Source organism: Phodopus roborovskii, unplaced genomic scaffold (assembly GCF_943737965.1).
Source record: "Phodopus roborovskii unplaced genomic scaffold, PHOROB, whole genome shotgun sequence".
In the NCBI taxonomy this organism is placed as follows: Eukaryota; Metazoa; Chordata; class Mammalia; order Rodentia; family Cricetidae; genus Phodopus; species Phodopus roborovskii.
Window position 1 is genome coordinate 28,190 of NW_026125488.1, and position 61,674 is coordinate 89,863.

General features: G+C 56.1%; 1 protein-coding gene across 1 annotated transcript; it reads left to right on the top strand.

The window, feature by feature from the left end:
* Nucleotides 1-8,065: 8,065 nt before the first annotated feature.
* On the top strand, nt 8,066-60,482 carry LOC127215598 (nephrocystin-4-like; the record flags this gene model as incomplete). Its single annotated transcript, XM_051176001.1, is given in 20 exon segments — nt 8,066-8,263; nt 14,594-14,774; nt 18,816-18,968; nt 25,754-25,926; nt 26,761-26,825; nt 27,017-27,172; nt 31,472-31,608; nt 32,878-33,059; nt 33,630-33,756; nt 39,625-39,807; nt 45,904-46,033; nt 56,746-56,807; nt 58,222-58,281; nt 58,283-58,342; nt 58,939-59,046; nt 59,048-59,088; nt 59,221-59,412; nt 60,297-60,403; nt 60,406-60,456; nt 60,459-60,482. Coding segments are annotated over 19 exon segments (2,155 nt in total), but the record flags the coding sequence as incomplete, so codon positions are not given.
* Between the last annotated feature and the right edge of the window lie 1,192 nt (nt 60,483-61,674).

The window sequence follows — 61,674 nt, forward strand, 5'->3', positions numbered from 1 at the left end:
TGGTAATTCAGACAGACAAACCCCTGCGCTATCTCCTCTGGTCTCAATGCCACTTCCTGGCCATGGGTTTCAGGCCCAGCTCCACCTCTTTTTCCTTATTGTACTGAAGGCAATGCCACCCGTCCAGGGAACAGCAGACATTTCCATGGCGGCCCACAGAACCCCTCGGTTCTCCCATCACAAGCCCCCCCCACCCCCCCACCCCGCTGCCAGGGTTCCCGTGAAGAGTGACATTCGCCGTCAGAAGCCTCATTGCAGAGCAGAAGTGTAAAGGCAGCATACCTTGCACACCACGACAGTCCATCAGGCCTTTATTCTTCATTTGAAAAAGCGCGTTCTGTGCAAGACCACTGCTTCCTCTGGACTCAGGGCCCACTGTAACTTGTTACAAGTACCGGTGAGACAGTGTCCATGCCCCTTAGGAGCTGGCCCACGTGCTCTCAGTGGTCATTCTGAACCCATCCCCAGAGCTCCCAGGTACTTTAGCACAGGCACCGAGGTCCCCGGAGCCACCCTCTGCCTCTCGAACAGCAGAGTGTAAACAAGGAGGTTGAGCTGAGGCCTGCTCTCCTGTGAGGAGTGAAGTCCCCTGGGGAAGAGCTGGGATCTGCAATCTCGCTCTAGGCACTGCATCCTCCGCAGAGGAAAGGGGACAAGACAGCCCTGACTCCTGTCCATGACACCCCAACACCTCTTGGCCTGGGCCACTAAAAATACCCTCTACTCATTGCCAGGGAAAGGTAATACCCTCTGGGAGGTGAGAGGGGGAATTATAGTGCTCACACACGGGGGTAGCCAGGGAGCAGCCGGGAACAGCAGGGAACTAGTCCTGTATACAGTGACCAGAGTCTGTCCCTCTACACAGCTCTGCCCAAACGCTGGACCAACAGCCCTCCTGGGCAAGCATCCCGCCAGGAGGCCTGGGAAACTAAAGACAGCCTCTTGCTCAGCTCTGCCATCAGGATCAAGGCACACTTTTAGACCAGCCATTTCAGCAGAACGTGGGCTTTACACTTTACTGAGAACTAACGAAACCTTGGCGAATGTCTTCCCTTCCTGCTGTCGTGAGCGAGCTTTCAACCATCAGAAAATGTTCCCTTAAGTATCATTTAGCTTTAAGGAAGAGTAGAGTTGGGGAAGTCTACCAACAGAGCAAAGCAACCAGGATGTGTTCCTCGAAGCGTGGGGTTAGGCACCCCTAAATCTAGGTTTCTCAACACTATGAACAATGGGGTCCACCTAGCTCCACGGGGGGACCCTCAGTCTGTGTGGTTTGCTCAGACCTCGGGCTCTGCGGACCCAACGGGTGCACCCATGACTTGGCTCTGCTGGGATCTCACAGGGCCCACGCTCGATGCTCTGTGGCTGCACGGAGCAGGGCTACCTGGAGGCTCAGTGGATGTATCGCGAACACATAGTTCCAGAGTGCTCCCCCCCAGCAAGTTAGGAAACGGAAGAACATACCACCGAAAGCATGTACAAGAGGTCAGACGCAAGGCTATGTCACGGATGGGTGCTAGACAAAGAGGTAACTTTCCTGGGCGCAGCCTGTCACTTCCCTGAGCCGGACTCTTCCTCATCTGCTTTCCCGCATTTCACTGTCAAATGTCAGAACTCTCTGGGCACTGGTGTCCGCAGGGTTAGCCAGGGAACCCTGGGATCTGGGTCCTGACTCCACCACACTTCAGCTCAGACACTGTAGGAGAACGATGTTAACAACTCCAGGATTGCTTCTGCATCAACCTGACCCACAGTAGAGAGGCAAGAGCTGTCAGAGAGGGGCCCGGAGCCTGCCAGGTGCCAGGCTACGGCAGGATGTGCCACAGCATGGGAAGCTATCCAAAACCCCTGGCCGTTTCTGGGTACAGGACTCTACGCCTCTCTCAACCCAGTCTGCTTGTCTGTAATGCACTGGCCCCTTCCCTAGACTATGGAATAATCTAGGTTTTCCCTTCACCCCCCTCCCCACGTAAATGCTGCATTTACACCCTGGGTGCGTTCTCTCTCTCTCTCTCTCTCTCTGCCTCCCTCTCTTGGAATGAACTGCCAGGTGACCAGGTCTACCGTCGGGCTGTGGCGACCGCAAGTCTATCCTCAGCACTACTTTCTCAATGCTCCTGGGCACAAACTGCCAGGCCTCAGCCCGGCCGCGCTCAGCACCTCCTTTGCACTCATCTCTTCACCCACGTTCACACGCTGGCCTTAGAGCCTACTAGATCCTCACCATGGTTCAGCTGTCCCTGTGCCCCATCCCCCCAAGGCCTCCTCCTGTAGGGGTCTTCCCAGACAGTCCCTTCCTACCTCTGCTTGTCACAGCCCTGCCTGTCTTCAAGGTCTGCATCAATGCCCCTCCCCATCGGCAGGGCCTTCTCTGTTCAGGCTCATGGCCGCTGAGTCCCGGTCCAGACTCCTAGCTCCACAGGTAGAGTCAGGCGGACCTTGCTCCTGTCAGCCCTTCCAAAGTCTGTCGGTAAGGTCTTTACACATTGATGGTATTTGTGGGGCTGCAATAATGCTTCAAACTTTGCTTTCCTGGAGAGTCCGCACATTCCAGCTATCCCTGGCCCTCCTACTCTGAGAAGGAGCAGGAAGGGAGGAGCCCCTTCTGGAGAGCCCTTGCTGCCACTGACAGTCAGGATGGCTTGGGCTCCTAGGCAGAGTCCGGGTATCAAGGTCTGAGTTCTTGATGAAGGCTCATGAAATTGCTGAGAAGACACAGGAGCTGCAAACACACCGCAGGGCCTTAAGAAGCGGCGTTTTAGCCCCCCCCCCCGGGGCTGCGGGGTCGGCTGCGGGGTTCAGACAGGCACACGGGGTAGGGGGCCTGCTGGACCCCTCTCTCTGAGGCAGGGGAGACCAGGGCGACGGGCACACCTGCTCCCCTACCCCCTCTGCCTAGGAGACAGTCTGCTGGGTTCTCCCAAGCTCTGCCCCAGGGGCTGAGTTGCTTTGATCTTGTTCTTGGGACCTAAACTGGGTTCCAGAAAGTTCTATGCCTGGGGCTCGGACGTGGCCTGGAAGTGGGAGGCACTGACTGATACCGACTGCACCTGCTTTGTGCCAGCCAAGTCCTGGGTGTGCTCTTGAGGGGTGGAGTCTCCCACCCACGTGAAGTACCAAGGCTGGACCCAGAGGGGCCCTGAGAGTAGGACCATAAAAACCAAGGGGCCAGCCTCGTAGGGGCTCACTCACTGGGGTGACGGAAGAGGGGAGCTGGCGTCTTTAGACCTCACATCCACGTGACATTCACGACTTCTCGTGACCAGAACATCCAACAGCAGCTTACTTTGGCTCACAGTCTAGAGCGTCTCAGCCCCATGGCATGGCCTGGTGAGCTCCTGGTAGATGCATCACACACGGTGGACACAGGAACTGGGGCCCGGGCTGTGCTTTCAAAGACCCACCCTATAATCCATGTCTGCCAGCTAAGTTCCTGTCTCTTAAAGGTCACAGCTGGGGAGCCAGTGTTGAAAACACCAGCCCACAGGAGGCACTACTTTGGCGTCTAGGCTGATGGTGTTTGCGGGCGGGGTTACTGGGAGGCAATCAGGTTTGGATGATGATGGCGGTGGAGTGGGACACCCCGTGGCAGGGCTGGTGGGGCTCTGTAAAGGGGAAGAGAGGCCTGAGCTGACATATGCTTGCCTGCCGTGTGGGACCATGCGTGCCCTATGCCATGCGATGATACATCACCAAACGAGGTGTTATGCTCTTGGATTCTGCAGCCTCCAGGACTCTTGAGTCAAATGAACTTGCATTATTGTTTCTTTTTTCCTTAAAAACTTCTTTTCTAAGACAGACCGAGGATAATTCCATCGGGATTCGAAAGACAAAGCAGAAGGGAAGTGATAGAGAGCTCACGGAGAGAAGGTGCGTTCTCTGATGGAGATGCAGCAAGCAGGTGTATGGACGTGGGGGGGGAGGCCCCGTGCCAGGGCCAATGTTTACAGAAAGGAGACAGGAGGAGGAAGAAAGAAAGAATAACACTTTCGGGAGTTAGAGTTCAGGGAAGTGGGCACGTTTGGTAGTGAGTGTGCGGAAGACTGCCAACCTCTGCTCTTTGTCAATCACCTAGTTGCAGGTATCTCGTTAGAGCAACCAAAAGCAGACCCAGATGTGTGGCCGTCAGCAGCGTGTTGGGCATCGGGTGGGTCGTGACTGCTCACTGAGACTACAGCGAGGAAGAACCACCCTAGCCGTGGCTGGATTGCAGGTGAGAAGTAAGGGGATGCCTCATCCTTTCTCCACGCCCTCCCTTTCCCCAATCCTGCTGAGCTGAACCCAGTCAACTCGCAAGTCCCCCGCATGCTGGAAAGAGAGGAAACTGGCTAGCATATGGCGGAAGTTTGAGAAAGGCACGCTATCGAACTGGGTAACACGGTCGCAACCCCAAGGAGGTACCCAGCCATGTCTCTGGGAGATAACCGCACACCATTTGGGAGGTCTGTTAAGACGCCATCCAGCAAGGAGACAATTTAGGAACTGAGATGCCTTGCTGCAGGACACACTCAGGGTGGCCAGACTATTGTGAGCACTGGCCCTTGAGCTCACCCCAGCTTGTGGTGGAGGATGCAGAGGCCTGGAAGCTGCTCAGAGCAGAGCTCAGGCTGAAGAGAAAACCGTGAGCCAACTCACAGAGGACGGATGGAGACCAGGAGGGTCCCCCCTGATCCAGGTACGTGTTCTCCCTTGTTCTTTTTGCCAAAAGAGCGCATCACACCTAGGACCCGACTCTTAACAGACCCACTCTAAAGATAAGTCATACCCAGTACCTTGGACCTCCTCTTGGACACTTGGAGGGTTTCTGGCACTGGCTGGAGCCTGGCAGTGTCACGTAGTGGGCATTTGCTACCCAGCCCTGGCAGAACTAGATTCTTCACTAGCTGGGAGGCCAGGGTGTGTCTCCTTGCCACTCTATGCCTCAGTTTCCCCTGTAGGTTAATAAGCCTACTCCACAGAATTATTGCTAGGGCCAGGATGTGGTTAGCAGTACAGTTCCAGTGAGGACTCTCTTCCCCCCCTCATCACACCCAGAGCCTCGGGCAGCTTCCTGCCTCCACCCCCCAACCCCCAAACACAGCAGTACTTCTGTGCTGGGACTTTCCCAGGTCAGGCCGACCGGAGTCCCTGAGAATTTATTGTGGTCAGTGATACTCCTCCCACACCTGTTCCTGAGAGAGCACAGTCCTGTGACTTTGACACACCACAAGAGCATCTAGAAATGTCAGTGATGCCTCAGCGGCGGCCTTCCCAAAGGGCAGTCATTGTGTCTATGGGGCACTGGATTCCTCCAGCTTGGACAGCCATGGTGTGAATCGGGCTCAAGTCAGTGAGAAGATAAATGAATCTCTGTCCCGTGGGGCAGGAGACGGCTGGCTGTTGGGTGGTCAAGACTCTTGTAACTTTAGAGGAGAGAGAGAGCCTTCCTGGCTGCTGGCAGAGACAATGGAGGAAGGCAAAGAGCCCTCCTTTTCTAGCCCACCTTTCCAGATGTTGCCTGTAACAGCTGCTCCGGGGCCTTTGGTGACATAAAGTCTACCGAGAAGCTAACCAAGGCTCAAACACATGTTCCTCCCATCCAGTGTCCTCAGAAACTGAACCGCATCCCCAGCATTGTGGACTAGGAGAGGCTTTCTTTTTAGTTTGCCCAGTTGCCATGCGGAATATCCACAAACACAAGGCAAGGACTCCTTCCTCCAGACCCTTCCCGGAAACGGCCACATCAACATGGTGCCTGCCATTTCCTCCCAATCATTTGACGTGAATGAAAAATGAAAAGACAGTTGGCCAGCCACAGAACTCTGGGCTCTCGGGCTCCATAGCACACACAGCCTGAGTGTCACAGCTCCCCCGTCTCCTGTGGGTCACCGCTTTTATACACACATCCCGTCTCCAGGGTCCACATCCACCTTCCCAAGATTTCAGGCTCTAGAAGTGTATGAAAAGGGCTTCAAGTTTTTCCACGCTACCTCTTTCTCTGCCCATTACCTGGCTTAGTACCTTGACCCTGACTGGCACCCACAAGGCATTTGTTGACTGATGTAGCGAAGAGGCAAAAAGGGTGAACCTGTTTTAGAAGGGCTCTCTCCGAGGATGCTTTCCAGACAGGGTCCTGATGCAGCCTAACACTTTTAAGTACTACCAAGACTCATGTAGACACAGACAGCTTCCCTCGGGGAGGTTACAGGCTGGACTTGACCAACAGGACCTCAACAGTCGAGTACACTTTGAGGACTCCACATTGGAAAATCCCAAGGCCAGGACCCCAGTAGCTGCATACTGTCTGGGCTCTGCAGAGCACCTGTCTGCCAAGAAAGAAGCAGGTAGCAGGTGGATGGATGGGACCCTACACACACACACACACACACACACACACACACACACACACACACCCTGCAACCCTGGGCCAGGGTGTCGCTAAGTGCAGAGTAAAAGCTTATTCTTGGCACTGAGGGGAGTTGGGGGCTGGAGTTTCTGAGGGGGAGGAGAAATTGCAGAGAAAGAAGAAACCCAGAAGCCGCAGAGAGCGGGGCAGCTGTGGACTGAACTTGGTGTTCCTGCTCATGTAGATGTATTAATTTCCATAAATGCTAATAGCCTATCTCTCCAAGAGCTATTACTTATGTCATCTCCCCTTGGATGTGGTTCAGCACAGGGCAGACAAATGCAATGGAGCAAGAGGCAACCCCCACCAGTGGGTCCTTGGCTCCCCGCCCCTCTTCCAAACGGGCCTCTCAAGTCTGGTTTCTGATGTGGCCCCTCATACCTTCCAAGTCCAGACCACCTGCCTTTAAGACAGGTCCCTTTCACACCAGTAAGCAAAGAAAGTTACCAACCCCAAAAAACGCTGACTCACAAAATGAGACTGAGCTGTAAGGGAGGGTGGGTCAGAAGGGGGATGGATGGTGGCCCGTGGGCAGGCAGCAAAGGGTGCCAGAAGGCATCCTGCAGGAGACCCCAGGACAAGTGCCAGGAGAGCCAGGAGAAGCAGCAGGGTGTGCCAGTCGGGAGGGGAGGGCAGGTGGGCAGGTACACCTTGCTGCAGATACTGCAGCAGGCAAGCGGTGCAGCATCTGGGCTCCGCATCGTGCAGCAGTAGCAGCAGTAGCAGGTAGGGGAGGTGGGGGTGTGCTAGGGGTCAGTGCCCCGGCATGGGGAGAAGCTGAGGGTAGCGGTAGAGGTCTAGAAACAGAGGCAGGGGACAGAGTACAGATACAACGAGTGTCAGTGTGCTGGGGAGTACCGCAAATAGAGATAGCAATGCGGTGGCGGTGGCGGCGGGGATAGAAGGGCCTGGGAGCGGAATGGGTGGGAAGTTGGGGTCAGGGCGAAAGGGACACCCGGCAGGCTGCAAGGACGAAGAATGAGTCTAGAGGAGCGACAAGGAGAGGAATGGAGAAGACGGCTACTAGGAGTGCACAGAGGCCGGGAGAGAGGATGAGAAGCAGGGAGGCAAGGGCGAGGTGAGGATGCCGGGCGGGAGGACGTGGGGGGGGGGGATGAAGTTTGGGGTTGGGGTCCAGGATGTCGGCTGAAAGGTGGGGTAGGATGACAGGGAAGCAGAGAGGGGTGGGGTGGAGGCAGGGGGACGGTGGACAGGGAGATGGGGAGGCTGGAGAGGAGGTGAGAACCGCAGCGGGGGCAGGGATGCAGGGCTGGGGAAGAGGGGATGGAGAGGGACCGCGGTACCCGCTACAGCGCGGCCTCGCAGGTGCCCGCCGGGGTCGCCCGGCTGCACTCACCTGGGGGCCTCCAGCTCCGGATCCCGCGCCCCGCTCCGGATCTTCCTTCCCGCCCTGCCCTAGCGACTTCAGCGCCCCCGAATCCCGCTCGCTCCCGCAGGTTCCGCCCGCAGCATCTTTACCTCGTGGGACGCCCGCAGCCACGCCCCTAGCAGCCTATCATTGGCTAGGACTCACGTCAGTCACAGCCTCATTGGCGGAGGCCAGAGAAGCCCATGCAAATCATGCCGCTCCCGCCGGCGCGCCGATTGGCTGGCGCGCGCGGAGTCAGGGTCCTTGGGCTCGGGTTCTCATTGGCCGCGCGGCCTTGACGGAGGAAGTGACCCGAGGCGGGGTCTGTGCTGAGTGCGCCGAGCCCCGCAGGTCGGGCTCCTCGCGGGGGTGGGTGCCGATCGGGCGACCCCCTTTGTCCAGTGCTGAACCCACGAGACCTTGGGTTCAGCTGGGGCACCGGCCGCCGGATCGCTGGATCCACGGTGCGGGACGTCCTCGGAAGCGTGGATCCGGTGCCCGTCTCCTAGGTAACACGCCAGCGGTGGACTGCACCAAGTGCGGGGGAAGTTTGCGTGTTTTGGAAGCGCGGGTGGCAGCACAGCTCGAGGAGACCTCAGGGTCCCGGGCGGGGATGTGCAGATGACGTCTCACTGACGATCTGGTGCTTGCAAGCCACGGCCCGAAACACAGGGCTGGGTCTAGGTCGCGCAGCTTCCACCTTCTCCCCCTCGCGTCGCCATTGGTGCATCCCGGTTGCCTTCAGAAGTTGGGCGTCGGGGTCTCCTTCGGTTTGTCCTCGGCTTTCTGACCCGGTTACCGCAGCAGTCCCGGTGCCTAAACGGATGAGATGCGCTCGCCAGAGTCTCGAAGATGCCCACGGCCTGGTGTGCGTGCATCTTTCCCGGCCCTAGTACGTGCTGCCCTCAATGCACTGTGAGGCCCGGGCCCTATCCCTGTCTAGCCCTCGGGGCGCAGGGTCGATCCCGCTTTCTTCATTCATTGCTGGGATGCAACCTACGTTGATGTCTTGGTTTCCGGTGTGCCCAGTCTTTCTTGCCTTGGTCCGGAGAGATGTACTCGTGGCTCAAGTGGAAATTTGCACTGAAGCCAGCTTTGCGGGTTTAGGGAACGGGCAAACTCTCCCTGTTCCAACCCTGGTCTCCTTTGCGGCTCAGCCATGCAGCTTCCACGGGGCCATAATTCTACCTTGTGTCCCAAACTGCCCTAGCACTATCTCGTTTGTACCCAGTGGTCTTCCAGACTATTTACTTCGGTGAAGACCACGTCTTTAGTCCCATAGCAGAGGGTGAATGAGAGCAAGACAGGCACCCCTTACTCAAACTTACAGGTAAACCCTCCATCACCACTTACTGAGTAGACCTGCAGAGATGAAGCCCCTAAGACCCCAACCCAAGTTGTCATCATGCAGATCGGAATCAGGGAGTGTGAGCATCTTGGCTGAGGTTGAGGAGAAAAGAACTGGCCCTCATCTTTGGATATCTCCACCAGGAGACATCTTTTCCCCCTTGACTTCTTGAGTGGGAGGAGGAGAGTTGTCATGGGTGTGAGGGAGCACCTATTAGCTGTGAACTCATCTGTCTGAGCCTCTCCCCCTGTGTAGGGTGGCCTGTGATGACACTGCCTTCCAGTTGCTGGAAACTTCTTTGTCAATTTTTTTTAAAAAAAATTAATTTATTTTTTTACATTCCAATCCCAGTTCCCCCGCCCTCCTCTTCTTCTGCTCCCCCTACAATCCCCCCTTTTCCCGTCCGCTCCAAGGAGAGGGTGCGGCCTCCCATAGGAAGTCTGCTAAGTCTGTCCCATCATCTCATTGAGGCAGGACCAAGGCCCCTCTGAGGTGGAGACTTCTTATTAGGTATGAATGTTTGGCCTAGCTCAGGCTCCTTTCTGGCTAGCTCTTTTTAACTTGAATTAGTTACCCTGTTTCTTTTCATCTACGTTTTGCCTCGGGGATTTTTACCTTTCTCTGTGTATGTTCTAGTCTGTGTCTGTCTGGCGGCCCAGGCATGTCTCTCTGTCCCTCATTTCTCTGGTTCCTTTGAGTGCAGATTTCTCCTTGCAGCCTTCCAGCTCCACTCATCCCTCTCCTGCCTAGCTATTGGCCTTTTTAGCTTTTCATTGACCAATCAGGTGCCTTAGGCAGGCGAGGTATATATAACAAACGCATCTTTACATAATTAAACAAATGCAGCGCCAACAAATATAACTCATCTTCACATCATTAACAAAGGCCGAAGAAACAAAGGTGACGCGTTTTCATGAAGTAATAGTGTCTCAGGGGGCATAAACAAATGTAACACTTCTTTGCCTGGTTAATATTTCCCTACAGGGGCCAGTACCCACAAGTCCGCCTTAGGAATACTAGCATGAAGTTTAGGCACAAACAAGGCAGGAAGTATGCACGACTAAGTAGTCCTGGTCAGGGCGTGGTCCTGTCCATCAGTGACCCATTCCTGTCTCTGCTCCAGTTTCTCCTGCAGGGTGGCCTGACTGGTTGGAACTGTGTGAAGTCTTCCTTTCTCTGCCACCAAGGCTTTGACCTTCCCTCCTCCCGGCACGGATTCCTGGGGAGGTTTTATTTCTTTGGGGTTATAAAATGTCTCTTTAGACTATCTTCTCTGCCAGGGAGGTTATATTTCTTTCAGTCACTGACAGAGTCTCTCCAAGGGCTGGTGCTGACTCAGGGAGCTCACCACCTCCCAGGACTGCATCGACTGCACAGCCCTGTATAACATTTCTACAGAGGGCTGCGGGGAGGTGGGCCCTTCAGATCTCCAGTGTGAACCTGACAGGCAGTTGGGACAGCGTGGGGCAGGCAGACCCTGGAAGGGTAGGCCGGTGCTCGAGTACTTTTCAAGACTTGTGGGGTGAGATCACTGGCCCGAGGAAGGCCAGGGGCAGTGTGGGGGCTCAGGTCAGAAGAAATAAATGCTCACGGTGCTCTCAGATATGGATCCTCAATGAGTGCATGTCCGTTTGATCTGGAGAGCAGTGAACAGCGTCTCTCCAGGAGAAAGACCAGCCTGGCTTCCCTCCCCTGCAGCACTGCTCAACGCTGTGACTTTCTCCCAAGTTCTCCTGTGGAATCGCTGCCAAGGCCATGCGTGGGAAGGACAGTCCTCTTCTGCCAGGGGCTGGCTGGGGAGTGCGGTCACCACAAGATAGACCGCAAGGGCTGTGGCCAGCAGAAACACAGGGGCCGGGCAAGCCTGGGGCTGGACCCAGGGCCATCCAGGAGCCCCTCACTTCCAGTAAGAGGTAGCCTTGGAGTGAGTGCTGGCCACAACTCTTTTATAGTAGGCACCTCTGTGAGCTTCCTTCCCATGGCTGCCGTCACCAGATGCCACAGGCTCAGTGGCTGGGACCAACAGACACTGATTCTTTTCCAGTTTTGACCATCAGGCATACAAGAATCTATCTCACTGAGCTGAGATCAGGGTGTGGGCAGGGCAGTCGCTCTGGGGACCTCCTGCTGAGAATGTCATTTCTAGCTCCTGGAGGCACCTGCATCTCTTGGTACCCGGCTATTCTTTCCTCTAGAGGCCTTGGTCTTGCTGCGGCCTCCTGCTCTCTCTGAGCCTTCTTAGCTGTCTCTTGTAGGGACAAGTGCATGTTCCAGGCTCTGCTGGTGTTCCAGTACAGTCTCCTCGCTCCTGTGCAAAAACCCTGTTTGCCGTGAAGAGTCACATGTTCCCAGGCTCCAGGATTAGGGTGAGAATTCCGCTTGCCAGGGACTCTGACTCAGGCGGGGGCAGGAGCTTCTCGGAGTCACTGTTGGCTTGTGTCCTTCACCCCAGTGGTTAGGGGCACTGCTTCCTGTCTGCTGTCTTCAGCCACCCCCCACCTTGGTTGTCTGAGTCTGCTTGCTCCTGCACCCGGATTTCCTGGGATTCAGGGCTGGGTAGTCTTGGGCAGCTTCAGGCTGTAAAGGAGTGCCAGTCCAGGCTGAGTCTCCCAGGGGAAACTGCCTATGGCACTGTGTGGGAATCACCTGTTTCCCTTTGAGTAACTACTTCAGGCCTCTGGCTGAGTTGGAGGCAGCCCTTCTCATGCAGGGAATGGGGCCCTCTTCCCAAAGAACAGGGGAAGTGTGGCATCCTGGTAGCCTGCCACGTCCTCATGGAGACAGAGCCACATGGGTGGTGTTGGGCCACTGAGGGGGTTCCTGGTTTGTAGGTGTGTTCCAGGGAAGGCTAGGATGTAGTCAGGGACCCTGAGTTGTGTGTGTGTGTGTGTATGTGCGTGAGTGTGCGTGAGTGTATGTCTGTGTGGTGAGTGTGTATGTGTGTCTGTATGTGTGTATGTGTGTGTGAGTGTGTGTGAGTGTATATGTGTGTGAGTGTGTGGTTTTTTGTGTGAGTGTATGTCTGTGTGGTATATGTGTGTGAATGTGTGTGAGTGTGTGTATGTGAATGTGGTATATGTGTGTGTGAGTGTGTGTGTGAGTGTGTGTGAGTGTATATGTGTGTGTGAGTGTGTGTGTATGTGCGTGAGTGTATGTCTGTGTGGTGAGTGTGTGTGTGAGTGTGTGTCTGTGTGTGTCTGTGTGTGTATGTATGTGTGTGTGTGAGTGTGGTATATGTGTATGTGTGTGTGTGAGTGTGTGTATGTGTGTGTGAATGTCTGTGTGTCTGTCTGTGTGTGAGTGTGTGTGAGTGTGTGTGTGTCTGTCTGTGTGTGTGTGAGTATGTGAGTGTGTGTGTGTGTGAGTGTGTGTGTATGTGTGTCTGTGTGTGTGTCTGTGTGTGTGTGTGTCTGTGAGTGTGTGTGTATGTGTGTCTGTGTGTGTGTGTGTGTCTGTGTCTGTGTGTGTCTGTGTCTGTGTGTGTGTGTCTGTGTGTGTATGTGTGTGTGTGTGTCCCCAGTTGACAGTCTTGTCCTTTTCTGTCCTCAAACACTCTGAGCATGGAGGGGTGGGTGACCCCTTTTCACTTTACCTTTAAAGAAATTTGTGAGGACCCCGTGAGACTTCAGTGTGTGCGATCTCTGTCTGCTCGTGCTCACTGTATGAGAGGTCAGGACCCACAGGCACCAAGAAACACTAGCTAATTTAAAGAACGGCATCGGTAACCCCGGCCACACGATAACACACAGAACAGATGAGAGTAGGGCTTTCATCAGCGTAGTAGGAGACGGTTTGTTCTGGGCCGGGGCGCCTCCCCACTGGGTAAGAGGAGGGCCCCGTGATGGGTGCTGTCCCTGCGTGCTCCCCGCCTCCCCAGTGTCTCTTCATGCAGCTCCGGCTAGCCTGGACTAGCTGTGTAGACCAGGCAGGCCTTGAACTCGCATTGTGTCTCCTGCCTCCTCCCAGTTGCTGGTATTAACAGGTGTGTGGCTTACACGATCCTGGGGACGGAACACAGGGGGTTGTGCACAAATAGTCGAGCACCATATGGATGGTTTCTCACAGGTCGTTTTCACAATAGAGTCCCTGTCAAAAAACCGGCTTCCTACTCACCAGCTTCTGCCTCAGGACCTTTCATTCTCACAGGGCTTTGAAGTGTTATGATCACTGGTTATTGATCGCTTGGAATGAGCTGGCACTCAGAGTTCCACGGGTCTCCCACATGCTTACACATGTGAGCACATGCTTACACATGTGAGCACATGCTTACACATGTGAGCACGCACTCCCTGAAGACGGCATTCGTCTTGCCCCTGTCCTGTCTTGCTCACAGGGGTGGTCTTGAAGGATGATGCAGTCAGGTTGGCAGTGGAGGGCACAGACGTTTCTTAACTCTTTTTTTTTTTTTTTTTTGGTTTGAAAACGCTCTAGTTTTGCTCGTCTTCCTCAGAGTGGCAGGTTCACTTTGTTCGTTTGAGAAAGTGTCAGGCGAAGTTGGCACTTTCCCACGCTTCTCCGAAGTGGTCAATGGAAAAGCCGGCTGGGCAGGCAGCAGCCCCAGCAGGCTTTCCCCTGATGCCCAGCGGCCTGTGGCTCTGCAGCAGGCGCGGGCGCGCTCTACTCTGCTTTTCCTCACCGCGTACCCAGCAGTCCAGATGCAGTGACACTGATCGCTTCCCGGCCTCTGCCCAGCACCCGTTCCTGTCTGGTGAGGCTGGTGTTTCCATTGTGTGGTGACAAACTTGCCAGGAGCCACAGCCACCGTGGCCTGTGTCCCACCAGTGCAGATGTCTCCAGGGCGGGAACACCAAGAGCCGCGGAGGAGGCCACCCCTACCGCTCCTCCCACACTGGCCTCTGTTCACACCATCTGTCAGCCGAGGAGACAGCAAGGGAAGGGGGGTGGTGACCCTGTCTGGCTGCACAGGCTCAGGTGACACCTGATGGGCGAGGTCACGAGAAGCTAGTAACGCCGCCGCTGGCTCTGGCAGTAAGAGACCTTGCCACATAGCCCGGCCCTTCTTGGTGACTGGCCTCAGGGCTCTAATGAAAATGACATTGGGACTCAGTGGCTCTGCCTCCTGCTCATTCCGTTCCGTTCTGTCCTTCGGTTCCGTTCCCCTGCGTGTCTCAAGGTAACTGCTCCGTTGCCTTTGGCGGTGTCTGTTCCCAAGCCCTTATTTCCCTCCGTGCAGAACCAGCAGAGACGGAGATTGGCACCTCACTGGCTCCCATTGGCTCACGCTCCCTGAATGCTTTAGGGCATCGTCTGCCACACTCCTGGTGTCCTCAGACAGTGCTGAACCCACATAGCTGTTCAGAGCAGCCCTGCATGCCCCCTGCTTAAACCAGCAATGCAGCTGCTGCAACGGGGTTTGCAGGACTGGGCTGCCACGTGAGGGGTTCTGTGTGGGGGGGTGGAGGCTCCTGCGGTATCCTTCCGAGTCAGGTGAGCTCTGGGTTGCTAATTGTTGCCTTCCCTTCCGCTACAGATGGTGCAGGGAGTCCTGGAGGCACAAGGGAGGTTGGATGGGCAGCATGGATGACTGGCACACAGCCTTCACCCAAAACACACTTGTCCCTCCTCACCCACTGAGAGCGCGCCAGCTCGGGAAGGAGTCCACAGCATTCCAGTGTGTCCTGAAGTGGCTGGATGGGCCACTCATTAAGCAGGTAATGAGGTTCTCCACTGGTCATTTCAAATGCTGCTGTCTGAGACGAGGCTTCCAGTTAACACCCATTTTCACTCATCTCCTCGGGTCTCATCGCTCTCTGCCCATTACCTTGGACTCGGCGGTACTCAAACGACAGACACAGAGCACGGGAATCGGCCATTCGGTCCGTACCCGGGGCCTTGAGCGGGCATTTCTGCCCACGGCGCTACAGTGTAGACTCCCGGGTAGTCCAGCTTGTGGGCTGTCTTGTGAGCTAAGGTGTAGGAAGGAGCCTTGTGCGCCGTCCTGTGTGGCCCTCCTTCGGTTTACAGCGGGCAGAGTGGCTGATGGGGAAGTGCTCGTGCTTGGACGCCCATGAGAGCCTGTGCGTCTGCGCAGCTACTCAAAGGGCACTTGTGTGGTCTGTGCCCCTCTGAAGCACCTGGCCTGCCGGGATGTCCGGGAAGGAGCCCGCCCTACTGGTGAACACGCCCTGTTTCTCCGGTTGCCTGCTGCTGCCTACGTGATAGGATTCACACATTCAGTTGTTAGCCCAGAGCAGTGTACAGCTCCTGGCCCTCTGATGGAGGGCTTCCTGTGCTTGCTGCACAGGGGTAGGTACCAGGGTGTCTGCTGTGCCACGGCTGTTGCTCACCCTCAGCCCTGTGAGGGGCTCCAGCCTCACCCTCGTTTCAGAGCAGAACCTGAAGAGGGAAGCCAGCTGCTTGGAGCTACTTACTTCCCATTGGCCCTGGACTGCTCCCTATCAGGGCCTTTCCTTTCCCAGACGGTTCCCGAAGGAGAGTACCACATCCCCGCCCCCTTCTTGGTTTGAGAAAACTAATTTGCAGAGTTTGAAATGCGCAAGAAACACAAAGACAGTGAGTGGTCAGTGTCCTAAGTCAGATGCCACCAGGAGTGTGGCTTCTGTATGAGACTTCATAAAGCCTAAGCAATACAGTAAATACAACTATGTATTTTCACTTTTATGTGTGGGTCTGTATGAGTGTATGTGCTCCGTTTGTGTCAGGTGCCTGTGGACACCAGCAGAGGGCATCAGATCCCCTGGAGTTGATTGGAGTTATGGGCAGTTGGGAGCCACCAGACATGGGGGCTGGGCCTCTGTAGGAGCACTAAGTGCCTTTAGCCCCTGAGCCATCTCTCTGCTCCTATTACCATTATTATTATTATTATTATTATTATTTATCGAGACGGGGTTTCTCTGTGTAGTTTTCGCTGTCCTGGATCTCACTCTGTAGACCAGGCTGGCCTTGAACTCATAGCAATCTGCTTGCCTGTGCCTCCCGAGTGCTGGGATTAAAGGAGTGCACCACCACTGCCCGGCTGACTCCCGTTATTATTATCATTGAGACAGGGTCTCACTCTGTAGCTCAGAATGGCCTCAAACTCCTTATCTCTTGCCTCAGGTTCTTGAGTGTTGAGACACAGGTACATGATATCACACCTGGCTCATTTTCCTCCTTTAAATGTTAATGGCTACTCCTGCTCACCCCGGCTACTCCTGCTCACCCCGGCTACTCCTGCTCACCCCGGCTACTCCTGCTCACCCCGGCTACTCCTGCTCACCCCGGCTACTCCTGCTCACCTTGGCTCCGGCTCAGCCTGCTGTTTCTGTGCATCATGGCTCCCACCAGGGCTCCTCCTGCTTACCCTGCTTACCCTGGCCCCAGCCCAGCGTGCTGTGGTCTCACAGGCTCCGTGGTATAGACAATTACTAGGATTTTGCTGAGTTCAAGAGGTGATGGCCACTGAAAAGGTTTCTTAAACAGCTGCTGAGAAAGCAGGCCTGGACATGGAGGTCTGTGCTGGGCCCCGGGGCGGCCAGGAGTCACAGGGAAGGCCTGGACAGGCTGAGCAGCTGGGGACTGTCCAGCTCGTGTAACTGTAGTGATCCCTGCGGCATTGGACTGTCCAGTTTTCTGGGTTTTGGTTCTGGGATGGAGAGGTTCTGTGTGCAGGTCGAGGAGAGCATTCGGGGGTGGTCAGGGTTCTGTTCTGGTAGGTTTGCCCATCGAGCCAAGGCAATGGCCACCTCTGAGAACTGGCCTATGTGGGAGGGCATGGCATCTCTAGTCAGGGATTGTCCGGTTGGCAGAGGTTCAAGGACACACAAAATGAGAAGACACAGTAATTTATGGAAAAATGGAGCATCTCGAGTACCTCTTTCCAGTCCCTGAGAATCCCAGCTCTCTTGCCCTAGGGACTGACTGGTGCTGGGCTTCAAGTTCTGCTGGCTTTCTGCCCCCAGATCCCCAGGTCCCCAGGTCCCCCGATCCCCAGACCCCCAGGTCCCCAGGCCCCCAGGCCCCCAGATCCCCAGGCCCCCAGGTCCCCACCGTCTCTTAGTTCCCGGCCCAGATGCTGCCTTCCGGGAGTCCCTTCCCTGAGTGGTCCCCGCAGGCAGTTTCTTCCTCTGTTCCTCTCCTGTCCTTGGTGCCTGGAACTGCGCCAGGCAGAGTAGAAACGGACAGGGTCAGGGAAGGTTTGTTGGGTGACTGGACAAGAGGAAAGCAGGGCATCCTGTCAGGATGGATTTAACGTGGCTGCTCGGAGTGAGGGAGTCATCTGAACGGCTTAAGCCAGAGGAGGGTCATTAAACAACACGGCAGGCACGTCCCAGCACCAGCCTCAGCTGCGGTTTGATCCAGGGTCTCACGGGAGGCAACCTGGACTCATGTCCTCCATGTCTTGGCTCTGTTTGCTAACAGACTGGCTGCCGCAGCCCCGGGTCTGACTGGCCGACATGTCCTGGCCTCTGGTGTCCCTACTGCCTTTGCATGTGTCTTAAGTTGGTGCCTCCTGGGGGCATTTCAGGGTTCTAACTGGCCCGAGCAGGCTGAGCGCCACGGTTTGTAACGCCACAGAGACCAGTTGCTATGGAGAAAGGTTGAGGCCTAAAGGAAACTGAGCAGCCGGTAGTTGACTAGGGGTAGAACTGATGGCCAGAGCCTCCTGGAGGTCTCCCACAGTGGCACTGGGTGGCCAGAGCCTCCTGGAGGTCTCCCACACTAGCATTGGGTGGCCTGGAGTCCCCTGGAGGTCTCCCACACTGGCACTGGGTGGCCTGGAGTCCCCTGGAGGTCTCCCACAGTGGCACTGGGTGGCCTGGAGTCCCCTGGAGGTCTCCCACACTGGCACTGGGTGGCCTGGAGTCCCCTGGAGGTCTCCCACAGTGGCACTGGGTGGCCTGGAGTCCCCTGGAGGTCTCCCACACTGGCACTGGGTGGCCTGGAGTCCCCTGGAGGTCTCCCACACTGGCACTGGGTGGCCTGGAGTCTCCTGGAGGTCTCCCACACTGGCACTGGGTGGCCTGGAGTCCCCTGGAGGTCTCCCACAGTGGCACTGGGTAGCCTGGAGTCCCCTGGAGGTCTCCCACAGTGGCACTGGGTGGCCTAGAGTCCCCTGGAGGTCTCCCACACTGGCACTGGGTGGCCTGGAGTCCCCTGGAGGTCTCCCACACTGGCACTGGGTGGCCTGGAGTCCCCTGGAGGTCTCCCACAGTGGCACTGGGTGGCCTGGAGTCCCCTGGAGGTCTCCCACAGTGGCACTGGGTGGCCTGGAGTCCCCTGGAGGTCTCCCACAGTGGCACTGGGTGGCCTGGAGTCTCCTGGAGGTCTCCCACACTGGCACTTGGTGGCCTGGAGTCTCCTGGAGGTCTCCCACACTGGCACTGGGTGGCCTGGAGTCCCCTGGAGGTCTCCCACAGTGGCACTGGGTAGCCTGGAGTCCCCTGGAGGTCTCCCACAGTGGCACTGGGTGGCCTGGAGTCCCCTGGAGGTCTCCCACAGTGGCACTGGGTGGCCTGGAGTCTCCTGGAGGTCTCCCACACTGGCACTGGGTGGCCTGGAGTCCCCTGGAGGTCTCCCACAGTGGCACTGGGTGGCCTGGAGTCCCCTGGAGGTCTCCCACACTGGCACTGGGTGGCCTGGAGTCCCCTGGAGGTCTCCCACACTGGCACTGGGTGGCCTGGAGTCCCCTGGAGGTCTCCCACACTGGCACTGGGGTGGCCCTTCAGGACTTCTTTTCTGGTGTCCCCTAGGGAATCCTGGACATGTTGTCAGAGCTTGGATGCCACCTGCGAGTCTCTCTCTTCGATGTCACCTACAGACACTTCTTTGGGAGGACATGGAAAACCACGGTGAAGCCCACCAATCAACTGTCCAGGCAGCTGCCCAGGATCTTCTTCAATGAGGTGGGTTCTGGGGACTGTGGGGTGGGCGGGGACTGCTTTACGGTAGGGTACAGGTGTGCTGGGTTCTGGCAGCCCAGACAGTGGGGCATTGGCACACACTTCTCAGAGCCTTAGGCATAGCCCGGAGCAGCAGGTCTGCTGCTGCAAAGCTTGTCTTAGTGGTGGGATGCCGTTCAGCCAGGTAGACGTGCTTAAGATGGCTTGCAGGGGTGTGGGGGTCCTACCCCCTTCGGGAAGCCCTCTGGAATCTTGGAACAGTGAAGTCACTGATCTCAACTGATGGTGTGTTATCTTTAACACCCCCCCCCCCCTCCGTGACGAAAAATACCCGGGTATCAACGACACAGGCGGCAGTTTGGACTTTTCAGTTCACAGGCCTGGGCTCTGCCGTTTCCGGTCCTGTGGTGAGGCAGTCCAGTGACGCGGCAGGGATGTGTGGCTGCACCTGTCCTCTCATGGCGAGAGGGAGTGGAGAGAGAATGCCTCGCCTCGTGGGCTTACCCTCCCTGTCTTTGTGCCTGGACCTTTAGTCTATGGGAGAGCATCACTTCCATTCTGAGTGGGTCATGTCCCTGTGGTTCAGCGGCTCTCAGCCTTCCTAATGGCACCGCGACTGTTTAATGCAGTTTCCCGTGCTGCGGTGGAACCCCCCCCCCCCCCCAGCCATGACGTTGTTTACGTTGCTGTTTTATAACTGTGATTCTGGTACTCCGTGTAAACACCTGGGGTTTCCAGCGCTCTTAGGCGACCCCTGTGAACGAGGGTCGTTTGAACCCGCCCCCCCAGACGGGTCATGACACACAGGTTGAGGACCACCGCTATAGCCAGCCCTGTGTGGAGGGGCCCTCACAGACAGTCTAGGTGCTTCTCACTTTAGATGGCAGCCAAGGGTGACTTGCCACATGGAAGGTGGCAGAGCGTGGACTCAGATCGGTGCTTCTGCCCTCACACTTGGCACCAGTTGGGTCCGTGTTCCCCAGGGAGGAGGATGCGCCCAGCTAGGCAGGGCAGAGCGAGGGCCAGGGGAGCTGGGGGCTGGTGTGGTGGCCGTGAGTTGGGTGGACAGAGCCCTCTCCCATGCTGTTTCATTCTTGGCCTTCAGGGGGCAGTGAGGAGCCCAGGTTTGGCTTTGCAGGTGCCGGCTCCTGATGACTCTGAGCTGTTTCTTCTTTAGCAGGTGAACTGAGTGAGGCCGAGGAGGAGACTGTGCTGCTGTGACAGTTGCTACCACGGCTGACGGTGGAGGGGACCTTGGCTGTTCTGAGATATTACTCTGGCCACTTACTTATACCCCGTGGCCCTTCTCAGCCGTGGCTGCTTTCTCCACAGCTGGGCACTGAGCCTCCGGCTGGCTATGAACATGCAGCCCTCTGACCTTGGCCGTCATCCAGCCGTATGATTCTGCACGCCTTGGCGTGGCTCATTCCGAGGCTTCCCAGACTAAGCATGAGTCGTTGAGGGAGATAATGGCCCCAGAGGTCAGAGGATTAAGCAGAGCCTTGGCAAAATCTATGTCATGGGAACTGGGAGTGTGTCTGACATGATCTTATCAGATGGCTTATGCAAATGTCTCAGAAAGGTCTGCCAGGCCAGCGTGCCAGTGACAGGGTTCCATGTTGTAAATCGTGTGCATGGCTCCGTGTGACCCCACGAGGGCCGTCTGCCTCAGCACAGGCAGTGAGTGGCCTTGTGCCTCTGGAAGAGGTTTGTTCTCTGTCTCGTGACGGTGCTGCAGTGGCGGGAGTGGCCTTCGCGTCTCGTGCCTTCCGCTGCAGCCCCATAGGGATGGGTGGGCTGTTTTGATCTCCCCCCCCCACCCCCTACCCCCATGTGCAGAGGCGCACGGAAACCTGGTGTGACCAGTCTCTGTGATGGACGGTGATGGTGGCCAGGATAGCATGCCTTCTCAGGGGAGGGCGTGTTCTGCCAGGGACCAGGCACGGCTTGAAGTGCCATTCTCTTATCTCATCCTCGTCCTCCTTCTATGGAGGGCAGCAACCCCGAGCCCTCATTTTAAAGTGGAGGAGCAGACGCATGGAGACTGGAGCCTCCCCGCTTGGCTACCGGGATGCACAGCCCTCGGCGGTGAGGTGTTGGTGGCGAGCCTGTGCTCTAGGCACGGCTCTCCGCTCTAGGCCGCCGGCACAGAGACTGCTGCTTTCTGGAGGCCCAGATGCATCTCCCTTCTCCCTCCTCGTCCCCTGCGTTAGCGCTGCATTTAGAGATGGACTGATCAGCTCTATTGCACGCGCGCGCGCACACACACACACACACACACACACACACACGTATCCCAGTCCCCATTGCTGACCCTGAGGCTCGGACCAGCATGGCGTCCAGGTTGCCAGGTTAGAAGCAGGGCCTTCCGTCTCCAGTCTTGGGAGTCACAGAGGGGTGGCCCCTGTAGAATACCCGGTGGCTGTGAGAGACAGCCCTCTGATGACGCTTATGTCCTTTCCTTGGGTTTGACATTGTGTCACCCTGGGCTTCAGTTGTCCCAGAAGCCCAGATATACTCAGATCTCACTGCCCCCTGCTGGCCAGGTATTCTGAGCCCCTGCACAGACCTTTGCTCAGGAAATTCAAGATCCAGGCTTCTTCCTGGATCTGGTTAACCCCCCCCCCCCCCATGCTGGCGGGAGACACATCAGCTCAGCCAGCTCAGCCTGGGCAACAGTCTTGATCTGCCTTTGGTTGAGGCAGTGCGTGGGGAGTCAGTGAAATGGAGTGTGTGGAGACAGCGCCCTGCCCAGAGTCCTGAGGGTGATGGTGTCCGAGCCTGCTTGCTCTGGCTTTCCCCAGCTTGCTGCTGTGCTCACTGCAAGCAGCAGAGGCCAGTGGTGACCCAGCGACGAAGCCCTTCCGACAACCATCAGCGCCTCTTCGTGCCAGCGTCCTCCTGCCTGGCCTCTGCTGCTTGCATTTGGTAACCCTCCTTTATAAGTTAGCCAAGGAATTGCTCTCCAGCTGGAATGAGGGCCAGCTCTGGGCCCAAGTGCTGGATTTGTTGTGGCTTGCACATGGGTCAAAGCCGGGGTTTCAGGAAGGTCACACATCTCTGTGACCTTGAAGTCATCTGCACACCGTATGCAGAGATGTGCGCCTTGAGCGTGAGCCAAGTGACTTCGAGCAGTTGCCCGTGAGGCAGGGTGAGCTCACTGGGTGGGTGACGTTTGGGCACCCCCTGCGCCCGCGTCTGCATGGGAGCCACACATACAGAGACTGGAAAGCTCCTGTGTAGTCTTCCAGCCAGGGTTCAAGTTCACATTGCCCCTGTAGATCTGACTTCCTCAGCCTTAGAACCACTCACGTGGAGGGCTGGGCTGCTCTCTCTGGCCTGTCCTGAAGTGGTGTGGGCCTGAGCCTACCACTGACTCCTTCCTGACAGGGTCAGCTTCCAGCTTCAGAACCGGGCCTGTGAATGTCTTAGGGGACAGTGGGGTACATAGAGTTGGTCCTGCTTGGGGTGGTCAGTGTTGATGGCCATTGGCCAGGAAACCGGATCCTAGGCTAAGGCAGAGCCAGTAGATGGAAGTTTCGGGAGACACTCGTGGATTGCTTTCCCGAAGGTCCTGCATTAAAGGCTTATTATCGTTGCTGTGCAGGTATGGGGTGAGCGCGTGCGCATGCGTGTACATGTGTTTGTGTGTGGTGTGTGCCTGTCTGTCTGCCGCACAGCGGAGGTGGGGGGGGGTCCTGCTCTATCAGTTTCTCCTTCATTCCCTCGTACTTGTTGCTCTTTGGCTGGGCTGACAAGTCAAGTCAGCCCGCAGGCTCTTCCCTCTCCACCACCCCCTCCATGCCCACCCCCCAGCGCGGAGGTGACAGCTTTTTTTTTACCTGGGTGCTGGGGACTGGAACTCAGGGCTTCGTGCTTGCATGGCTAGTACTCTTATGCACCGAGCCACCTCCCCAGCCTCTGGCTTGTTTCGAACCGCCTCTTTGCACGATGCTGGTTTGATTTTTCTCAGCTCTCTGCCGGCCCTGTGAGCAGGGGTAGCAGGACGACTTAGCTGTCAGCAGAGCCTGCCAAGTCCAGCTTCTTAGAGGCAACGTTGTGAGAGCCATCTCCGGTTCTGCCACTGTGGGCAAGAAATGGAAAGCCGGCCCCTAGGCAGTGGTGTCTGTTTGTCTTTGAAGGTGAAGGCGTCAGGACAGGCTCACTGAGATGATTTATTAATCTGCTTACCCCGCCAGAGAGGAGCCTTGGCCAGTGTGCGTGTGAGAGAGCTGTTGGCGGTGACTTTCTTTGCGGGGGGGGGGGAAGACTTGATGGGCCTTGACTCAGACTTTTAATCACGCTGCTGTAGTTGACACTCGGAGTTTTCTCCTCAAAATGCATGACGCTATGCTAATTAAATCGTCCTGGTTTGGAGGTCTGTTCACAGGTGTCACTCAGTCATGTGCTGTCTGGGATTTTGCCCAAGCCTTTTGCGTGCTGGAAAGGCTGGGGTGGTCGGGGGTGGGGGGCCAGGGAGAGTGTGCTTCTAGGCCCAGGTGATCCAGACAAACAGCGGAGCTGAGCTTGTGTTTGTGTGTGCATCCCTGGGAGGGAGGCGTTTGCTTCCCCAGTTTCTCAAAGCTCTTTGCTCCTGAGCAATGCAAGCATTTCTGTAGCTGCCCAGCCCGCCCTCTGTAAAGCCTCTGGGCCTTGGACTTGTTGAAGGCTGAAGTGTCTCCCGGGTTCCTCATGACTTCTTTAGCATGGTTCGCATAGGGGAAGGACAGACAATAAATGATGTTTGGGAAAGAGCACATTCTGAGCCAGGAATGAGGCCGATGGGACTGAACCCGGATCATCTTCCTCCAGCCTGTTACCATCAGGCTGGCTCTCTGATGAAAGATGCTGGAGCTGGCTGAGACAGGAAGCTCTGTTCTGGGCATTGCCCCCCCCCAAAAGGTAACTGTCTTGGCGGCAATGGCGGCAATGGCGGCAATGGCGGCATGTTGTCCTTGGTTTTCTGTTCTTGGGCTTGCCCCACTGCTCAGGTGGAGCAGTTTCAAGGTGACCTCCAAGATGGGCAGTGCCTACTGCTTCCTGTGAGAACGTAAATGTTTGTTTTAGTGCCGAGAGAGAAGGAGGGTGGGACCCATAAAACCAGTGCATGCGGGCGTAAATACACGGGCGAGGCAGTGACAGGTTCAGTGGCCCAGCAGGGCTCTGCAGAGCCTGATGCATATTTCTGCTCCGTCCAGCCACCTGTCAGCTCTAAGTGGTCATTATTTCATCATTCTGCAATAAAAGATAATAGAATAACAATTTATAGTTTGTGGCTGATGTTTTAACGCAACCCTCCGTTATCCTGGCTGACAGTCTGTGATTACAGTAAGCACTTTCTGGGTGACACCATGGTAATGACTCCTTAATAGGCGTGTTAGCCCGAATCTCCATCACAAGGCACTGGCCGGCCTCAGCCCTGCCTGGCCTGGCACTGTCTGCAGGGGGCGTCTCTGTGCTCAGCTGTGGGGCTAGACACCCAGACACTGAAAGGTGGTGGCATATGGAAGCCGGGGCTACTCCTCAGGGCGTGGACATGAGGCTCCATGATTGGCAAGCCCAACCCCTAGCTCCACCTCTGTCTCTTACGCTTGAGCTGTGGTCAGTTAGAACCGAAAACAGGTGCATCGAACCAGGTGCATGTGTGTGTGTGTGTGTGTCTGTGTGTGTGTATATATGTATGTGTGGTGTGTGTGTGTGTGTGTGTATGTGTATGTCTGTAGTATGTGTGTGGTGTGTATGTGTGTGGTGTGTGTATGTGTGTGGTGTGTGTATGTGTGTGGTGTGTGTGTGTCTGTGTGTGTGTGTCTGTAGTGTGTGTGTGTGTGTGGTGTGTGTGGTATGTGTGTGTGTGTGTGTGTCTGTGTGTGTGTATATATGTATGTGGTGTGTGTGTATGTGTATGTGTGTGTCTGTAGTATGTGTGTGTGTGGTGTATGTGTGTGGTGTGTGTGTGTCTGTAGTGTGTGTGTGTGTGTGGTGTGTGTGTGTCTGTAGTGTGTGTGTGTGTGTGGTGTGTGTGTGTCTGTAGTGTGTGTGTGTGGTGTGTGTGGTGTGTGTGTATGTGTGTGTATGGTGTGTGTGTATATGTGTGTGTGTGGTATGTGGAGGCATGTTTATATGTGTGTACACATATTGTGTGGGTGTATACATGTGTCTGGGTGCATTGGGCAGCCTTAGGTTGACATTGGAAGTGTGGCTTGGTCCGTTGAACCCAAACAAGAACTAGGGCTAGCTTCTCCCACTTTACTCACTGAGGTAGAGTCCCTCAACCAAACCCAGAGCTCACTGATATGGCTCATCTCGCTGGCCAGCTTGCTTTGGGGATCCCATGTCTGGCTTCCAGGGTTGGAATTGCAAGCGGGCAGTCACACCCTCCTGGTGTTTGGTATGTTTCTGGGATATGAGCGCCACTTCCCTAGCTTGCACCTCCGCAGCCTGTGATGCCGCCGTGTTCCCCTCGCCCCCCCCCCCCGTGCCTGTGAGGGTCTGGAGAGGAGAGCGTCTGCCCCCCGTGAGGGTCAGAGCGTCTGCCCCCCCCGTGAGGGTCAGAGCGTCTGCCCCCCGTGAGGGTCAAGCGCCCCCCCCCCGTGAGGGTCAGAGCGTCTGCCCCCCGTGAGGGTCAGAGCGTCTGCCCCCCCCCCCGTGAGGGTCAGAGCGTCTGCCCCCCCCCGTGAGGGTCAGAGCGTCTGCCCCCCCCCGTGAGGGTCAGAGCGTCTGCCCCCCCCCCCCCCGTGCAGCACCTTGCCTGATACCGCCTCCCTCAGCGCCTCTGCTTTCTCTCACAGCCTTTCTACTTCCACACGACCTTGAACCACCCGAACATCGTGGCTGTGGTAGAAGTGGTCACTGAAGGCAGGAAGAGGGATGGCTCCCTGCAGGTGCTGTCCTGTGGGTTTGGAATTCTTCGCATCTTTGGCAATAAACCAGAATCTCCCACCTCTGCTGCCCAGGACAAACGGTACCTTTTCTCTTTTCCTCTCTCTCTCTCTCGATTTAATTATTCTTTATTTTATGTTTGTAACAATGTCTGGTGCTGATTCTAAGTTAGCCCAAGGGTTGTTCTTTTCTTGGAGCGAGAGCCAGCTCTGGGCGAGTGTTGGGTTGGATCCGGCGTGTACACGGGCCCAAGGCCTGATCTGTCGCCTGCACTGTGTGGGATTTTATGCAGGCTTACCCACTCACCTGTGCACGAGAGCCAGCCGTGTGACGTAAACTATGTGATAGCCATCATTCAGCAGGTGACAGTGCCTGTTACACAAACTCCGACCAGGGTTCAAGCTCACACTGTACCGCTCTGGATCTGAGTTGCTCGTGTTGGAGCCGCTCACTCAGGCATGGTCACTCTTCACCGTGGAGCCATCACGTGCGCTGTAGGATTCTTGGCAGTGCCCACGGCCTCCATCAACAGATGCCAGGAGCAGTCTCTGCTCAGTGTGTTAACTAGATACACCCTGCAGACATGCCAGACACATGCATGGGAATGCCATGCCTGGGTGAAGATGTGGCTCCAGGAAGGGGGCTGGATACTGTCTTCCGGGGACTTCTCAGTTAGGCTATTTCTGTTGCTTTCTAGCTTAAATTATTATTATTATTATTATTATTATTATTATTATTATTATTATTATTGTGTGTGCATGTGTGCGCCCCTGGAGGCCAGAAGAGGGCTAGAGTTATATATAGGTGGTCGTGAGCCCACCGACATGGGTGCTGGGAATCGAACCCAGCCTCTCTGTAAGAGCATCTCACTTAGCCGCCTCCCCCAGCTCACCTTGTAGCTTCTTCTGTCTTTCAGGTTGAGGCTGTACCACGGCACCCCCAGAGCCCTTCTGCACCCACTTCTCCAGGATCCCATAGAACGTAAGAGCCCAGCCCGGTCTTGGCATGTATCTCCACGTCCCGACTTTCCCGAGCGCTCCCTACCTCGCCTGGTGTCATTCCTCAGGAAAACAATCCATCTGCTCACGGCGTGGGTTCTGAATTTCTGGGTCTCAGCTCTTTGCCTGGAAACCCTCTCGGTTTTAGCCCCTGTCTGGTGCTCCTCCCCCCAGAGAGCCAACACCTGACAGTGATGGGGAACTCTAGCTTGCAGTACACCCTGAAGCCACACCCACCCCTGGAGCCAGCCTTCCACCTGCTCCCCGAGAATCTCCTGGTGTCTGGCCTCCAGCTGATCCCTGGCCTCCTGCCTCCTCACGGGGACACAGGTGAGCTGCCCTTGGATCTCGCCACTGGGAGCCCGGGTTGGCTCGGGCTCAAACCTCGGAGGACCTGGGTTCGCCCTGACGGGTGAAGGTGGCTGGGCTGCCCTCATGTGCCTTGGTAGCTGAGCAGTGTGCCCTGGTGGCGTGGTGGGAGGAGGAGGTGACGGTGAGTGACACCCATCGCTCAGTCCCACTCTGAGGAAGCGTGTCATAGCCTCCAGCCTGCTCACCACCTTTCCCTGAGAAGTGCTATCACGCCCACGCTTCCTGTCCCCACGGCTAAGAGTAAACATTGTCCCGTCCACCCTTGACCCTGCAGAGAAGGCCACCACCAGCAGCTTTGTGTCCCCGAGCCTCCGGCCGCTTTGCTGTGCAGTCTCTTCAGTGCAATAGTGAAGGTGTACTCCCTCCAGCCCCGGCCCCCTGAAGGCTGGGAAACAGCGAGGCGGCAAAGCCACGCTTCAGACTCTGGCCTGCAGACTCCAGAGCCTGCAGAGTCACAAGACATGGCCCAGAGATGGTTTCTCCACAGGGATTCCCAAGCCCACCCAGCCTCCTTAGTCCTCTACGATCTGTGCTAGAAGGTTCCACCCTGCCACGGTGGCTTTTGTGCTTGGGGTCTTCTTCCTTGCCGCTGTGCCGAGCAGGGTCATGGTTACGGTCCTGGCCCTGGGCCCTTGATGGGTTTGGCCATGGGGCTGTGCTTCCTTTCCAGCCCAGGCCCCTTCCAGGAGTACCAGGCTCTGCCACCATCTCAGCTCCTACCAACGGAGCCTTCTCCTGTGCTGTTGCCGTGTAAGGTTGGGTTATGTGGCACCAGGGTGATCCCTCCAGAGGAACTGGTTGTCACCCACCATTGCCTTAGCTGTGTTGTTGAAGAGGCACGTAGCGAGGGTCACAGTACATGTGTAGGTTTGTTCTCAGGATGGGCTCCAGCGTAACAAATGTGGGTGACAAGGTTGTTGGCGTGCTCGGCTCTGGAAGGATCCAGTATGCTTCCTGCTTTTAGGTTCTCTGTGTCCCAGCTGCCCATCCACTGAAATGGCTTTTCAGCCCTCAAACTGTGGCTCACAGTATTTCCGCACCATCCCTGGCGTGTGCTTGCACACGCAGTGAACGTCCTCGGGCAAGGTGGTTCAGGGGACACTCCCTGCTTACCCGAGGGCCTGGTCAAGACCACCAGCCATTGGGGATGGCACCTGTTGCTAGAGTGGCCTCTGGTGAGCCCAGCCCTGTGATCTCTTGCTGAATGACAGTAGTCCTCTGGGACTGGCCATTTTGTCAGATGTCTGCATACATGTGTCCTTCCCAGGAGCAGAGATGGGTTGTGTGCTGATGGGACATTCACAGTGGGTCCCTGGGGTGGCTTGCACAGGAGGGCCTTCTGTGGGAACTTGGCTCCCACTGCAGAGTGTGTGTGTGTGTGTGTGTGTGTGTGTGTGTGTGAGAGAGAGAGAGAGAGAGAGAGAGAGAGAGAGAGAGAGAGAGAGCTGGTTCAGGTCCACAAGCAAAGTTGGGGTCCATTCCGAGCTTGGTTCCCAATCCTTCTCTCATTTCAGTTACACTCCTAAAAAATGTTCCCTGCCCTCGTAAGCGGGTGGAGGGTTTTGGCCAGACCCCGCTCTTCTCCTATGGGCTGGCCTGCTCTGGTTACCGGTCTTTGGGTGGTCTGGCGGAGGGATGAGAGAGGCTCCTGTAACAGCTGCAGCATCTCTGCTCAGCTCCTCGCTGGGCTCTGTGCTGTTAAGTTCTGGCAGCTGGGGCCTCTGTTTCCTGTGACTGGCCTGAGCCAGGCCCTCTGCTTGCCTGTGCTGCTGGACATGGGTGCAGCCTCTGGAGTGGCCCTCTCTTCTTCCCCCATCCCCATCCTGCCTCCCTTGTAGCCCACCTGAGCTTGGTTCTGTCCTCACTGTGGACCCCACCTTGGCTTTCCCCCGCTTGCACCGAAGCCTGTGCCCGATGAACTTTGGAATGTCCCATGGCCCAGAGCCGGCCCACCATCTGCCCTGGGCAGTGTATGCCTTGTGAGGGCAAGGAGGATGTGGACGCAGAGTCGGGTCAGCACTGTGAGAAGGCTTGCATGCTATCCTTGCTTAGCTGTGTGGTGGCCTGAGGTGCAGCAGCACTTTTTCTATCCAGTGATAAGGACAGTAAATGATAGGAGCTGGGCATTGCTAGCCAGTCCTTCTGAAATGTCCAATGGGCAGTGGCCACAGGAGCTGCTCGGTGCCCCAGGGGCCCTTAGGAAATGTGTGTGTGTGTGTGCGTGTGAGAGTGTGTGAGTGTGTGTGAATGTCTGTGTGTGTGAGTGCGTGTGTGTAAGTGTGAGTGTGAATGTGTGTGAGTGAGTGTGAGTGTGAGAGTGTGTGAGTGTGCCTGTGAGTGTGCCTGTGAGTGTGCCTGTGAGTGTGCCTGTGAGTGTGTGAGTGTGAGTGTGAATGTGTGTGAGTGTGAATGTGTGTGAGTGTGAGTGTGTGAGTGTGAGTGAGTGTGAGTGAGTGTGAGTGTGTGAGTGTGAGTGAGTGTGAGTGTGTGAGTACGTGAGAGTGTGTGAGTGTGTGTGAGTGTGTGTGAGTGTGTGTGAGTGTGTGTGAGTGTGAATGTGTGTGTGGGGGCTGGGTGTGTGGGTGCCTTGAGTGTTCTGGTACCCGGGAATCTGGTAGACACATGGTGAGTAGTTCCAGTGGCATCAAGGCTGTCAGTGGGGGCTCAGTGTAGAAGGAGTAGTTGTCATCTTTCACCAGATACGCAATCCAGACTGTCACCCGTGCTGACAGCGAGGCTGGGGTCAGATACGCAATCCAGACTGTCACCCGTCCTGACAGCGAGGCTGGGGTCAGATACGCAATCCAGACTGTCACCCGTCCTGACAGCGAGGCTGCGGTGGGTCCTTCCTGTCTGCCGTGGAGTCATGTGGCTCTGTCTGTCTGTGGCCTGCTCTGTGGTCAGGGTCTGAGTGGCACACTGCTTTCCAGCCTGTGGTGAGGACGCCGTCCCGAAGAAGTGCTGAGGTTGCTCGGAGCACGCCCCGGCCTGCGCCTCTGTGAACAGAATTAATTAATTTGCGGGACACAGTAGTCTGCTGAGTAGAGAGGACAGAAGGGAGTCTGCAGACGGTTACATCCATCTCTCGCGTTCCTCTTCCGGCCCCAGCTCCCTCCCTTTCCCTCTCTCTATTATTGTCTGGCCCAGGTTTGCTGGAGTGGCCTGAGTGCTGGCCGTGCCTCTATGCCCACCACAGGCCCCTGCCACCTCCTCGCCTCATCTTCCTAGAAGCTTTACAAGGAGCAGCCGCACGGCGCAGTGCAGCCACACGGCAGCCTCTGTCTCTGTCGTCAGGGCAGCAGGGTCCTAGGGCTCAGGGGACTCCACGAGGACAGCGCTTCTTCCCCTGCCCTCTGGCTGCAGTGTAGGGGGTCCCCAAGTCAGGTGACACCAGATTTTCACCCGGACATTGCTGGGTACAACTTAGTGGTAGTGTTTGCCTACACAGATGAGGCACTAGGCTGATCCCCATCGAAACACGTATGCATCCTTACACATGTGCAGACACATGCACACACGTGTATACACATGCAGTGTACCCACGTGCACACCAGCATGTGAATGCATCTCCATCAACGTTTTCCACTGGAAGGTTCAGTGGCATCAGACACACTCGCGCTGCTGTGAGGCGGCGGAGCTGGCACGGAAGCTTGCCCCACATGGCTGACCCTCCCGCAGGAGGCCATGGTGCCCTTCTGATGGCTTTCTCGGCACCAAGTGTTAGCTTGGCTCTTTCCCCCTCTCCCCTCCATCTACCCCTCCTCTCTCTCTCTCTCTCTCAGCAGGAGGGAGTGAGTCTAGGCTGTCCTCTCTGTCTTTGAAACGGGTTCCTAAGACCCCCACGGCCTTCCATCTAAGTGTGCAAGTGGTCACCTTCCCTGTCCCCTGGAGGCCCCAGGAGGTGCTTCTGGGTCAGGGCAGAGGGTTTTCTTGTGGCACCTGTGGGCGTACTTCGTCCAGCGTCTGTAGCATGCACACGCACATCCCTGCGTGCTTCACATGCTTCAGGGCCGCGGAGTAACGCGAGAGGCCGGAGAGCTGGCGTGGTCCTGGTGAAGCCGTAAGTGTCAAAGCAGGATCGAGCAGCGCTGGGTGAGCTTGGTTGAGCCCACCTTGCCCTGCAGGGGTTCTGACGTGCTGTCTGAGCAGCTCTTGCCTGCAGGTTCCAATCGCTGTGCCCGGTTAGGACCGGTGGGAGTGTGGAGTGTGGCCTCCGCTTCCCCCACGAGGATAACCTGAGCTCTCTTCCCGCTCCAGGGGATGCCCTGCGGAAGCCTCGCTTCCAGAAGCCCACCACGTGGCACTTAGACGACCTCTTCTTCACCCTGTACCCCTCCCTGGAGAAGTTTGAGGAGGAACTTGTGGAACTGCTCGTCAGCGACCACTTCCGGGAGGTATTTCTTAGCTCACCTTGCTGCAGCTTAACCTGGACAGGGACGGTGCCTGTGCCCACCTCCTGGGCTTCCTTCCGGCAGATCTGTGCGTGGCCTTTACCCAGGCCTCTCCAGAAGCCACTGCTTTACTTTCTCCCATGTCTATGACCCGGGGCAGCTGGCCCTCCTCTCTGATCAGGGATGTCCTCTGTCCCCTCGTTCCCTCTTGGGATCATTTGCCCCATGAAGATGAGCTGTTTGCTCACCACACCATGTGACGCGTGTTAACGGTGTTTGGTGTAGTGTAGGCTGTTCAAGTGGGCGACGCCATTGATTCCATTTTGTTAATAATAATAATAATAATCAACTAGTTATTAATGAGGTGTACCTATGGATGAGGGGACTCATTGGCTCTGTTCCCTACGGTAGGTAAGTATAGGGCTGAGAACAGAGTCAAGCGGAACCCACATTCTGCCTGCGGTTCCTGCTGCCGTCTTACTTTGCTGTAAGAACAGCTCTGTCGGGCTTGAGCTGGTCTCACAGATAACTGTGGAGGGACTTTTTCTACTGCCTTACTATCCTTTGCCACCTATCTCCAGTGTTTTATTTTTGTAACTAGCAGGCCGAGGTTTGTCCCGTTCAGCCTGATTAATGGTCAGTGAAAACAAGATCAGCTAGTAAACGGCACATAATTTCACAAACCCTGCAATCAAGAGGGACACCTGTCTGTCACTGTGCCGTGCATTTCTCGCTGAGCCGGGAGGGATACCTTCCGTTTGCTAGGGTCCCTGCCTTTCTCGATAACATGGAGGTCTGCGGTGTCCAGCCGTGGCTTTGGAGCAGACTCCATGTCTATCAGCTTTAACATTTGTTGCCTGAGCCCGAATCCTCTTCCCACCCCGCTTTCCCCCTGAGAGACAGAGCAGAACCCGGGTGTGTTCTGCCCCTGGGTCCCTCTCCATCTTTACGGTGCTCATCTCAGGCAGGTGGCGCCCAGGCTCCCGAAGGATCTGAGGCCCATGCATTCAGGTTGTCGTGTCTTGAGAATTGTCAGCTGAGCTGAGGGGTCTGTGTTTCGGTGTGTGCTGCCCGGGGAATGTCACGCTGCTCGGGAAATACCTAATGTAGCTGGTGTGCCCGTGGCCAGTGGTTACCACTGTCCTGCATCTGCATTTGAGTGGGTTTGCTCTGGGGATTGTGTAGACCCCCGCCTTGGCCCGCCCAGTCTGTTCTGGCCACTCCCTTCCCAGGCATGTAGGACCCTTTGTCTGTATCCCGTGTCTCTTGTAGGGGGTCAGCCTGCTGGAGGGCGGCACACTAGAGGTCCTGGAGAGGCGCCTGCACGTCTGTGTCCACAACGGCCTGGGCTTCGTGCACCGGCCGCAGGTGGTTGTGCTTGTACCCGAGATGGAAGTGGCCTTGACACGCTCGGCCAGCTTCAGCAGGCGAGTCAGCGCCTCTTCTAAGAGCAGGTATCTCCCTGTGCTGGGCGGGGGCTGAGGGGGAAATGATGCTGAGCATGCAGAGGTTGCTTGTCCTGTGGGTGCCTCCCCATTACCTCTCCCCTTGTGCTCAGTCACACCTATCAGGCAGAACCTCAGGGTTGGACGCTTAGGAGGGAAAGCCCCTGTTTTTGCTTTGGGGGTTAGAGCTTTAGACGCTTCCAGTCCAGGGTCTGAAGAACCCTTGCAAACCACCTGGATGGGCCCTGGGATTTTTTTTTCCCCAAAAGCTTCATGTCCTATTCTGTGTTGAATCCCATGTGCCACGCCCGGGCAGACATCACTGTAGGGTGTGCCGAGGTCAGCTGTCAGTGCTGGGAAGGAAGCTCTGTGGCCACTCTCAGTGACATGATTGTCTCCCCACGCAGGCTTCCTCTGCAAGTCTGGAGGTGTTGCTGGTGGTAGACACAGTGAACACTGTAGGCTGAACAGAGCAGACCCATGGAGCCCCTGAACTGCTGCTGCTCACTGTGGGGAGGGGACCCCCAGTGGGGGCGGGAGCCCGTGTTCCAACAGCTCTTGGTTTGTGTTTCCGACCAGCTCTGGAAACCAGGCTCTAGTTTTGAGAAGCCGCTTGCGACTCCCGGAGATGGTCAGTCACCCAGCATTTGCCATCGTCTTCCAGCTGGAGTACGTGTTCAGCAGCCCGTCTGGGGCGGATGGCAGTGTGAGTCGTCTCCCTTTGGTATCCGCTTTCATGAGGTTAGCTTTGTGCTGAGAGGGGGGACTGGCGGGCACCAGTGTCCCTTCTACAGTAGAAGCCTTGGTAACGGCACGGCCCGTGGGGCTAGGAACAGTCTCATCCTGCTCTCATGGTCTTGGTGGGGATCGGACGTTCTGCGATGGTAGGACACGGCCCGGGAAGCTGCATGCATCATAACAGCTTTAACTCATAATTACCGAACCGGTAATTGTCTTGAAAAATGAGGCTGTTTTACCGTATTTTTCACTTGCTATAAAGTGTAGTAAAGCTTGAATGGGCGTGAGTGATAAAGGGCTTCTTATAGTGAACCTCACACGAGCCTACATCATAATTAAGGGTAAGGGTTTGTAGTTTTGGTTGAGAGCCGTGCAGCGGGGAGACGGCGTTCGGGCGGGCGCCGTCCCTGGGAAGCAGGTCATGCTGTCCTTAAGATTCAGTTTCTGTTTGGAGAAGACTGGGTCGTTTAGCAGCTGATGCAACGGAAGGCCGACGGGACACGGAGGCAGGGGCCTTCCTTGGCCGCCAGCTTTCTGAGGAGGCCCGTTGAGTCCAGGGCAGGGAGGGGGTTGGAGCCTGTGCCCACCATCTTTGCCGCTGCGTCCCTGACCCCCACGTCTTGCGCTCACACCGGGCCTTCCGGAGGCCGGCCTCACGCCTTGGCCACCTCGGTGGACAGCTTATCGCCCGCTGCCTGCCGCCGTGTTTCTCACCAGGCGCTTTACCACAGGTGCACATGGGTGTGGGGAGTCGTGGGTGGGTGGGCCGTGGGAGAACCGTGGGGTGCTGCCAGACAGCAGGTGCTGTGCCCAGTGTGACCTGAGCACTTGGGAGGCAGAGGCAGGGGGAACAGGTGTTCAGGGCCTTCTTCAGCTGTGTACAAGTTTCTGGCCAGCCCGGGCTATGTAAAACCTACCCATGGCATAGCCTTGCGCACAGGCTCTACCGGCCAAGGAGGGGCGTGGCCAGTGCTCTCAGGGACGTGTGTGTGTGTGTGTGTGTGTGTGTGTGTGTGTGTGTGTGCGCGCACGCGTACGCGTGCGTGTGTTGCGTGTCTGTGTGCCCGTGCCTTCAGGCGAGGAGGCCTGAAGTTTACCACGGGAGTCTTTCTCCATCATTCTCCACGTTGTCTATCCAGCAGGGCCTTTCACTGAACCCAGAGCTCAGCAATCCTGGCTAACCCGGGCAGCCAGCCTGCCCTGGCGACCCTGTCTCTGCTTCCTAGGTGCTGGGATAGCCGGTGTCACCCGCCACGCCTGCCCCTGCCTTTTCATGGCTTCGGGGAATAAAAGCCCCTGTCCTTAATCTTGCCCAGAAAACGCTTCCTGTCTGGAGCTCTCTCCCTACCCTCTGAATGCATTTTCCTTTTTATGGAAAACGGACACACAGACAGGGCTGCAGAGGGGTGCCTGATGATCCTCGTGTCCCATCGCCAGCTTTGTGTTTACCACTCTGGGCCCCGACTCATCTGTCCTTCCTCCCAGACTACTTGAGAGCACATGTAATCCTTTAGTCGTTTTCTGCAAATAGCTGGCTCGGCTCCTCACCTCCTCACTGTGGGTGCCACCACTGCATGGGAGGGTCAGCCGGTTTATTCGGCTCACACTTCCACAATACAGTTCATCGCTGAAGGAAGTCAGAGCGGGGACTCAAGCAGGGACCTGGAGGCAGGAGCTGATGCAGAGGCCATGGAGGGTGCTGTGTACTGGCTTGTTCTTTGTGGGTTCATCAGCCTGCTTTCTTACCGAGCTGAGAAACAAAGGCCCAGGGCGGCCCCACCCACAATGGGCTGGCCCCACCCCCACATCAGTCTCTAATTGAGAAAATGCCCTACAGGCTGGGCTTGCCTGCAGCCTGACCATATGGGGTCCTTTTCTCTATTGAGGTACCCTTCTCTCAGATGACTCTAGCTGACATAAAACTAGTCAGCACACGCACCAATATCTGGCTAGCTAGCCATCTTGCTCCTGGGATCTGCCCCCGCCTTCTGAAGACAGGCAGGCCTCCACACCCACCCGTTTGTGTGGTTTCTGGGGACCCGAACCCCTGACCTCTTGCCTCTGCAGCAACCGTCTCCCCAGCCGCCATCTGTGCAGCTTCTGGGCCCTACTCAGTCTTCACAGGTGGCGGCCACTCCGGTCCACCACCTCACCCTCACCTCTGTAACCAGGGCAGCCTCTCTTGCTTCTTTCCGCCCCGACAAAGGAGCTGGAGTTTTGCTAGCCCACTAGCCAATCAGGAGGGATGTTGTAGGCCGTGGAGCTTGCTTTCATGGCTCATGTCCGTGATTAGAAATAACTACTGTGCTTAGTTGAATGAGCTGAAAACATCGCCTGATAAATGATCACCGCCAGTCACCGTGATCACATCGTGGGTCCGGTCATACATGGGAGAGCGGACGATTTTAATCATGGGCTGTGAGGGTTCCTCTGCCACCGCGGATGCATTTGAAGGGAATTAGCTGGCAGTAGCTGCCAAGTTCACCGCCCGTCGCATTTGCTAGGTTGTGGTGTGAAATTGATGCTGCTTGGTCAGGGGCCCTCTGCTAGAGGGCTGGCAGGGAGGAGGGGTGAAGGTTCACGCTCTCACTACCTGTTTCCAGGACCTGTCGCCGTGCGTCTTAAGCCTTGTGAGGTTTGACTCAGTAGCCCAGAACTTAGGTCCTCTTTGGAGGAGCGGCGGGAAACACACTTTCTGAGGTGATCTGGCCTCAGGCTGTCTGAATCTGTTCGTGCTCTCCCGTGTGGTTGGGCGGTGGGCTCTGGGTTCTGCCTCCCGTACTGCCTGTCTGGGTCTCACGTCTGCCTCCTAGGTGTAGGCTACGGGTTAGACTGCGAAGGACAGAGGCTTCTCCTCCCACCTGAGCCAGATTGCTGGGGTCTGCACTGTGGCCTCCGCAGTGGCCTTGTGGCCTTCACAGTGCCCCATGCTTTCATGTCACCTCCCTTAGACATGTGACAACCTCCTAAGTCATCTTGCTTTGTGTGCAGAGGACACCTTGCCATTCCTTGGGTGCGAGCTGTGACTTGTGTGTGTGTGTGTGTGTGTGTGTGTGCGTGTGTGCGTGTGTGCGTGTGCGTGTGCGTGTGTGTGCGTGTGCGTGTGTGTGCGTGCGTGTGTGTGCGTGTGTGTTTTGCTGGCCTGGAACCCCAAATGGTAGGGCTGGCAGGACAGAAGTCCCCAGGGACCCCTCTCTGTGTCTTACCCCATCAGACCTGGGATTGTAAGGATGGGTTACCATGTGGTTCCCCTGACCCATTGGTTCTAGAGATCAAACTTAGGCAAGTGTTGTGCGGACAGCTTTCTCCCAGCACAGCTCTCTCTCTCTCTCTCTCTCTCTCTCTCTCTCTCTCTCTCTCTCTCTCTCTCTGCGTTTTGTGTCTTCTCTCTGTGATTGGGGTGATGAAGGAAGCATTCAGAGAGCAATCCACCATAGCCGTTGGGCTACTTGATTTGTGTTCAGCCACCCAGGAGCTCGATGTGGCCTCCTGCATCCAGGCTCCCATCTCTCTGGGCTCATCCCTGTGTCTGGAATTGGCCTCAGGGGCAGCAAGTGTGAGCACTGTCTGGGTGTTCCCCTCTCTACCCAGACAGGATGCCACTGTTACCCCTGTCTCAGCCAGTGGGGCAGAAGGGCCCAGCAGCTGATGCTCAGAAGCGGGCATGGTGACCTAGGCTGTAGAAAAGAGCCCTCCGCAAACGTCAGAGGAGATAAAGCCCCCGAGGGAGGAGTGTGGGGCCGCTGTCTTAGAGTGGCAGAGTTTATTGTCACACACCTCTGGAAGCCACAGCTCCAGTCAGCTCCACTGGGCACAGCAAAGTGTGGCAGGCATGTTCCTCTGGCGAGGTCCATCCCTTGCTCTTGCAGGCTAATCCTCTGCTCCCTCGGTGTCCATCTCCTCTCTGGTCTTCTGCTTCCTCGGTGTCCATCTCCTCTCTGGTCCTCGGTTTCCTCGGTGTCCATCTCCTCTCTGGTCCATTAGCCCATGGCTGTCTCTGTCCCTGAATGTCTATCTCTGGTTCTACCCTAGATCTCTTTCCCATTCTTGTCGCCAGCTTCCAGGTAGCTTGGCTACCCCAGATGAGCTCATCTCTCACGATGCCAGTCACATCTGCACAGGAAGCAGGATGGGACAGATGTCCTGTGAGCCACCACTCAGCCCCCGGCTGCCCTGGGCTGTAGTGTCCGGAGGTCAGGCTCAGAGTTCTGTCTGTAGCTTTGTTGACCCTGGCTCACGACCTGTCTGCTCTCCTTTGGCTTTTTATATTGTTTGCTACAGTCAAAAGTCTAAACGAAAACAGATAATTTCAGAGCACCTTGGACTTTCCCCTTTTTCTTTTGAGGCTGCGTGAATTCTCATCTAAATTTGGCAGAAAAAGAAACGAAAAAAAAAGAAGTCAGTAATCTCTTTTTATTTTTACTTTTAAGTTGGGGTTGTCCTATATTCCCAAGGCTGTCTCCTTGCCTCTCCTGCACTGTGGTACCCGCCAGCCTTTAACCCTAACCATGAGAACTCGGGTTTGCACTAGGCGCGTGCTTGGCTGTGAGTACTGAGGACTGGGAACAGGCCTGAGCAGGAGCCTCTGAGCCAGGCGGATGTGTGGAGCCGGCTGCCACCAGCCCCCAGTTATCGTGCCGGGGTCTCAGAAGTGATCAGTAGCTCACAAATCATCCCTCGCTGTTAAAGACAGAAGCGAGGAGAAGCTGGCGTTTATCTAACTGACAGATACTCCACACGGAATAGATCCATATTGATCGAGAACCAAACGACCACGGAGAACCGTGAAATTGGAAAATTAGATGTCAGGCTCACCTAATTCGAGAAACGAAGCCAGAAGGCGTTGCGCCAATCGCACGGACACTTGGATCCCTGCTTTATTTTTTGATCCTGCCTTGAGCGGCTGTTTACAGAAGCCATCCAGCTGCTGCTGAGTTTAGGGTGTTTTATTGGCGTTTATTGGCGAGTGCTCCTACTCCATGTGTAGTGATTGTACGCTGAGGGGAGTGGATCTGTCACCAGTACCGATTGACGCCCTGCAGCTACCCAGCTCCTTCCAGCGGAGGCCAGGGCAGGGGAGGGGGCCAGGGCAGGGAGGAGGCCAGGGCAGGGAGGAGGCCAGGGCAGGGCGGAGGCCGGGACATCCCCACCCCATGTGGTAGAGTCTGATGCTAAAGTTCCCACTTCCTGGATTCTTTGCTTATACTTCAGGGTTTTCTTGTCACCCGGTGGCCAGGAACCCAAATCCCGTTAAACCCGGCAGGGATGTGATCGTGGCAGCACCTAGACCCACCATCTGAGGCCTGACTGTGGGGAGGGACCTCCTGTGCCCTGCTGGTCGGCACAGTTCGAGGTCCAGTTGCTTAGCAAGACAGCAGTGAAGACCCCTGGTCTGGGGGTTTCCTCTCATGGATATAAAGGGCAGGGTCCCATCCCAGGAGCAGGGGCTGGGTCACTGTTGTTCAGCTCGGTCGGCCCTTGAGCTTGGCTGTGGTTTAGTGTAGCAGAGGCCATTTGGTGAGTGTGCCGCATCTGCCTGGGGCCCTGGTGCAAAGCTTCTGTTCTGCAACTCAGGTTCCATCCTTTGATTTCCCTGATGCATTTGACTAGCACTCAGCAAGTTTCCGTGGGTCTGTGGAAAGGTCTCGGAGGAGTGGCGGTGTGTAAAGTGGCCCTGAGCCACAGGAGAAGCCTGATGGGATATAAGCGTGGCCGGTCTCAGGACCGGTAGTTTGTACTGTGAACTCTGAGCTGAAAAGGTTATGTGTGATCACTCATTTCCCACCTCGATGGCTGCTGCCGTAACTCCTATGGCTGTGCTTTGTTTGCACTGCAGGCAGGCTCGTCCACCTCTATCTCCAGCTTGGCAGGCATGCACATGGTTCGCTGGGCTGTCTGGAACCCCGAGCTGGAAGCGACCTCAGGAAAGGTGACTCTGCCTCTTCAGGGTGGGATCCAGCAGAACCCCTCACGCTGTCTGGTCTATAAGGTGCCTTCAGCTAGCATGAGCTCTGAAGAGGTGAGTACTTCGGAAGTGTGGCTCTCACGTGCTTCTAGCGAGTGTGTGTGTGTGTGTGTGTGTGTGTGTGTGTGTGTGATACCACCTGAACTTAGAGCTTGCTGATTGGAGCTAGCATGCCTGGACAGTGCCCCCCCCCCCAGGGGCCCACCCGTGTCCCCCCTCCCCCCCTCCCCAGTTATAGATACGTGCTGCCACTCCTAGCTTCATGTGAATTCCCAGGATTGAACTCGGTCTTCACACCTACCGAAAGCATTGTACCCACGGAGTCTGAGTTCACTTACTTTAAGGCTCCGGATTGACAAGTATGTCTCCAGTCTTTCCTGAGCACAGCTTTCTGTGCCCAGAGTGTGCCCTTGGTGCTTGCTGAGCCAGTTTCATCTGGGGTTTGCTCACTCCCTTGCCCTGTTCACATATCCATCTCTGGATGCCTTGCTGGACCATTTTGTACACTTTGTGCATACTTTGGGAGGAGTTTCTCCTGCGCAGTTGGAGTGTCTGCGGTTGGTGCCTCAGAGGAGGACTCTGTGTGGTTTTTGCCAGGATGGTGAGTGTTGCGAGAACTAGGCAGGGATCTCGGACTTTAGACCCAGCACACACGGCTCTCAGCTGGATGTGGGGTGGCAGGTCCGCAGCAACTGTCAGGTTAAAAAGGCTGCTGCTCGCTGTGACATTCTCTGAGCTCCAACCTGGAAAGCATGTAAGGTCAGGAGAGGCTGAAGGGTGCGTGTGTGACCCTCGCCACCCCACCCAGGTTGTGGTTGTAAGGAGTAAGGTTTTTCCACCCGCCGCTGGTCTTGTCCCGCCGCCGCACCAGCCCCAATTAACACACCGAGACTCTGTATTTGATATAATGCTGTTGGCCAGGTATTAGTTTCTTATCGGCTAGCTCTGTCTTAAGTATTAACCCATTTCTGTTCATCTATGTATTTTCATATGGTCTCCTTACCCGGGGAATGGGGCCTGCGTTTGGTCTCCCGGTCTCTCCATCTTGACTCCTCCTTCCTACTTCCTCTTTCCTCCTTGTCTCCTAGTCCCGCCTATCTTCCTTTCCTATTGGCCAACAGTGCTTTATTCATTAACCAGTATGAGAAACAGATTTACAGAATGGCATCCCCCATCCTGTGGTCTTGGAAGTCAAGTGACTCAGGGCACCATGGACAGGCTTGGAAGTATGGCTGGCTCTGGCAGATGTCTGGGGCCACCCTGGCCCCTAGGGTATGGCAGGAGCCCCCCCCCCCCCCCCGTGGTGCCTGCGATGTGGCTGTCTCAGCAGCGCACGGAGCCTTCGCACTCATTGCCTCTTTCTCAGGTAAAGGGGCCGCCATTTCACAGTGTCACTTCTGTGCTGATGCTGGCTGCATCTATTATTTCCAGTGTTGTCATTTACGATCTGGCTGACGCTTTGGGGACCTGTGTCAGGGAGCAGCTGATTGTGCGGTTTCCTTGTTATGAGCAATGCCTCTCATTATGGGCCCATATTTTGCTGGGTTTCCATATGGTCTGGTTTGAGCCTCCATTATGAAATCACCATCAGAAACCTCGAAGCCATTACCATTGCCCCACTCTCCATCTTTTTAATCACCTCCTTCCTCCCCTCTTCCCCTGTGTGTGTGTGTGTGTGTGTCTATATGTGCCTTTCTCTCTGTATGTCGTGCACGCTCTCTCTCCCTGTCTCTGCAGCTGGCTCTCTGTCTCTCTCTGTCTCTCCCTGTCTCTGCGGCTGGCTCTCTCTGTCTCTCTCTGTTTCTCTCTGTCTCTGTGGCTGGCTCTCTGTCTCTCTCTGTCTCTCCCTGTCTCTGTGGCTGGCTCTCTCCCTGTCTCTGTGGCTGGATCTCTGTCTCTGTCTCTCCCTGTCTCTGCGGCTGGCTCTCTGTCTCTGTCTCTCCCTGTCTCTGTGGCTGGCTCTCTGTCTCTGTCTCTCCCTGTCTCTGCGGCTGGCTCTCTGTCTCTCTCTGTCTCTCCCTGTCTCTGTGGCTGGCTCTCTGTCTCTGTCTCTCCCTGTCTCTGCGGCTGGCTCTCTGTCTCTCTCTGTCTCTCCCTGTCTCTGTGGCTGGCTCTCTGTCTCTGTCTCTCCCTGTCTCTGCGGCTGGCTCTCTGTCTCTCTCTGTCTCTCCCTGTCTCTGCGGCTGGCTCTCTGTCTCTGTCTCTCTCTGTCTCTCCCTGTCTCTGTGGCTGGATCTCTGTCTCTGTCTCTTTCTGTCTTTCCATCTGGTGTAAATGTCTGTTCCCTCTACAGCTTGTCTTGCCACTTTGTTGCTCTCCCTTTTTGATTGTGTGAACTGTGTCAGGCATAAACATTTCGAAAGCTTGACTTGCTTGGTGACACACGTGTCAGACATTTTCATTTCCCACGAAGAACACCACATCTGAATTCCATTTCTTGACCCCAGAACTGCTGACATTTCTGCCAGGTAACTTTTTGCTGGGGACTGTCATAGAGGGTGTTTGGCTGCATCCCCATCTTCTGCCACTAGGTGTCAGTAGCATCCCCCAATTGTGGCAGCTGAAATGTCTGCAGATCTTGCTGAAGGCTTTGGGGTCAGAACAGACGCCTGTGGTTGAGGACCTGCACCTTGAGCAGGCAGAGCGGATTAGAGTGCTGAGTGTGATGGCACAGGCTCTGCCTCCACTCCTGTACCGGGAGAGAACCATGGTTTCTTCGTGTCCCTTTCTGGTGGCTCCAACGCTGGCCAAGTGAGACCAGCTGGAATCAAAGTGTGCATCACCTACCTGTGCCCTCCCCAGCCAGCTCCACAGCCCTTCCTGTGTCCAGCAACTGTCTTTTGAATTTGCACCCGGAGACGTGGGAGAATATCCCTGAGCCCATGGGCTCACGGCGGCTGTCAGTCAAGGACATTGTTTCTGGGAAGCACCTTTTAGGGTTTGTCATGCCAGCAACTACGCCACAGCCTGCTGTGCAGTGAGGTGATATCTCAAGGCCGCATCTCCTGCCCGGCTCTCCTCTTCTTGTCTTTTTCCCGTGGGTGAATAATCCTCTAAAAAGTATTTATGTCTCCAGAAGCTGGCACTTTCAGTCCCTGGTTATGATTTATAGTGAGTTTACCTTTGATTTTGAAATACGCCATTAGTTTATCAGTCGTAGACATCACGCCCTGAGTTCCTGAGCTGACGGATGGATGGGGACGTTAGCCGTTTTCACACTCCCGTCCTCTTTACAAATCGCCTGCCCTCGGGTACGATGCACACAGCCGCAGGCTGGGTTGGAAAGTCAAAGGGTCCCCGGGGAACTGAGCAGTGCTCACAACGTAGGAGCTTGAAAGCAACCTGCAGAGTTGCTTAATGTTGTAAGCTTACCCCAAGCTGCAGTGTGAATCCTGACTTAAACAGCAGGCCCAGGGGGTTGAGACCTGAGCTATGTGGGGGTCGGACACTGTCCAGTCCTGGGGCTGCCCACTGGAGGAGCATACGGGCACTGTGTGGGCGTGGAGAGGAGCACTAGGGTGGACACCATTGCCCGTAGGAACTGTGGCCAGAAGCTGGGACCTGAGCCCTGATCCCACTGATGCACAATATCTACTTTCTTTCTTCATGAACTGCAAAGCAGCCATAGACTCTAAATGTAATCTTTAAAAGGAGTGCAATATAATCTAAGGGATTTTGCATACCAGGAGCCGAGGTAGAGAAGAGGCCTTTGGTAGACAGCAGCACTGAGGTGGTAAAAAGTCGGTTATCAAAGATCTTAAAGCAGCCGGCGTGGGAATGCCCAGGCACACAGGTTCTGACACCACCGAGGAGAGAGAGGAGATGCGAGATGGGGATTTTAGAACTGAAAGGGCAAAGTGAAAATCTTCACGAGGTGTGCTCTGGCTGAAGTCTGTGAACCTGAAGATCAATCAGCAGAGCTGGGGCCTCCTGAGCTGAAGGAGCAGATTGGCAGCAGCAGGCTGGGCTCCGCTGCTGACCAGTGGGACAGCGCCCGAGTCCAGCGCCCGAGTCCAGCGCGCGCGCCCGAGTCAGCACCTGATCCCCAGGAGATGGGAGGGTGCCTGGTGCAGGAAACAACTCTGAAGATATGACAGGAAACCTCGGGGCAAGAGACACAAACCTAGATACCGGGAAGCTCCGCCAAAGCTCAGAGATGAATGGGAAGTGACCTCAGCAAGACAATGTGAAATCGGCGAGAACTAAATAGAAAAGTGGTTGGTTCTTTGTCTGCAGAGAAATGGTTGATGCGGATCGTGGTGGCCTCCCTCCCCAAAGCTACAAGGGCCAGTGGGGAAAAACAAAAGGTTTCAGAACCCAGGGCTCTGCACCCGTCAATAGTGACCAGAGCACAGGCATTGCATTCCCAGGGAACCAGAGGAAGGGAATTGGGGAGCAGCGTGGCATTGGCTGAGTTTCTCTAGACAGAAGGAAACGCGGAGAAAGGAGGGCTGAGCCGGCTTTATGTTACATTGTATCCTGTGAGGTCTTCTAGGCGTAATGTAAGGAGCCAGGGGCGTCTGGAAGAGAGCAACTGCATTCCGTCCTCTCAGGGTAATGAGATGCCGGAGATGAGTTGATGAGTTTTCATTTTAATTCTTTTAGTTACCTACTTGAGAAAGGGTCTCACTGTGTAACCGCAATGGCCTCAAACTGGTGGCGACCCACCTCTCAGCCTCCCGAGTGCTGGGTTACAAGCCTGTATGTACCACCACCCCTGGTGGGAATTTATACTTAAAACCTTTAGAGAAATCATTAACAATAAGATACCACATTAATTACAATTAGTTTTGTAAATGCCAGACAGAAACAAGGGAGGAAGGGCTTATCTGGCTCACAGCGTCAGAGGGACTACAGCGCATCCTAGCGGGAAGGCGGGGGGGGGGGAGATTTGATTTAGACTTCTAGCTTGGGGGAAGAGGAGGTAGAAGGAGCCGGCCAGAGTTGGGGGTGGATGTGATGGGCAAAGGTGGCTCCCAGTGACCGGTTTGCAACAGCCAGGCCCCACCCAGTGAAGGTCCACATGCCTTTAAGATAGCTCTGAACGTGAGCCCATGGGGGGCATTTCAGATTCAAACTGTAACAGCCTAAACCTGGGAACCGAACCTGGGTCCTCTGCAAGAGCAGCCAATGCTCTCAACCGTGGAGCCATCTCTCAGGCCCCTACGGCTTAGATTTTTTTCCTTTAATTTTTATTCTAATCCTCACAGAATGTAGTGTCTACAGAGTCACTTTCTGGGAGCCAACTCCCAGAGAAATGGGAACCGGTTCACACAGGAATTTGTCCACTGCTGTGCTATTTGTGGGTACCTCTGTGTACAGCCTGCAGCCTGGCAGCTAACCATGCGTTCCCAGTGAGTGGGAGGATGGGTGGATGGACATAGCCTGGAGACTGGCAGCTAACCATGTGTCCCCGGTGAGTGGGTGGGCGGACAGATGGACAGATGGATGGACGGACGGACGGATGGATACAGCCTGCAGACTGGCAGCTAACCATGCGTCCCCGGTGAGTGGGTGGACGGATGGATGGATGGACTGGTACATCAGTGTGATAGGGCACGACTCAGCCATGAAAGGCGTGGACTGTCCACGTGTGTGTTCACTCACAGTGTGGTCAATGCTCATGAGCATTGTGATGACCCAGTGAGCGAGGCAGCCACCCTCGAGGGCTGCCTGCTGCATGACCGTGTTCACGCGACACTCAAGGAGACCAGCCTAGTTATGGAGAAGCGGGCAGTGGCCGCTTGGACCAGCCGAGGGAGGGATGGGCAGGTCATGTGACTCTGCACAGGGGTTAAAACCCACAGGGCTACAGCTATGCAAGTAAGTCAACATCACATGTTAATTAAAAACACACACATTGTGGCTTATTAAGTACCTTAAACTATACTTCTTGGGTAAATGTCATTCCCTGATAATACAGTCTCCTGGGATTTTAATGCCACAACTGATTTTCATCCCAGAAAATTACTTGTTTATGATCTGAGAACACGCGGCTTCCAGAGTCTTCCAGAGTCTTTGCTCTCTTGTTTAAACTTCTTTGAGGGAGTCTGGGCCGTAGGGCGGGGGCAGTTGTACTGGCCAGTCATCGACGGGGGTGGGGTGGGGGAGTGCCACTGAGGGATGGCATCGTTGCTGTCACCATCACAGGTGAAGCAAATGGAATCAGGAACCATCCAGTTCCAGTTCTCGCTGAGTCCGGACATCCCCACAGAGCAGCAAGTCAATGGCCCCACGGCAGAGCGGCATTCCTCCAGGAAGATCCCCGTGTCCCCTTCAGGTGAGTCCAGGGGTCTGACTCTAGCCTGCTGCTCGCTCGCTTCCCTCTCTCAGCCCTGCAGGGTAATGGCCGCAGATGGCTCCTTGAGTTAATTGCCTGGTTTCCCTTAAGATGATGATGTGGGGTTGGACAGCACGATAATGTGTGGCCCAGCTGTTTGTCGCCTCCAGTTACTTAGCAGCTCCCCAAGCAAGCGTGTGTCTGTTGGTGAAGGGTGACTTCATCAAGGGCGCTTCACGGGGGCGCCCTGCGAACGTGGGGCCTGCGAATGTGAGGCCGGCTGGGAGTGCTGGCAGCCAGCCCCTGGTTGCGTGTTGGTTCGGGTTGGTGTTGTCGATCTTCTGTTTGCGCTGAGACACTGTTGACCTCCAGTGATTTGGGGATGTCCCTCCAGGAATGGGTCATAATGGGGTGCCAGTGGCCATGGCCCCCAACAGAGACAGGTTCAGTCCTTGCCCGGTGAGAGACAGGTCCACAGGCGTGTGGGGGGGCGGGGTTGAAGAACCATTACTGTCATTGAGCTTAAATGGCCCAGTATCTTCTCTGTGGCCCGGGCCTGAGCCTGTGGTGGAGCCAGGATGGCGTGCACAGACAGCAAGATGCGTATGTGGGTGTTGAGTAGTGGCTTGGGTTTCTGGAGCAGATCTGTCTCCTGCTAACTGAGGGCTGTAAGGGACTGGACACAGGTGGCCTTGCCCTTCTGATCCAGATGGATGGGTGCGGGAATGAATCCATAGAGCAGGGCAATGTGCTCCCCTCCTCGTTTAGCTGTGCTCCCCTCCTCCCACTGTGCTCCTCTTCTCCCGCCGTGCTCCCCTCCTCCCGCCGTGCTCCCCTCCTCCCGCCGTGCTCCCCTCCTCCCGCCGTGCTCCCCTCCTCCCGCCGTGCTCCTCTTCTCCCGCCGTGCTCCCCTCCTCCCGCCGTGCTCCCCTCCTCCCGCCGTGCTCCCCTCCTTCCTCCGTGCTCCCCTCCTCCCGCCGTGCTCCTCTTCTCCCGCCGTGCTCCCCTCCTCCCCGCCGTGCTCCCCACCTCCCGCTGTGCTCCCCTCCTCCCGCCGTGCTCCTCTTCTCCCGCCGTGCTCCCCTCCCTGCCCTGCCCCCTCCTGCCCTGCTCCCCCTCCTCCCGCCGTGCTCCCCTCCTTCCGCCGTGCTCCCCTCCTCCCGCCGTGCTCCTCTTCTCCCGCCGTGCTCCCCTCCTCCCGCCGTGCTCCCCTCCTCCCGCCGTGCTCCCCTCCTCCCGCCGTGCTCCCCTCCTCCCGCCGTGCTCCTCTTCTCCTGCCGTGCTCCCCTCCTCCTTCCGTGCTCCCTTCCTCCCGTCGTGCTCCCATCCTATTGTGCTCCCACCCTCTTGCTGTGCTCCCTGCAATCTGGCTGCCCAACAGCAGGGGGATGCCGTGTGGCCATGGAGGACATGTTGTGCCTTCCTAGCCTGTCCCTGCCCTCCCCGCCCAGCCCCCTGATAATCTGGGCAGTTTTGACTGGTTTTCTATCCTGATTCGGTGCCTGAGTTCTGGCATAGGAAACTCTTTGCCCATTGAGGTTCTGGTGTGTGGGGCCTGGTCCTGATAGGTGAGTGGCCTACTGACCGCTTTGACCTACATACAGCTCGCTATGCGGACCTCTGTTTCCCCGGTCTTTGGGATTTTCCGGAATGCCTAGTAGCAGGAACCAAAACCTAACCATTTGGTGGCAGCGAGTTGAAGGCTCCCCTCTGCAGAGCAGTTGAAGTTCCTAGTTTGGGTTCTGTGCTTAGCAGGCCGTTCGTTGAGGGTTGCTCCCACAGAGCCCACGTCAGTGGACCATCTTATGTAAGTGAGTCTGCCGAGCAGCATCCCCTGTACTTGGGATGCTGCCAAGAAGTTTGCCGGATGCCTCTGGGTGGTGGGCGGCAGACGTGCACTTTCTGCTGGAGTCACTCCCGAAGAAATCCTCATTTCATGTGGAATACAGCCTTACAGACTTTCAATGATCCCGCTGGCTAACCGGTACGTCTCGGTCAGTTCGCTCTCCTGTTTGTCTCTCAGATACCGATACCGAACAGCCACACTGGATGGGGTGTGTCTGTGTTGAACCTTCTTGGGGTCAGGGCAGTGGGTGTCCCTATCTGTGCTAAGAATACCCCTAGTTTTTCTCTTTTGGGACACTGTGGTTAGTGGTGGTCTGAACCCTGGGTGCAGCCAGAGTCGTGTAACTTTGTGTCACCCTGTCCCTGTAACTTCGCTCCCCTGCCTGTCATAACGTGCACGGTTCTGCCCTCTGCCTTCTGCACGGTTCTGCCTGGTTTGTGGACACTTGGGATTCTCTCTTGTCTGGGGGGGGGTGAGAACTTGCGAGTCTAATAGGCGTTCTAACGCTCTGAGGACAGTGTGATGGTCTGCGCCTTGCTCTTCAACTGGGTGTTGGTTTGGGCCTGACCAGGTAGGGCTGACTCCCCCCCCCCCACCCCAGATGACTAGACCCTCACACCCTCTGGCCGTGCTCTCCAAATCGGACATGAGGTCAGCTGGCGGCCTCATGGGCATCTCTTCTTCCTGGTGGTCTTCCCTGCTGTGTCTGTCTGTCTACTTCCTGGTGGGTCCTGTGCTGGGGCCTGGGAGGCCCCTCTGCCATCCTGAGCTGTGGTCCTCACTCTGGGCCCTGTTAGTAACAGGTGTGTCTGTCCAGCGTGCTGACCGTGTTCCCTCTCTCTCGACATTTGGTGGTCACTCAGGACTTCTGCCTTTGTTGCCTGTTGCTCGGGTTCTTCAAATCACCCTCCCCTTCCCCTCCCCTCCCCCTCCCCTCCCCTCCTCTCTGTTCCTCAATCCTCCCCTCTTCTGCCCAGCCCTGCCCTCTTCCCCTGTCTTCTCCTCTTCCTTCTTCAGGTGGGTGGGAAGATAATGTCTACCTACAAGGAGAAGTCGACCCTCCTCCTCTCCAGCTCACTCCCCCACTGTTGGTGTAAGGCCTGTGCAAGCTCTCCTGGAGACATTCCCGGTGCTCTCCCTTTTACTGAGCCGAGTCTTAGCTTGTGATTTCTGCCCAGAGTGCATTGTACCCACAGACTGTGGGCATCTTGCTGCTGCTACAACTTGGCCAACACTTGGTGACTTAAAGCAGCATGTGTCCTTGATCTCACTGCTCTAGAAGTCACACACCCACAGTGGGTCTCACACACTTAGGTTGGGCCGAGCAGAGCTTCATGCCTTCCGCGGGCTTCATGGAGCAGCCATTTCCTCCCTCTCACCAACATCTAGTGGCTGCTTGGCCCCTCCCCTGCCCCTTCTGCCTCTAGTCACCGGGCCCCCTCACTAGCCACCAGCTGCTCCTGTGGATTAGGGTGTGGCTGTCTCAGTGGGAGCAGTTAGTCACCCGGCTGACCACAGGGAGTCAGGACAGACCAGCCAGTAGATGGTGCTGGCACACTTGGTTATGCAGAGAATGTAAACTTCCAGTCCTAGCTTCTTGTCACTCACATAAATGTTGCAGAGTAACTCATGTCATGCATGCGATCGTGTATACATTCACACACACACACACACACACACACACACACACACACACTTCCAGATGGATTAAAAAAGCAAAGCTTTATAAACTCCAAGAAAGTGGACTATGACATAACGGGACAGAGGTGGCGTATGCAGAACCCAAGTCTCTAATGGCTGGCACAGCAGACAGGCGCAGAGGATAACTGTACCCTTGTCATCATCATGAATAGCAGAATGTCCCCAGCTGTTCTTAGATTCCCCCCCCCCCAGACTGGGCTTCTCTGTGTAGCCCTGACTGTCCTGGAACCTGCTTTGTAGACCAGGTTGGCCTTGAACTCACAGAGGTCTGCCTGCCTCTGCCTCCCGAGTGTGGGGATTAAAGGCGTGCACCACCACTGCCTGGCTGTTGGCTTTGGCTGTTCTTGAGTATAGTTTTTGTTTTAGATTTTATTTTTATTTTTAATTATGTATATAATTGTATGTCTGTGTGTGGGTGTGGTGCATGTGAGTTCAGTGATGATAGTAACCAGAAGTGTCACGTCTCCTGAAGATGGACTCACAGGCAGTTGGGGGCCGGCCACTTGCTGTTGGTGCTGGGAACTGAACTGGGTCCTCTACAAGAGCGAAGCATGCTAGTAACTTAAGCGATCTCTCTACTTCCTGCCCCCGAGTTTTATATTGTGTTTATGGAGCTGGTAACACAGAGCTTAGTGGAGAGCATGGATGAATGAATGAATGGATGGATGAATGGATGACTAAATGAATAAATAAATAATTAGTCGTGTGTTTGGGCAGAGGAGGGTGTCATTGTCCGATGCATTACTCCCTTGAGACAGGGTCTCTGACTGACCCTGGAGCTAGGCTGACCAGTAAAGCCCAGTACTCCAGCCTCCATCCTCCACAGCACTGGATACTCAGCTGTGCCTGGCTTTTTGCATGTGTGCTGGGGATTTGAACTCAGCTCTTCATGGTTGAGCTCACCGAGTGAATCATCTTCCCAGCACCATGACCTTTTAGTAGTCAATAATTAACAACAACACAACAACAACAACAACCACAACCACAACACCCCCTGCTCCTCAGCCAGGAGTGGCTTTATTTGCAGGATAAATGAAAGAAAGGAATGAAAGAATCTCATTGGCTCTTCTGATAGAAAGTCTCTGAGCCGGCATGACGTTAGGTGTGGCGGGGCCCAGGACCCCCGATGCCCCTGACCCCATCCGTCCCCGTGCAGTGTGCAGCTCTCCCCTCCTTTGGGCTCTGCTCTCTGCAGAACCGGGCTTCTTGCCAGAAGTTTCTCCCTGCTCTGCTCTGAGCTCTGGCACTCCAGGATAATCCTTGGATTTAGGAATCCCAACAGAGCTTTGTCACTTTGTTCCAGAAGAGTTTTGAGGTAGTGATCAGCGCCCTGCTGTGCTACCCTCCGTGCCGCTGGCAGCAGGCTGGGGGGGGGGGGGGGGGGGGGGGGGGGTGTGGGGCTGGGGTCTCACACCCACTCTGGGTATGTGGTGAGGGGTCCAGGTCTGCTCTCCACAGCGAAGTCCCCAGAGAGGGTCGGGACTCAGGCAGCACAATGGGAAGGCCCTGGTGGCTGTATGAGGTTCCATCGTGGCAGTTCTGCCCAGCTTCCCTACCTGTGGGCCACACTGCCTCTCAGTCTGTCCCCTTCTCGGCCGCTGCTAGTTACTAAGCTTGAAAAGCACAGACCCCAGCGGCGGGGTCCCGCCTTCAGCAGCCCCTGTGCGGATGGATGGATGGATGTGGTTAGGGAGGAATGGGTGGGTGGGCTGCGGCTAGAGGAACAGGGTGGGATGGGGGAGGGGAGGGAGGGTGGCTGTGGGATGGGGCAGAGCCTGCCTGCCAGCCTGCCCTGAGGATCTCAGCTCAGCAGTCTCCCCAGTGAGACCCAGGGGGTGTTTGCCTGTGGGACACGAGCAGAGCAGCAGTTCGAGTTCTGAAGAAGCAGAACTCTCAGGTCTTTAAGAAAAGACCTGCTGCCCGTCTCTGCAGAGGAGCGCCCACTCTGGTTTCCGTAGGCATCAGGAAGGGCTCCGTATCCAAGTGGCATGGTGCGTGTGGTTCGGTGACTGTGTGGACGAGACCCGGTGTTGTTTGCGTATTTAATTTGAATTTATGGCTGCACTCACGTCCTGTTAATACAACCACTCCACCCTGCTCCTGTCTTAGAAGTCATTGCCTCCCAAGACCCCAATGTAAGAGACTTAAGCATCTAGTAGTATCTGACCCGAGAGGGGAACTTTGCAGACCTCGAGTCATACCGGCTTACACAGCTCCTCTGGGAATATTAATGACATGTGGCTGTCACTTTAAGTGAGGAGTCTGGGCTTTCCCGTGTGGGTCATCATCCTTTTTATTTTTCCTATAAAGCCCACAGAGAGACAGGTCTGTTCATCACCCACAACGGGAGAGCAAGCGCCGAGCCACTGGAGGGCGCCCAGGCTGCACTTTTGAGGAAACTTGGAATTTCCTTGACCCATATTTTCCTGTTGAGTGTTCTGGTGGCAACAGCATTTTGGATTGTTTGCTCAGTAGATCTGAAGGCAGTTCCAAAGCAGGTCATCGAGAACGCGCACTGCCGTGTTTCCAGGACGTGTGTGTGTGTGTGTGTGTGTGTGTGTGTGTGTGTGTGTGTGTGTGTGTGTGTGGTTAGATCCCACCCGAGGCCACAGTGCTAAGCTCCTCAGCACAGCCAGTGTCTTTGGAGCCTGGCTCCCCCACAGGCGTGGGGAAGGGCTTTTGGCCACCTTGGACACAGAAGTAAGAGTAAGATCTCCGCTGCGTTTGTTGAAGGAGACCAGACCCAGGGCTGTGGAGAGAGTGGGCTCTGTCAGGGACCCTTCAGGGCTGCGGTCTGAGTTCGCTCAGCTGGAGGAGGCCGGTGCCTTCACTACCGTCAGCTTCCTCCCCCTTTCTCCGAGTTTCCCATTTTCCCACTCCTGTGATCAAAGCCTCAGGGGAGGGAGGGTGGCTTACCCGCAGATAGCGAGGAAGAAAGGCCTTTCAGGTGGCCCTGCGTCAAGCGTCCCCAGTGCCTTTTATCCCCGCTTTTGCCACCTCTCTTTCCACCTGATGACACCCTCATTAAGCCCCAGGCTCTCCTCCCCCTCCCCCTCCCTCCCCTCCCCCTCCCCCTCCCCCTCCATGATGGGTCACACTGTCCCCCTCTCTGCCTCCACCCTTCTTCAGCTGTGGCTTGTCGCTAGGCAACGCCCCCACTCTCCTTTCTTACTCCTCCTCCAGGGCCTTTGCCCCCTCCTGTCTTGTGGTTGGCCACAGGTGACCACAGGCATTCAGTGAGTGGGACAGGGAAGCGAAGGTGGGGGAAGGGCGCTGCCCCTCTCTTAGCTGTCACGCAGCACGGGCCTTGAGCACCGAGAGGCGATTGGCTCCCTAGGTGATACAATGATGGGCGCCAGGTCCCACCCTCCTGAGTCCCTGTGTATTAACAAGGCGATGGTGGAAGTTTGAGGGCTGCCGGCGGGGGGGCGCTGCCTTGTGCCTTGGTCCCCATCCTTGTCCGACCTCGGTGGGGCACCGACAGGGCTGAGAAGCCCAGCAAACACCCACTCTCTTAGGGAGACCTGCCAGCTGTGACAGTGGACATGGATGGAGTACCATTACACAGAGCGACAGTGTCCGGCGATCACAGTTGGGCTAACGTATGCTGCGGCCTGGCCAGGGCTGGAGGGAAGCCACTCAGTGTGTCCCGGGGAAGTCTCGCCCTGTGGCCACTCTAGCATGCCTAGGCGAGCAGACCCTCTCCTTAGAGTGCACAGAAGTCGGAGGCCACGCGCGTCTTGGGACTTTGAGTGACCCAAAGGGACCTGCGACAGTTCAGATTGGGGTCAGAACATAGATAGGCTCCTGCCTGGCCTTCAGGAGCCCCTGCTTGGTCAGGTGGGGGACACGCGGGCTTCTCGAGGCCGGACAGCTTAACTGGGGTGGACAGTGAACATTTCACCGACAGCAGTTCTTGGCCCTTGGAGACCGGTTGAGAGCAAGTGTGTGTCAGGAGCAGGTAGATGGTGCTCAGGCAGGTCACAGAGCCTGCTGTGGACAGGGAGCTGTTTCCCCTGTCTCTGGCAGCTGGCCAGCAGCTGATGCTGGCGTCTTGGGACCCACTGACGTAGTCTTTCCTCTGTGCACTCAGGTTGTGTGGCACTGAGCTGCACTGGCCATAGCTCCCCAGGCTCCCAGGCCCAAGAGAAACCACAGTCTCTGGGTTTCTCTATGCTTCCCCTACATGGCCAGGCCCCTTCTTAAACCCCGAGGCCCAGGACCAGCCCCGTGCTATCTCAAACTCTATAGTCCAGCGTTCGAGCCCGCAATCCCACAAAAGCAGCAGCAGTGAGCAGCTATGGCTGCTGTCATTAGTGCAGACCGAGGCGCAGACCGAGGCGCCTTCTGTCTGTGGCAGGGCCACCGTGGTAGATGTGATGAGCAGCACCTAGCTATGATTAAGGGGTTTTACAGTCCGTGGTGACGAGGGGGGGATGACGGGGGGGGGACGACGATGACGCGCACTAGCAGATGGGTGCGGTGGTGGGGTAAGTGCCTTGCAGCTCACCCTGTCCAGGGAGCCACCGAACTCGCGCGCGCGACAGCCCCGGCCCCGCCACACGGGGTTGCTCCCCTGCCTCATCCCCTCAGGAGATAGGGTCAGCAGATAGAATTGTGCCGTGAGTGAGCGTGCCCTGCGAGTCTGGTCGCCAGCACTTCCCGCTGTCATGCCCACCTAGCTGCCCTCTCAGGTCCAACACACCCGCTGTCCTCTCCTGCCCCGTGGTGACCCCTGTCATGCATGCGCTTGCTTTGATTGGTTCAGGGCATGTGGTGTGCACTTGCACGTTCTGCAGGCAGGCATGAGCACATAGGCATGTTGTCCTGGGGTGCCGTGCGTTGCCCAGGGGTTCCTGCCCAGTTGTGTGCTGTAGCAGAGATCCGGCTTCCCATCCGGGGGCGGGGGCACGGTGTACCCCAGGTAGGGATGAGGCGCCAAGAGGCGATGATTGGAGTGAGCATCTCTTGGTCTGGGTGTGTTTCCCACCAGCCTGTGTTTCTCCTGGGGTGTGGGTTGGGCCCTCGCAGCAGCCTGGGCTCACAGCAGGTGTCGTAAGAGGTAAGGAGGGCTGCCAGAGCCTTTCAAAGGCTGTTTTAGCTCTATCAGGGAGGTAAAATTGCATGGTAAGTCACAGTAGAAAGAATTACGTGAAGAAACAGACCATACAATACCCAGATTTGAGCCTGTGGGGGAGAAGTGGTAATGGGCCCCAGCGATGTCGCCTCCAGCCGGCGGGCGAGCTTTCCCTCGCCCAGAGGATGCACACAGGCCCGTGCCTAAGTGCTGGCTTTCTCTTAGCTAAGGATAATGGTGCCATCTCCTGCAATTTCTTCTCTTTATAGAATCAGCCTGCAGAGTTTCAAGTCCCCATTTAGGGTGGGAGCAAAGCAAAGCTCTCCCCGGTTCATCTCCAGGCTTTTAGGAGGAGAGAGCTGCAGAAGATGATCTGGGGACCTGGGCTGGGCACCCTGTGGTGGCCAGCTGGGTGGCAGCACCCACGTTTGCCTCAGAGAGCTGAGATCGTCCTGGAGAAACAGCCGGCTGGGCTTGTCTTCTGGCTCCCCCAAAGCCCAGCAACCGCTTTCTCATTTCACAGAGGCCCCTGGGACTGGAGTGTCTGGGTCACTGGGAACCCGGAGTGGGTGGGAGGTGAACACTTCCCAGGTGGCAGCTGGGCCGTGGGCTGTGCCTGCCAGTCTGGCCATTTGGGTCTCCTGAGGCGGAGACCCTTTCTTGGCTGTCCCCCCTTCCATGCCTGGAATTCCCTGCCATCTTGTGCCCATCCGCGAGGCCTCACAAGGCCTCCACCAGATCCTCATGAGGCCTGGGAGCTGTAGCATCTCCCTAGGGGCCCTCTGGGAAGCAGCCAGAGGCTAGGCAGTGTGTGGTCCGGGGGGCCGTTGCAGTGTGGGGGCTTAAGCAGTGTGTCCTGTGTTTCTTCTTGAATAGCAAGAGAGCCGGCCTTAGTTTTTGTTTTGTTGTTACCCAGAGTTCAGCAGGAGGCCGTTGGGCATTCTCCGTGCAGGTGGCACAGAGGCAGAGACACAATGGGCTGTTTTGCCTGTGCTGTCTGCTGTGGGGGCCCCAGGGGACCTTGGGAAGCACAAGAGATTCAGCCATGGCAGTTGTGAGGAAGAGAGAGCTATGCGAGTGTCTGGCATCTTGTCAGCCCCATGAGGGTTGGACAAGACCCCGGGAAGAAAGCAGGGTGTCTCCAGAGATCAAGGCCCCACAGGGGGGATAAGGTCCCCTGGAAGCCAGCAGAGTCCCATCACTGCAGAGTGCAGTGGTCCGGGCAAGGCATGGGCAGGAAGCTGGAGATGGGACAACAGTCAGGCCCACTCCACAGGAAAAATGCAAGGTTCTCTGGGGAGGGGGCAGGCAGAGGCAGCCCTCCCTGTCAGATGCTGGAGTCTCGTTGGCACAGCCCCCCACCCCCCATTGACAGGAAGTTTGACCGTGGAGGTGAAGGCCCATGGAGGCATGTGTGAAGTGGCTGTAGGATGGTGCGTGGCCGTGCTGATCTGCACGGACCAAGCCCAGCCTCACTCCTGGATGGACTGCTGCGACAGTAGTTCCAGCGGCCGAGGATGCCACCTCTGCCGAGGGCCTCTTGGGTAACTGCACACTGCATTGGCCTCTGAAGGGTCACAGCTGTTCTCGGCCCCCTTGTTCTGGGGAACCTAATGGAGGACTGGCCTGACTTCTGGGCAGACCTCCCCAAAGGCACGCCCGCATCGTGAATGGGGAGGGCCTGGGGGATGGGCTGTGCTCAGGAGGTGGTGTTGGGGTCACCAGGCAGCTCGCAGCCTCGGTACCGCTAAGTCAGGCCTACCTCAGAGCTGGGCACTCCCAAGCAGCAGGTGTGAGTGTCGAAGCCTCCAGTAGTGGACGGTGTGTCAGAGAGCTGAGTGTCCAGGGACCAGAGTGTCCAGGAATCATGGTCCTGGGTCGCTTGGCCCACGCCTGGCAAGGCTGCTGCTACAGAGGGAAGGGCGTGGGCATGAGAAGGCAACCTTGTGTACAGTCTCAGGCCCATGGAACTGCGTTGGCCACAGTTTATGCAAACAGCCAGTTATAGATGAGGTGGGAGGCATCGTGGGCCCTCTGGGCTCTCGGCCCTGCAGACGCTAATGGCCCCTTGTGCACCCCAACCCCCAGGCACACCAGCGCCAGCAGCCCGGGACCTTGCTGCGACCCAGGACTCTCCTGTGGGACCAGGGGTAAGTCCAGGCTCAAGGGGGCCTCTCCCGCATTCTAGAATCAGGGGCCAAGGACTTCATTCAGATGCTGGGGCTGGGGTATGTCTGGTCCCCCCTGCCTTGTCCCGCAGCCTGCGTCAACCATCTGACTCCCAGGTCCACTTGCCATCCAGGTGGCTTCCTGCCCAGTTAGTGATCCTGGACCTCACCATCCACACTTAAAGTGCCCCATTCTCTCGGCGGGAGGCTCACTGAGTCAGTGCCGTCGGCCGCCTGAGACACTAGAGCCTGGCCTCCACCCCCTCCCAGAATGGCACGGACACCACACAGCAGCTGGCCGATGGGCCAAGCACTGGTGTTGGCACGACATCTGGATAGCCAGCTGCCTCTCAGCCAGCATTCACCTCCATAACCCAGAACTCTTTGTGCAAAAAGAACGGTTCTTCCTGGCTGGGCCGTTGGTAGCTGAACGAGCTGGGGGTTCACGTTCCCAACCCTGGGCGGTACTGGTGACATTTTTAGCATCGTCCTGAAAATTGAGCTTTAGGGCAGCCAGACCTAGGGTGCAGTCTGTAGGCCACTTCCTACTTCTTCTGGCCTAGCAGTCTGAAGAGGACCAAAATGGACTCTAAAGCCCCCTTCCCGTGCCCCGGGGATACTGCCCATTGCATGCCACTCCTGCCCTCATCCCGTTGAGCCCCCTCTGGGCTAGCTGTCCTTACTGATAGCCATCATCCCTCAGAAGTGTGCACTGGAAAAAAATCCAGCCGTGACTAGAGACGTTTGCTTTAGTGCAGCCCAGAGACACGCCCCACCCCACCTTTTCAGGTTAGCGTTCACTTCCCACTGGTGGAGACAGACTTTGTAGAGACTCAGTACTCTGAACTTGCGGTAGTTCTCCACAGCAGCCCGGCTGTCGAGGCCATTTGTTACCCTGACAGAGGTGAGAGCCTGAGGCGGATCATGCTCTGAGGACACGGGGGTGCAGATTCTGTCCCCAGACTTCCCATTGACCTCCTAGTGTGGTTCCCTGCCTTGGTGGGGGAGCCTCGGTGGACAGGGAGCTGGACAGAGCCGTGGAGGTGTCCACTGCAAGGACAGGGAGCGAAATCCGGAGGGCTATGTGAGCATCCAGCCGTGCAGCCCTCTCCTCCTTACCTGGTCCTCCATCGTGACTGCTCGGATTCACACTGTACGCTACCAGAGATCACAGCACCAGCGCCAGGCCTCCAGGCCTCCTTATAATCACGAATTAAGGGAATTTGGAGGGCTCTGGATTTCAGGGCAGCCGCTGGCTCAGAAAGGGCTAGAGTCACTCCCATTGGTGCCGCATAGGAGTCGTCTTCCTCTCCCATGCGTGCGCTTCTGTGTGCTGGGGGCTCCGTGCATTGACTGGCATGCTCGGGGCATTTCACCCAGAACTCCTGTCTTGCAGCTGTCACTGTCCCAGCTGGTGGCCTCCCCACAGTCTCCTGCTCCACGCAGCAGCTCTTCCAACCCCCCGCCTTGGTCCCTGGACAGCCCCTCAGTCCCTTCAGGGTCCCCAGCTCCAGGTAGTGAGTCTACCCACCCTGTCCTTGCCTGGGTCTAGACACTAGCTCGTCACCTCCTGATGGGTAACAGGGCCTTGGGGTGTTTCTTTGTGATGTGGGCTGTGGGATGGGGAGGGCACGGGAGTGGGTAGGTGCTGCCTGACTTCCCACCTTAGACATTTGCCACCAATCTGAGACCAAACCGGAATGTGACGTTTTGCTGCCCAGCTTGGCATTTGGTGTTCCCAGGGCATCAGGACATCAGGTGTCTGGCCTGCTCATGAAACTTGTGATTTCTTCCCCATTGCTTTATAACTCACATAAGAGGTTGCTGTATGAGACACAGAATGGCCGGTTAACCTTGACTTACAGATAAAAGACACAATCTTTAAAAATTTACTGTTTACTTTTTAGTTTGGCCCAAGCATTGCATGGGGTAGATGCTGAAGTCAGTCATTGGTTAGCTGCCCCGTTAAAGTCCCTGAGCTGATGACCTCCACCCCTACCCCTGCTGCCCTCCAGAAGTCATTCGGGCAGTAAACCCTTGGACCTGAGCACCTCTGGGGTCCATCGTGGCAGGTTCCTGCTGCACACCTGGAGCCCTGGGTTTTGTTCAGCAGGAATCCGTGTTAGAGGCCGGGGTCTCCCACCTGGAAGCTGACCTGAGCCAGACGCCTCGGTTCTGGGGAACGCCTGCTGTCGATCATCTGCAGGAACTCCCCTTCACTCCCCTTGCACGCCCCCATTGTTGTGGGAGCCCAGACCAGGAGGTGAGGGCTTGATGGTGGAGGCCTTGGGGCTCTGATGCTGGACGAGCGAGCGAGCGGCGGCGAGCGAGCGAGCGGGCTCTGGTAGAGAGGCGTGCACAGCACCGCCTGGGCTGAGGGCTTTTTCTGTTTCAGCTCCAGGAGTCAGCTCTCGAGAGCTGCAATGGCGCTCCTTCGGTCATCCGGCTTCCCTGAGATTCTTGATGCTTGCCAGCAGCCGGTGGAAGGCGTCAATCCCATAGACCCTGTGAGATTCAACCCTCGGAAGGAGGAGTCGGATGGTCTTCAAGGGAATGAGATAGTGCTGCAGTTTCTTGCCTTCAGCAGGTAGTCCCGCCATCGCGCTCCCCGTCCTCCTCAGGCTGAAGGTCCTCTCCCAGCATGCTCCATGCTCAGGCTTTGGCCTGCTGGCACAGGGCCATCTGTTTTCTGTGTTAATTGATACCTGTAATGATCGTATGCGTTTATGGGGTGGTTGGTGATCTGATGTGGGATATGGGTGTAATGACTATTTTAGTTTGTATTTTCTGTTGCTGTACCAATGAAGAGACACCACGACCACATAAAGGCGTTTAGCTGGGTGGCTAACAGTTCAGAGGTTCAGTCCACTGTCCTCATGATGGGAAGCATGGCCGAGTGCAGGCAGACATGATGCTGGAGAGGTAGCTGAGAGCTCTTGCATCTTGACCTTGCAGGCAACAGGAAGTGGTCTAGAACACCGAATAGACAAAGGCATATATGAGATATCAAAGCCCACCCCTCAGTGTCACACTTACTCCAACAAAGCCACGCCTCCTGTCAGTTCACTCTCTGAGCTTATGGGGGCCTTTTCATTAAGACCACCACAACTGAGTCAGTAACCAGTTACCTTCATCTTAAACACTGGTGTTTTTCTCGTGCCTGACCCCAAACCGCCATCTGTCCTTATATTCCTCTGGCTGGGACCCTCCTTTGTAAATGCCAGAAGCCCCGCTTTGTGGGCTGGTTAAAACCCGCCCCGCGTGCACAGTTCTCAGACTCCAGCGTTGCTGAGAGTAACACAGGCCAGGAGGTCTTGGCACCTGGAATAGCCACCGTCCCGTTCTCCAGGGGACAAAGCTGTTCTCGGTGGTGACTGAGGAACCTTGGTGACCACAGTGCCTTTCCTATCCCTGTGCACCCCGGGGAGCTTCTCCGTGGATGTCTGATTGCTTCCCTGTTGTTGTGTTCAGAGCGGCCCAGGACTGCCCAGGAGCACCATGGCCACAGACTGTGTATTTCACCTTCCAGTTTTACCGTTTCCCACCTGAGACCACTCCACGCCTGCAGCTGGTCAAGCTGGTGGGACAGGCAAGAGCAGCTCCGGTTCCCTGTCCCATGTCCTCGTCCCCATTAGCAAGACGGCTCCTTTGATGCTGGTAAGTGGTGGATGCAGAATGCCTGTGCTATACTTTGTGTGGGTTCGTTATTTTATAATTCCTTTTCTTTTTACTTGTTTGTGTGTGTGTGTGTGCCTATTTATGTATGTGTGTCCTGTTTTGTATTTGTGTGTGTGTCTATCACCATGTGTGTGTCTGTGTGTGTGTTTATGTATCTGTCTGGGTCTGTCTCTTGGGGTGTGTGTGTGTGTGTGTGTGTGTGTCCATGGAGACCAGAAGAGATCTCCTGGAGTTGCAGTCACAGTGATTTCAGGCTATCCCAATGTGGGGCTGGGAACCAATCTCTTTGCAATAGCGGCCATTGATCTTACCTACAGGTTATCCTCTTCAGTCCCATGAATGTTTTGCCTATGAGAGGTGCATTGTGCAGTTTGTCATATGTGCAGGCCTTGAGGGAATGGTGTGATGGCTGTGTGTGTATAAGACCAAGCTGCATGGTTGCCAGCTGTGTTGGACCCAGGATCAGAGTCAGCCTTATGTTGGTGTGAATCCCATTTTTTCAAGTGTTTCTTTACATAGTGCTCTGAAACTCAGGCTCTGAGAAACATAATGTCAATAGTATAATCCCATCTAAAGAATTAAAACTAGTTGCTAATGCACCCCCAGCTGTCTTGTCAATGTTACAGTTTTTGCAGATATTCATTGTTTTAAACATAATTTATTCAGATATGAGGTCTCAGGCTGTGAGTTAGCTCAGTGGGTAAGGCGCTTGCTGCCAAGCCTAACGACCAGGTTCGTTCCCCACGGAGACCCAGGCTGGAAGGAGAGAACTAATCCCTGCAAGTTGTTCTCTGAGACTCTACCCGTGTGCTGTGGCAGTGTGCATGTATGCACATACGCCATGCTCACACCCACACACACACTATATACACGCACTCACACACATGCTCACACACATACACACACTCACCCACTCTCACACACACACACGCTCACACACACACATGCTCTCTCTCACATACACACACTCATGCTCACGCACACACTCACAGCACTCACACACTCCCCCTGCACTCACACACACTCGCATGACACATGCTCTCTCTCTCTCACACACACACACACACTCACACACACACACACTCTCCTCACTATAATTAAAGGCAGGAGCTGACAGAGGCCCCTTGCTGTGGTGGGCTGAGCCACTCCATTCTGGCTGTGCTGTGTGTAG